The sequence below is a fragment of the Cryptomeria japonica genome, chromosome 7 (assembly GCF_030272615.1).
Source record: "Cryptomeria japonica chromosome 7, Sugi_1.0, whole genome shotgun sequence".
NCBI classification, from domain to species: domain Eukaryota; kingdom Viridiplantae; phylum Streptophyta; class Pinopsida; order Cupressales; family Cupressaceae; genus Cryptomeria; species Cryptomeria japonica.
Genome location: NC_081411.1, coordinates 593,987,999 through 594,060,087, shown reverse-complemented (window position 1 = coordinate 594,060,087; position 72,089 = coordinate 593,987,999).

The following is a 72,089-nucleotide window of genomic DNA, read 5'->3' as shown; positions in this document are numbered from 1 at the left end:
GTTGTATTTGTTTAATTGAGATTGATTTAATTAATTTAATTGATTTATTTTGACTTATTAATTAATGGCTTATTTATTATTTATCTATAATTTTTTTATTAATTTTTTTATTGTTTTGATCTATCTAATTATTAATTTATTTGATTTGATATAGTTGTAATGTTTATTTATTATTTTATTATTGATTTATTATTTAATTTGAGAATTTAATTATTTATCATTGTTAATAATCTATTTGCAAATATATTGTTACATTAGAATTGTTTGTATAAACATATATAATATATAGCTTACCTACCCTTGCATTTGAACGTATATTTTTTAATGGGTAAGTGAATAATATTATTAAATAATGATTTTTTTTTACGATGGGCGAGTTTTCGCAGAATAGAGATCGCCTACGAAGAACTTCATGGGGTGAGGATTCCCGATGATCCCCTTCCTCCTTTGGATCATTATGGATTACAGGGTGATCATGTTCCTTAATGGGTTTTCCGGGGAGGGAAGTGGGTAGATATGCTAGCTTTGGAGCAGTAGGAGTGGCATTACAGAGATGATGGTTGGCCAAAATCGGATTTTTTTAGGGGTTTTTTCCGTCCACAGAATAGAAGTGTTGGTAAGCAGAACCCAGAAGTTTTAAGGGTTTATCTTCAGGATATAGAAGGAATAGGGTTGGTAAAGGGAATGGGTGGTTAGGAAATAACCCTAAAAAGAATGAGGATTTAGGCAAGTCGACAGTTGGGAAACTTTCAAGAATTTGTGAACAACAATGGCAGATGATTTGAATGGCAAGTCCTCGGGTAAGGGAAAATATGTGGATAAGGTATGGTTGCCTATCCCCTTTATCTCTACGGTTGAGGCTCCATTGGATAAGAAGGATAGAGATTTGCATACTTTGGTTGTCTTCATTCAGGTTTGGGGAGATAATATTTTGCTTTCAAAATTGCATTGTAAGATTCATGAGTTATGGTATGGTACGCTTTTTTTCCAAGTTCTCTCTTCAAGTTCTTTTATTGTTATCTTTGACTCTGAGGAAGCTAAAATGAAGGCCCTAGAGAAGCCGTTTTTTTGGTTTGGCCATAATTTGGTTTTTGTGGAATGCTGGAAAACTCTTTTTTGGACTTCTCAAGATATTGTTAAATGTATTCCTACTTGGTTTTTGCTTCCTAATCTCCCATATGAATTTTTTGATCTTGACATTTTGCAAAGAATAGGTGATTGTTTTGGGATGTCTATGCATTTGCATTCTTTAGTTGAGGATGGGGTTTTTAGGGTAAACATTTGTGTTTTACTTGATTCAACTTATGTCGTTCCTTGCACTTGTAATCTAAAGTCTATTGATGGGATTTGGAGGTAGATTATTGTTCGTGATTCTAAATGGTTTTCTAAGTCTTGTGTGGTTATGGACTATCCACTGTTTGTAATCCTAAAAGGTTTATCGTTTGGTAATAATGAGGTTCGGCCTTCAAAACCTGTTGATAAGGGTAGGAAAAATCTTGAATCTTTTGATTGTCATGAAAAACAATTGCACTTTAATCCCCATCTTGTTTGCCCTACTTTGTTGAAGAGTACTGAAGCGGATTTTGTTAAGGAGAAATCTGTCTTTGATGGTGATGTTTTGCAAAAGGCCAATAACCTAGTTGGATCGGGTTCTGTTCTAGGACTTCCAAATGAGGGGGTATCTTCTATGAGTGCTTCTAAATCTGTTTTGGCTAACCAAGTGCATGTGGATGGGTTGCCTCAGAGGGAGTCTGATCTTATGGCTCAAGGGATTGAACCGTTCCTTATTTCTCCAGATGAGAGACTAATTTCCCAAGTCCAAAAGCTTGTAACTGATAATAATATCATTTTGAATCAAGATATTACTGAAAAAGTGGTTAACTCGATTGATCAGGATCTTGTCAATTTAAATAATTCCTTGATTATTCCCCCAACTCATAATCCTTTTGAGATCCTCTCTCCGGATAAAGTTCTGGGTTGTGAGGGTGTTTTGTGTGAAGGTAATAAGGTAGTTTTTTATCCTATAATTAATAAGCCTTTAGTACAAACTCCTTTATCTCCTTTTTCCTCGATACTATCTCCTGCTAAACGAGGTAGGAAGCCAAAGGTGTTCTACACTCAGTTGGAAGTAGATGTTGGAATTCAGTCAACTCTGTTGTGTTCGGGTTCAGCTTCTATGAAGAGGAAAAAGAAATTTACTCCTCCTTTTACTAGGTTTGTTGCTACCTAAAGAAATCTTTAGGCGGCTTTTGTGGTGGGTAAGGAAGGTCAGGATAATACTCTTAAGAAGAGGGAAGATAATGCCTCCCCTCGAGGACAATGAAGATCATTTATTAGAATGAAGGACAAGAGACGCTTGATTATGTCCCAATTGGACTTAATGAACTGTGATGTTCTTATGGTGCAAGAAACAAAATTGAATGTACAAGGAGCTAATTTTTTGTTTTCTAAATGGAATGCCTAGAAATTTTATGTTTCCCCTTCTATGAGGGCTTCGGGGGGATTAGCATTCCTCTGGAATGATGTTACTACTAAATTATCTCTAGTTGCATATGATCCTCACTGGATGTTTTGATTAAGTAAAAGCAGGTATTTGAAAGGTACCCGAACCTTTTACAAGCCAGGAAAACAAAAAAGCTAAAAAAAGTGCCTGATCACTTCAAAAAGACAAAATGAACCCACCGGAAGGGAATAGCTTAACACATCATTACATTAAAAACTCAGAAAGCAAAAGGAAAGCACAAAGACAGCAAAGAGACCGAACCAAGGACAGCAACTGAAACTAAATACTATTCATAATTTCCTCAGCGTGAACAACCATTTGTTTCATATTGTTCGCTAAGGTCTTCATATCCTCCAGCTCACAACCTTCGATGTTGTCCTTATTCTTTGTGTTAACTCTGGTCCTCCTTTCATGACCCTTCTTGTTCAACTACTCTTTATCACCATCCTTCTCTGCATTGTTCTCGAACCTGTTGATAAAGATGTTCATGTTGTTCACCAAAGATTTGAGGATTTGGAAATTTTGATCAGCAATCTTCTTGACGTTTTCCTCCAGCCTATCAATTCTGCTGCCAAAATATTTCATTTTGTTTTCCATTTCCTTTTTATCTCCCATCTCATTGACCTTTTTTTCTGTTGCCAAGATTTTTCCAACCATACTTTCAATAGCTTCCGTATTATGCAGAATGGCCACTAACTCTTTAACATGCTCCGCCAAGGGCTTGTCACCAACTGTTATTCTTGCAATGGCCTGTGTATCAGTTTTCAGACTGTTAATATCCTTCACCATAGTAGCAATGGTCTCACATAAGGCCTTAATATTATCTTTGTCACCACTATCACTTTGACCCCCTTTTTCCTCCTTATGCAGACTAGTGTTATTCACGGTCTCCAAATTGTCCTTAACCGAGTTACCCTCCCCATCTTTGTCCTAACTATCGATCCTCTTATTTTCTTCAGCCTCCTCCTCAGATTCAACCAGAACATAATTGAAATCAGAATTGCTACCCTTTTTAGTGTTCTTTTTCTGAGCCTTCTTTCCAATGGCTTTCCCTTTCCTCTTTTTAACAGGTTTTACCTCAAGGGATTCAGTTTCAGAATCCGACATTTCAAATTCCATAGTAATCCTCCTCTTCTTGGCCCTATTCCTTCCTTTTTTGCTAGTTTCTTCCGACTCTCCCTCGGTCTCCGAATCAAAGTTGAAACCACTATCCTTACTTTTCGTAGTCTCATCTCTGACATTTTTGCCTTTAATAGGCTTTTCAATGCACTTCCCCTTTAGCATTTTATAAACCAGGACCATAAGCCCCTGGTGGAGGGCATGATCATCTTTAGGGTCCTTCTGGATCTCCTTTATAGTATGATCCATAGAACAGGCAAGGTAATAGGGAAGGCTAACCCTTTCACCATGACGGAAATGGTTGAGTAGGACAAAGTGATGCCCATAGGCCCTGGTAAACCTACCATCTAAGGTAATGTATTCAATAGAAGCAAATAATACGAACCTCCATGGCCTGCAAATTCTCTTCGGGGAGTGGTAGGAGTTGTCAATTTTGATCATCTTTCTCCTCTCTCCCTCCGTAACAAGAAACTTGTCTGCTGCTTTATCTGATATCCCTTTGTCCCTGTAAAATTTCATACCCTCGGTAGTCATCCCCGTGGCCTCAGCGATAACCTCTTCATCTACATTCATCATATGTGATCCAATAAATTTTTTTCCATTTTTCCAGTTCTTGATGAAATAGCTGGTGATTGTGGGGCCTTTTCCATTTAGTCGTTCCATGAAAACATTGAGACCCCACTTCTGAAGGATATCCCAGACTTCTTCGTTCTTTTTCCATTCAGAGCAGGACACAGGTTCAAATCTTTTCTTGTTACCTCCCATTTTTCCAGCCCCTTCCTTGCAATGCCTTCTCTCATTTTGAAAACTTTTCCTCTGGTTTCTGTGGTTATTCTGTAAGAGCACCCATAATCCGTGCCAAATAATAATGATAAGACACCTATTTAATAGCTCATTATCTTCAAGCAAGCCTTGCATCGAAAAAGGCAGAAAGGTCATTAGAAATAATGATTAAAAGTACCACGTTGCCTTGTATAGCTTCGGTCTTGATTGAGCAAGGATTTCATTTCACTTGCAATCCCCATTTCACCATAACTAGTAATGATGTCTCCCGATTGGCAAGCCAGGTTGGCTACACAATCAACACAAGAGTTGGCCTCCCTGTAAAAATGTGTAAAAACACACATTTCAAACTCTTCGCTGATTTGGGTTTGGTGGAGAGCAGGGTTTCTAATGGTAAATTTTGGTTGTTCAATATTTATGGTCCGATTAGTATTTTGGGGAAAAGAAATCTTTGGGATTCTTTAACCTTATTTTCCTCCCCTCTTCGGGGACAGTTTGTGGTCTTTGGAGGGGATTTTAATGCTATTTCTATTGAGGAAGAGAAAATTGGGGAAATTTTACCTAATAAACGTATTTTGGTTGATTTTAATTCTTTTATTCAGAAAAATTGTTTATTGGATTGTAAAATTTTAAATGGTCCTTTTACTTAGACGAACATGAGGAAGGATTTTGTGTATGCTAAAATTCATCATGTAATTCAATCAAAAATAAAGGGGAAATCACGAATCCCTATTTAATTAAAGAATTTAAAATAAACTCAATGAAATGATACGATCAAGCAAATAGGAATGTGAAATAAATCAATTAATTCTCCCTGTTCCATGATTGTATGTAGCTTCCATTATTCTTCTCTTCTTTGTGTTATGGTGGCTCTCAGATATCACGCTAGCAACCTGCAAATGACACAAAGATTCGAAGTTCGTGATCGTTGAAAATGGAGATTGAATACTCAATTTATAGATAATTGGAGAGGATTGATTGAGAGGTGGAACATATTGATCAAGAGGTGGAACTCAGGTGAGCTCACATGTTGATTTGGAGGTGGAACTCAATTGATTGAATAGATTAAATGAGTTAACTGATTGAGAATAAAGTTGATTGAAAGATGAAAAAGAATGATTGGAGAATAATTAATTGATGACAAAAAAAACCTTTATTTAGAAAAAGCTAACTAGAAGATAGAAAAATAATGATTGAAGAGAATTAAAGAAACTGAAATAGTTAACTAATTGAAAGTTTTTTGGAAAAAAACAAAGTAGAAGATAGAAATAGAGATTGAAAATATAATGATTTAACTAATTAATTAATTGAATTAATTAATTTAGCATTTTCTTGAACTTTGGCTTTGATTTTCAATTTGATCTTTGCATGAGATTTAATTCAAATATTGAATTTATTTTAAATTCAATTTGTTATTTGAATATATTTAGAACTTGACTTTGGAATTCAATTCGATCTTTGAAATCATGCACATGTATTTGAAATTAGAAGAATAATAAAATTAAATGAAATTGGAAGAATATGAATTAGTTAATTAAATAATTTAAAGAAATTATTTAATTATTTAGAAATTAAATTTAATTAAATAACAAAGATTATTCAAATTAAAGGATTAAATCACAATTAATTAAATAATAAATATGTTTTATTAATATTTTAGAAAAGGGTTGAATGATTAATTGAATAGAGATAGAAACTAAAAAATGAATTTATTTAAATAATAAAGATCATTTAAATTGAGGGATTAAAAATCACAATTAATTAGAAAATGAATGTTTAATTAACATTAGAAAATGGTTTAAATGATTAAATGATGACAGAATTGAAAATAGAATAATTAGCAAGATGATTAGGAAATATGAGATTAGAAGAATAAGATTAATTAAATTAATTAAAGAATTAAAGAATTATTTAACCAATTAGAGGAATAATTAGTACATGATCAATGAGACATTTTTAGGTGTCTACATTTGCCCCTCTTTGATAAAAAGTCAGAACGAAATTGTTTCAAAGAAAACAAAAAAAATTATGCCCCAGTATGCCCCGGTAATACTTAGGGTGTAATGCCCCCTCGAGAGATTGTTTATGTATTAAAGGTATGAATGATCACTCGAAAAAAGAAGAATAGTTAGTTGATTAGAGATAGAGATAGGTGATGCGAAGATGATATTGAGATAGAATATATGAGAATGAACCTTAGAATGAAATAGAATGATGTTAGATGCAAGTGAAGATGATTGAAAATGAGAATGAATGATTCATGAACCTGTGTCATTATTTATTGTGCAATATTTATTCATTACTAAGCCTTATTATGTAACAATGGAGCTTTGCACATTAGGGTATAAGGAACCAAGATGTAAAGATATCTCATTGAAGAAACAAACACGTAGCAGAAAAGGAGTGAACCCTCCATTCTGAGAATAATGTCAGGGGTCAAGGTATGTAGGATAGTCACAAGCATAACTATCCTTGACTTTTGCATAGGATATTTGTCGAATGAACGTACCAACATAGACACCCACTGGAACTATTGCCCCAGAATTTCATTGGTCCACACCACAATCAACAAACAAAGAAAAAGATAATGCCCATCCCAGCTCCTCTAGTCACTTGTGGACATCCTTGAGTAGCATAGGAACATGACCTGTCGCCAAATAATAAAAGATAAAGACTGTCCCAGACAAAATTCAGTAGCTATACCGATCTTGTGCCTTCGTTCTCAGTTGCTTGATGTGATAGTTGATGATGTCTGGTCTCATAAAGTTGTGGACCTCGTTGAAGACTGATCTGTCTGATTTCGAGTGTATCCATCTCTGCTTAAGACAAGATAATGATCACTTGATATGGATATGATACGATTGATAAGACAGTTTGATCAGTTGATTGCAAATGTTTGATTGGATAGTTGTATCCTTTGTTCACTTCGTGCACAGCGTTTGTTGGATATCTGCTAGGGTATTTGTTTCTTGCGAGACATTTTATTGCAAGATTTTTTATTTTATTTTTATTGATTTTTCGATTTTTTTTTTGGATTTTGTGGATCGATATTTGGATATTTTTTGGATTTTGTGGATTGATATCTGAATGTTTTTGGTATTTTTTTTCAAGACATTATATGTGAATGTTTTTGGTATTTTTTTCAAGATATTGTATTTGAATGTTTTTGGTATTTTTTCAGGACATTGTATGATTTTTAGGATTTTTTCAAGACTTTATTTGAATTTTTTGGGGATTTTACGTTTCACTTTTCAATGTTTTTGGATTTTTTGTTTTTCACTATTTTGGGATTTTTGAAAGATTTTCCAAATGTTTTTAGATTTTTCAGGACTCTATATAATTTTTAGGATTTTTTCAGTTATGCCCCTAGTGTGCAGACCGGTATGACATGATGATCTGCAGAATGCATGTGGAGACAATGAATTTTGACATGACCTATGTTAATGCAATATGCTTGATGAAGATGCATTTCCTATTTGAACAAGGATGACTATGTTTGTTTATCATTTTTTAATACACCAATTGAATTGGAGGTACAAAACATTTCATAGATAAGAGGTCAATAGATCCTTAAGGTCTCTTGGAACATCCAAATTAACACACGTAGTGACTAGGATTTACAAATGCAGACGCGGAAAACTTCCCCATTGGCTCTTGAAACTTTGATATTCTTTTGCCCATGTGTGTACAAATAAGTTAATTCTCACTATTGTGTTCACTAAAGATCCTTAGCATCCTATATGACTAGCTACATGGATTATTCTAACTTTAAAAGCATCTTGAATAGAGTCTCGCTGCCAGCAAGCATTTAGAGCTCTGACAAGGTTATAGACTGTAATTTCTAAAATATTGCTCCATTGCTAGCAGGCGTTCATATCCTTGATGGATTTACTTGCATGTTCCCATAGTTAATCTTTTTGTCACACTTTATATGTGTGATATTTCAGTTATATATCATTTCTCTTTTGCCTTGAGATGGATATTTGGCATAGCACTTTTTCTTTTTTATGTTCTTGCCTTGACTTGTAAATAATGAAATCTACTTGGGTGTGACAATTGCAGTGGCACTGAAGTAGAATTTTAGATTTTTCACTAGTCATATGATCAACTAGGTGTCTCGAATGAATTGGAGATTTTATTAATGTGTTTGAGATATAGAAATTGAGAGATTTTGGGTTAACAAGTCTAAAATATTGAAATCACTACCCAATCATAAGTAAAGTGTCGTCACAAGGTAATTTTGAAAATGAATGACCTTAGGACCTCAAAGACTTCATGTCGAAATATCTAAGAAAGGAGATGACCCTTGTTTCTATTGAATGCAAATAGATGGTAAACTTGGATAGTTGCCTTGTTTTCTTGATGATGATATATGTCAATGCAGAAACTTTGTGAATATGATGCATTTGAAAAAGAAACTATATGTAATGAAGTGCTTTGAATAAAATGAGATGCAATGTGAAAAGCCAAACCTAAACTAACCAAGCCCTTAGATATAATATCATTTAAGATGCATGTTGTTCATAGGGTCAGGGAGTGGATCTCCCTCCATGGTAGCCAAATTGTATGCTCCATTTCCTATAACCCTTGTTATGATAAAAGGACCTAGCTAGTTAGGTTCAAACTTCCCTGGCTTTTCATGTTCTGCTAGGTTCCTTTGGTTCTCCTTGAGAACTAGATCTCCCACTTCAAAATTGCTTGGGCGTACTCATTTATTGTAACTCCTTCTCAATCTATTCTAGTAACCTTGCAAATGATTTAAAGCAGTTTGTCTCTTTTCATCAAGCATTTCAAGCTCTTGTAATCTTGCAAACCGATAGTCTTCCTCTGATATGATGTGTTTTAAGGAGACTCTTAAAGATGGTAGTTCCATTTCAATAGGTAGTATTAATTTTATCCCATAGACCAATGAATATGGAGTTGCTCTTGTAGGTGTGTGTACTCGTGTTCTATAAGCCCAAAGAGCGGGATTTAACTGGAGATGTCAGTCCCGTCCTATGTCAATAACAACTGTCTTGTGGATCTTTATTATTGTCTTGTTTGTTGCCTCTGTTTGTCCATTGCTTTGCGGATGATATGGTGTTGCAAATCTCTTTTGTATTTGAAATTTTTCACACAATTATCTCATTTCTTGATTTTTGAATGGACGTCCATTATTAGTCACTATACACATTGGAATGTCATACCAGCAGATAATGTAATTAAGCATAAATTTTGCTATTTTCTTACCAGTGGTGTATGTAAGCGGGATTGCCTCTACCCATTTAGTAAAATACTCAGTAGTCATTAAGATGAATTTGTGCCCATTGGAAGAAGTAGGATTAACTTTACCATCTAGATCCAACCCCCATTGTGAAAATGGCCATGGTGATGTAATAGGTTGAAGATCATGTGTTGGTGCATGAATGAGGTCTCCATGCATTTGACATTTTCTACATTTATGTACATATTTATTGGCATCCTTTTCCATGGTTGGTCAATAGTATCTAGTTTTTAACAATTTATTTGATAATGGTGGGCCACTTTGATGCGCCCCACAAATTCCATCATGTACCTCCTTTAGGGAAAGTTGTGATTCTGCTTCATCAAGACATCGGAGGGTTCCATCAAGGCCCTTTCTATACAATGTGTCAGCAATAATAGTGTGTCTGGATACCTAACGAATAAGAGTTTCCTTTTGATTTCTAGACAAATCAAGAGACATATATTGAGTATGTAAGTATGCATATATCTCATTATACCATGGGGATTCAGGACCCGCAATTACACATACATATCCTGATGAGGGAATCTCTTATGTCGGTATCATCAATTATTCTACAATAAACTCAAACTAAGTTTCATTATTAGGCATATTTCGTAGAGACCCTACTGTAGCCATGGCGTCGACTGCCTTGTTTGGTATCCTTGGAATCTATTCATAAGTAATGTTACTGAAATATTCTTTATAATCTTTTGCCATTTGTTTATAAGGCATCAATTTATCATCTTTGTGTTATAGTCATCATTGACTTTATTTACAATCGGTTGTGAGTCACCATAGACTTGTAATTCTTTTATCCTCCATTGTACAGTGGTACGAAGTCCTATGATGAGAGCTTCATATTCAGCAATTTTGTTCGTACAGGGAAAATTTGTTCTGAATGACTTAGGGATAGAATCACCTTGAGGGGTGATGAAAATAATCCCAACTCTTTCTCCATAATTTGTATAGGATCCATCAAAGTATCGATTCCACATGGTGGATGTTGTCAATGTAAACACAGATTCATCAGGAAAATCTATTAGTAGTGGGTGATTGTCTTGCAAGGGAGCCTCTGCTAACTGATTTGCTATAATCTTCTCTTTGATTTCCTTTTTGTCCACATACTCTATATCAAACTCACTTAAAATCGTGACCCACTTAGCCAATCTTCCAGTCAATATTGTTCTTCTTAACAAATATTTGAGTGGATCAAAACATGCGATGAGTTGGACTTTGTGACAACATATAATGTCTAAGTTTTTGAGATGCGAAGATCACTGCTAGACATGCTCGTTCTATAGGAATGTAATTAAGCTCATATCCAATTAGGGTTCTACTTATATAGTAGATTGCTCTTTCCTTTCCTTGATCATCACGTTGTGCCAACAAGGCTCCCAAAGATGAATTTGTTGCTGATATATATAGTAATAGGGGCTTTCCTTGAGTAGGTGGAACTAATACTGGAGTATGAAGAAGATAATTCTTTAAAGCTTGAAAAGCTTCTTTGCATTGTTTTGTCCATTTGAAGGTGACTCCTTTTCCGAGTAAATACTAAAATGGATGATATTTATCTTCTAATTGTGCTATGAACCTTCTTATAGACTATAGTCTTCCTTGTAACTCTCTTAACTGCTTGAGTGTTGATGGGCGTTGCATATCCATGATTTCTTTGACCTTTTTTGGATCTACCTCGATTCCTCTGTTAGACACAATAAAGCCTAAAAGTTTGACTGTTGTTACACCAAACACACACTTTTTTGGGTTTAACCTAACATTGTATTGCTCTAATCGATCAAATATCTTTGCAAGGACTTCAAGGTGACCTTCTCTTGTTTGTGATTTAGCCAGTAGATCATGCACATAATCTTCCATGATATTGTGGATCATGTCATGAAATAGTGTTGTCATAGCCCTTTGGTATGTTGCTCATGCATTCTTAAGACCAAACAACATGATGTTCCAACAGTATGTTCCCCATGGACAGGTAAATGTCATCTTGTGTTGATTTTCTAGTGCAATCCTAATCTAGTTATATCCTAAGAACCCATCCATTAATGAAAGCATTTCATTCCCAGCAATTTCAACTATCATGTCTATGTTAGGTAATGGGAAATCATCCTTAGGACAAGCTTTCTTTAGATCTCGAAAGTCGGTCTAGATTCTTATGCCCCCAGTGGGCTTAGTCACATGCACCAGATTGGATATCCATTCTGCATAGTCAATAGGTCGAATGAAGCCCACATCCAGAAGCTTTTGGAGTTCTATTTTGACCAGTAATGCAACATGTGGATGCATTTTTCTTAGCTTTTTCTTGTATGGTTTAATTCTTGGTAGTAATGGTAAATGATGTAACACCAATTTTGGATCTAGGCCTGGCATATCGGCATAGGACCAAGTGAAATTGATCAGATGTTGTTTGAAAAACTCTATGAATTTGTCCTTTTCTTCCTGGTTTAATGATTTTGCTAAGTGGATATTATGTACAACTTCTCCTTCCTCTATATCGACTTCTTCAGTTTCTTCCATGAGTAATGTTGAATTCTCTTTTTCAATAGGGAGGTTGTCTAACTCACTCTTTCCATTGTGATCACTTTGATCCATATCTTCTATCACAAAGGCACTTGTTGTTGGCATTATGTGAACTGGCATGAAGACATGATGATATTGTATGTTGTTATTGATGTCAATATGTGACATGATGTGAACTGACACATGTGATAGGTGAAAAGAGAGAGGAACAGGTTTATATGCCAAAGTGAAGTGGCATATTTGTTCAAGATGAACCGGCATGCAGTTATGGGAATCGGCACATGGAAGCATTGTGTTACTACTGGTTGGTAGGTAGTTTCCACTTCAGGATTTCTGGTTGGAGTACCTCAAGCCTGTGTGACTCAATCGGTGATCTTTGTGTGATGAGATAGCAGTATAATGGAGAATAGATCATGTTGCCACGTAAGCTCTGTGCGCGTGAAGGATCTTACATGAAGAAGACTATTCCTATCTACCTCAAGAATGTGCGAAGTCTGTCAAACGGTGATAATGCATGATGGGTTATCAGCCGCCATGAAATCGGTGGAAAATGGACGATGGAGAATGTCTTGATTTAAATTCAAGATTGTTGCATTTAATGCAGTATGATTCAACGGTCAGGATTGAACCGCTTGAATTTCTTAACCTAACAGGTTTAGGGTTTAGGGATTTTGCTATCGACCTGTCTGTTTCCTATAAGGTCGATGTTGTGTTTCTTTCTAAGGTTGTTGGCAAAAGTTGTGAGTGTGTATCCAAGGGAAGTGATACATGATTCTTTCCAGACCAAAGGAGAGAAGAGATACATACAAAGTGAATGTACAGAAGGAGAAGAGGAGCCAAAATGGATCTGCATTAGCATTGAGTGTTGTTATCAGATCATTATAATTCATGTTGATATTTAACCACTTCAACAGTTGTTAAATCCCTCAATAGGGTAGCCTTAACTAGGCTTGATGCAAAATCCCTTAACAGGGTAGTCTTAACCGGCTTGATTCAAATCCCTTAACAGGGTAACTCGAGGTTAATGAGTTCTGAGAAGCTATAGAGCTCTGGAGATCCTTTAGCTATTGAGTTCTTGAAATCCTCTAACAAGGTAACCCTAACTGGGTTTAACCCTTAACCAGGTATTATAGCCATCCCTTAACCGGGTGATCCCTAACAGGATCGATTCCTAGCAGAACCCATTGTAATGTCTTTAACTAGACAAGGCTCCTAACAGAGTGGACTTCAAAAGAGTTCAAAAGCAGCTTGTGGGTATTCATCCCCACCATGGTTTTTCCCAATTGGGTTTCCACGTGAAAAATATGTGTCATGTGTAATACTTTTATCTTGTGATGCTTTATTTTTACCTGTTGAGCATATGATGGTTCTATGTTTTATGCTTGTCTATAAAACATATTGAACTCACTGTTATGAAGATTTGATGTTAGTTTACATGTTCATGCATGAGAGCGTAATGGTACTATAGTATTGAGCTAAGAGGAAAGCTTAGTGAGTGACCGGTTTATGACTATTTGAGTTGTACTGGATGTTACCGATTGCACTCTATTTTAACCAGTATCCCTATTTGTCAGTTATTTGGAGTATTTGCTGTCAAACCGGTTTTGGACTATGTTTGTGTTGGTACTGATTCACCCCCCCTCTTAGTACTGGTTTGGTACTAGTGGTTCATCATTGAGTTATCAATTGGTATCAGAGCACCTCCAGGTCCTCTATGTTGTAAGCTTAACCACTTGAGGAAAAGATCCTAGTCAACTGATGAAGAGGGAAGGTCCAAAGTTTAACAGGGAAAACTTTGGTATATGGAAAGACAGGATGAAGATATTCATCAGAAGCATGGGTGTTCAACACTGGAGTTATGTTGAAAATGTATATGTTGTTCCTATCAGTACTCTCACCGATGACCAAAAGAGAGAGATACAAGAAAATGGGCAAGTCATGGAAGCCCTCATCAATAGTCTATCTGACATTGAGTTTATTGATGTTCAGGACAAGGCAAATCCCAAAGAGGTATGGGATGCTCTTGAAAATATCTATGGTGGTGATGAGCATGAAAAACAAGCTAAGGAAGAAAGCCTGAGAGGGAAGTTTGAAGACATGTGGATGGTTGAAGGTGAGACCATTTAGCAGTATGGAATAAGAATCAAAATGGTTGTTGGAGAAATCAAGAGTGTAGGTGGCAAAATAGAAGATTCCACTGTGGTAAGTAAAGTCCTGAGATCCCTGTTGTCGGTCTATGCAATAAGGGTTGTTGCTATTCATGAGTTGAGATCAATAGACAAGTCTAAAGTATCCTTGGACTCCATCATAGCCAAGATAACAGCCTATGAGGTAAATAGTATTGATGGCAGTGTTCAAAAGATTGAATCAGCATTTAAAGCCTCTACTATACCATCCAGAAAAGGAAAAGAGGCTAGCACTAGTGGGGAACCTAGTCAGAGCAGAGAAATGAATGATGTGGAGATTCTGATGGCATTTTAAGCTCTCCTTGCTAGGAAGCTTCCTAAAGGAACTAGTAAATACAAAGGTAAGATACCTTTGAAATGTTTTTCTTGTAACCGGATAGGACATATTGCTATAAACTGTCCTAATGGCGATAACAAGGACAAACCAGAAAGGTTTAGGAAATGCAAAGGAGGAAACCAGAAAAACTATTTTGTGGCAGTTGATGAAGGTGTCATAGATGAGGAATCAGAAGATGAAGAAAATGAAGACATTGTGTTTGTTGTTGTAAAGGAAGATTTGGCAGACAAGAAGGCTCTTGTCTCCTGATTTGATAATTCCAATGAGTGGATCATTGACAGTGGTTGTTCTCACCATATGACTGGTGACTGGAGCAAGTTTCTATCCTTGGAGGAGTATGATGGTGGTGTGGTTCGCTTTGGCAATGATGCACCATGCATGGTCAAAGGCAGAGGGTCCATCTTTTTGAATGGAAAGAGTGGTGCTAACAATGTGTACTGGGTTGATGGTCTCAGACACAACCTTCTAAGTGTTGCTCAGCTAAATGACAGTGGCCTCACTCTAGAATTCAAGAATAGGGTTTGCAGAATCAATGAAAAAGATGGTAAATTGGTGGCCACCGACATGCAGACCAAAGGTAACCTATTTCATCTGAATGCAAATGTAAGTGCATGTCTTATGGCTAAGCTTGATGATAGTTGGATATGGCATAGGAGACTCTACCATGTAAAATTTGATAAGATTGTGAAGGCTAGTAAGATCAAGGTAGTTAGAGGGTTGTCGGTGCTAAGCAAACTAGATAATACCTTGTGTAGAGAGTGTCAATTGGGGAAAATGTCTTCCTCAACCTTTAAAAGTAAATCTTTCACTGTTGACAACTTGCTTGATCTTGTGCATACTGATTTGTGTGGTCCTATGAAAACTAGAAGTGTGCAGGGTGATAGGTACTTCATGATCCTCATTGATGACTGCTCAAGAATGATGTGGGTCACATTCTTGAAAGACAAGTCTGAAGCTTTTGGGAAATTCAAAGCTTTCAGAGCATTAGTGGAGAAGGAAAGTGGTAAAAGGATCAAGTGTCTCAGAACTGATCAAGGAGGGGAATTCACTTTCGGTGAATTCAACAAGTATTGTGAAGAATTCGGCATCAAGAGACAGTTATCTGCCCCCTGGACTCCACAGTAGAATGGCCTAGTAGAGAGGAATAACCGGACTGTGGTTGAAGCAGCTAGAACCATGTTGATTCAAGGAAAGGGTGCTCACACCTTTTGGAGAGAAGCGGTGAGCACTACAGTCTGCACTATGAACCGAGTACTCATCAAGAAAGGTTAGGACGAAACTCCTTATGAGTATTGGACCAGTAGGACACCTATCGTTAGCTACTTTAGGGTATTTGGTAGCAAATGTTACATCAAGAGGAGTGAACATCAGGGAAAATTTGAAGCTAAATGTGATGAGGAAATATTTCTAGGATATCCCACCAAGAGTAAAGCTTTCAAGTGCTACAACAATAGGACTCGAAGAATTATGGAAAGTTTCAATGTAAGAGTTGATGAATCCTCTGAGAAAACTAAGAAAACTAGTAGTGAGCAAGCTGTAAATGAACCAATTGCAACCTTCTGGGAACCGGTTGTTAGCCAACCAAGTACCAGTAACAGTGTCCCTAAACCAATGAACACTGATACTGATGAAGATGAGAATGAAGAGGAAAAGAAAGAAGAACCAGTTAAGACCATTCCTTGGTATGTCAAGTTGAATAATGATCCTAAGCAGATCATAGAGGATAAGGATGCAGGAATCCTTACAAGAAGAAAGATAAGAGAAAAATCATGTATGATCTCTGAATTTGAGCCTAAATCATTCAAAGAGGCTCATAAAGATGAAGACTGGATCAAGGCAATGGAAGAGGAACTTGACCAGATAGAGAAAAATGGTACATGGTCCTTGGTCCCCAGACCAGAGCATAAAAATGTCATTGGCACCAAATGGGTGTTCAGAAACAAGTTGAATGAGGATGGCACAGTGATTAGGAATAAAGCCAAATTGGTGTGCAAAGGATATTCTCAAGAAGAAGGAGAAGACTATGGAGAAATCTCTGCTCCTGTAGCCAGATTGGAAGGAGTTTGTATGCTTCTTGCATATGCATCTTCTAAAAGGTTCAAAGTATATCAAATGGATGTAAAATCTGCATTCCTAAATGGTGTACTTGAAGAGGAGGTATATATAGAGCAACCAGATGGGTTTTCACTATCTAAAGATAGTGATATGGTGTGTAGGCTACATAAAGCCTTATATGATCTAAAGCAAGCACCTAGGGCATGGTATGAGTGCCTACATTCCCATCTTGTGAAGATTGGATTTGAGAGAACAAGTGAAGATAGCAATATCTACCTGAAGTCTGAAGGAGATCAGATCCTGATCTGTGAGGTTTTTGTTGATGACATTATCTTTGGAGGAGATGACAAGATGAGTCATGAGTTTCCTGATGAGATGAAGAAAGAGTTTGAGATGTCACTCATAGGGGAGATTAAGTTCTTCATTGGACTGCAGATCCAGCAGATGGAAGATGGAATCTTTATCACTTAGTCCAAATATGTCAAAGAGGTATTGAAGACCTTTAGCATGGAAGATAGCGAACCGGTTGGTACACTGATGGTGACCGGTTGCAAATTGACAAAAGAGGATGATTCCACACTGGTTGATGAGAAGGAATACTGATCAATGATTGGTAAGTTGCATTATGTAGTGCATAGCAGACCGGATATTGCACATGCAGTTGGCATTATTGCAAGGTTCTAGAAGAGTCCCAGAGAAACCCACTTGATTGCAGTCAAGCGGATTCTTAGGTATCTGAAGGGAATAGTTGACTATGGATTGTGGTACCCATACAGCAATCATTTCAATCTGAAAGTGTTCATAGATTCTGATTGGGCAGGTAATGTGGATGACTGGAAAAGCACAACCGGTGGTGCATTCTTTCTCAGTGGTAGACTGGTCTCATGGATGAGTAAAAAGCAAAGTTGTATCTCTCAGTCTATAGTGGAAGCGGAGTATGTTGCAGCTTTCATGAACTGCACTCAGACAATTTGGATGAAGCATGTACTGGTAAGTATATTCTGTGATAACACAAGTGTTATCAATATATCAAAGAATCCGGTTTTACATTCTAGAACCAAGCATTTTGAGCTTAAGTATCATTTCTTGAGGGAAAAGGTTCAGAATAAGGAGATTGCACTGGAACATGTTTCCAGTAAGGAGCAGTTAGTAGACATATTCACCAAGCCTCTCCCAAAGACTACATTTGTGCACTTAAGAGGTGAATTAGGGGTATTGCCCCTTCAGGAGGTGAACTAAAAGTAATTGGTCCACATCAGTCAGGTATTGCAAAGTCAAATTTTTGTTGATTGATGTGTTGAAGGATGCTACTCCTCAAGGGGAGTAGCATAATGGAACAAAGATGCTTGTGCCTCCACTTTGGCATTGTTGTCAAAGGGGGAGAAGGAGTGAACCGAAAAGATATCCACAGCAAATGGGGGAGAAGATGTGAAGCGCAAAAGATATCTTTGTATATTGCCATCAATGCCAAAGGGGGAGATTGTTGGCATTATGTGAACCGGCATGAAGACATAATGATATTGTATGTTGTCATTGATGTCAATATGTGACATGATATGAACCGGCACATGTGATAGGTGAAAAGAGAGAGGAACAAGTTTATATGCCAAAGTGAAGCGACATATTTGTTCAAGATGAACCGGCATGCAGTTATGGGAACCGGCACATGGAAGCATTGTGTTACTACCGGTTGGTAGGTAGTTTCCACTTCAGGATTTCCAGTTGGAGTACCTCAAGCCTGTGTGACTCAATCGGTGATCTTTGTGTGATGAGATAGTAGTATAATGGAGAATAGATCGTGTTGCCACGTAAGTTTTGTGCGCGTGAAGGATCTTGCATGAAGAAGACTATTCCTATCTACCTCGGGAATGTGTGAAGTCTGTCAAATGGTGATAACGCGTGATGGGTTATCAGCCACCATGAAATTGGTGGAAAATGGATGATGGAGAATGTCTTGAGATTGATTCAAGATTATTGCATTCAATGCAGTATGATTCAATGGTCAGGATTGAACCGCTTGAATTGCTTAACCTAACAGGTTTAGGGTTTAGGGATTTTGCTATCGACCTGTCTGTTTCCTATAAGGTTGATGTTGTGTTTCTTTCTAAGGTTGTTGGAAAAAGTTGTGAGTGTGTATCCAAGGGAAGTGATACGTGATTCTTTCCAGACCAAAGGAGAGAAGAGATACCTACAAAGTGAATGTGCAGAAGGAGAAGAGGAGCCAAAACGGATCTGCATTAGCATTGAGTGCTGTTATTAGATCATTAGAATTCCTGTTGATCTTTAACCACTTCAACAGTTGTGAAATCCCTCAACAGGGTAGCCTTAACTAGGCTTGATGAAAAATCCCTTAACAGGGTAGTCTTAACCGGCTTGATTCAAATCCCTTAACAGGGTAACTCGAGGTTAATGAGTTCTGAGAAGCTATAGAGCTCTAGAGATCCTTTAGCTATTGAGTTCTTGAAATCCTCTAAAGGTAACTCTAACCGGGTTTAACCCTTAACTGGGTATTATAGCCATCCCTTAACCGGGTGATCCCTAACAAGATCGGTTCCTAGAAGAACCTATTGTAATGTCTTTAACCGGACAAGGCTCCTAATAGAGTGGACTTCAAAAGAGTTCAAAAGCAACTTGTGGGTATTCATCCCCACTGTGGTTTTTCCCAATTGGGTTTCCATGTGAAAAATATGTGTGTCATGTGTAATGCTTTTATCTTGTGATGCTTTGTTTTTACCTATTGAGCATATGATGGTTCTATGTTTTATGCCTATCTATAAAACATATTGAACTCACTGTTATGAAGATCTTATGTTAGTTTACCTGTTCATGCATGAGAGTGTAATGGTACTATAGTATTGAGCTAAGAGGAAAGCTTAGTTAGTGACCAATTTATGACTGTTTGAGTTGTATTGGATGTTACCAGTTGCACTCTGTTTTAACCTGTATCCCTATTTGCTAGTTATTTGGAGTATTTTCTATCAAACCAGTTTTGGACTGTGTTTGTGTTGGTACTGATTCACCCCCCCCTCTCAGTACCGGTATGTTGTTCTATCTAGGTCTACAACAAATCCTGCCTTGTGATCACCTTGTGGAAACCCTTCTCTGACAACAAGGAATTCTGCAATAGCTTCATCATTTTCAAACCAATCTAGAGTTGGTTTTCCTTCTCGTCCCCAATCAATCAAATGTGAGTGTACAAGGGGAAATTCATTGCTTCCTTCTATTGTAAAAGATTTTGATAACATGCATACTTGGTTTTTTGAGTGACCTAATATATTTTCATTATCGATAAGCAATTTGTGGTCCTCTATCATGTGTATTTCTTATGGGCTGACATCATGATCAGATAGGAATTCATAGTCGTGAGAATTTGTCACACTTTCTATGTATGCTTCAGTTTCTGAGGTTGTATCACTTATCTCCTCTTGTTTTTGCATCTGATGTTGTTGTAGATTTGCGAGCCTCCTTTGTATAGTGTTCACCCCTCTTAAGCCCGGTATAAGTCATTGTAGTCTTTCTTCGTATGATTCATTGTGTAGAGCTTGAGTTGTTTCCCTTGGCAAAAGTATTGACAACAACCAAGGATTAGGGTTCTAAGCTTGTGTCTGTTACCATATTTTCTTGTGCAGATGTTTCAGACACTATATTGTTGGGTGACTCGGTGCTAGGTTCTTGTAGAAGTTGTATCATATCTTCACCATCTGATTCCATATTAGGAGATGTTAGTGCTTTCTTGCTTCTCTGATATGAAGAGGGAAATACTTGTGTTGACAACTGACTTTGAGGTATGTACTCTAGCGGTAGCCTTGGTATGTTCAGCATATCTAGTGTATGTTCTCTTTCTTCTGTCATATTTGGTATATGTTTATATCCTAACCCTTGATTCTTTGGGTTTTCATTCGGTAAAACAGGTTCTAATCTTCCTTTCTTTTGTAATCCCAAGCTTGTGGTACCATCATACCCATGTTTTTGTAGCATCTTGAATCTGTTCCCATACTGATCTAAAGGTAACCTGGGTATGGTCATGTCATCTTCTTCTCTGTATATCTAGTGATTGGCATCTTCATTTAGAGATTCTTCTTATAAATCACCCCACCTAATGAAAGAGCATGAATCTGAGTATCTTACTATTTCTTTTTTTTCTCTTGTTTCATTACTGTGTTCAGAGGCTTCCTAAAAGACCTAGAAGAAAGAGATAACACTTTTCCATTCAAGGTACTTGAAATAGAGTATTCCCCACAACCAACATCCTTAATCTGCAAAGAAGATGTTGTAGGCATATTCTTATGTATTTATGTGATCGTTAATGACCCCATTTGTGTAGTGAGGAGTGTTGCTTGATTAATTGGTACCTGGTTATCTACACTTGCCTTTAAGTTATTACAGTCTTGGAATGGATTTGGATCCCCCTTTATGGTGATTTCAATGCCATTGTATGGGAATTTAACACATTGGTGAAATGTTGATGGTACAGCTTGCATGGTATGAATCCATGGGCTGCCAAATAACATGTTGTGCCCTAGTTCTCTATCCAACACTTGAAAGTAACCTCTGTTGTTATGGGTCCTATTTGCACTAGTAGCATAACTACACCTTTTGAAGGACGCTCTTCATCATCATATGCTTTGATGTTTATTCTTTTTGAAGGACCAATATGAAACTCAAAATATCACAATGCCTCAACCAACTTTAATGTACATGTGTTAAGACCAGCTCCTCCATCTATAAGTACTCTTTTGATTCTTCTCATATGTATGTAAGCTTCTAGATGTAGCGGGTCATTATGGAGAAATCTATCGCTAGGAACATCTTGTTATGTGAATGCAATACGGATACCATTAGTCAAATTCCCCACCATGGATTGGAAGGCATTTTCATCTATATCTCTGTCAACTACTAAATATTGAAGTGCTTTGTCCAGGATAGATTTATGAGTTGGTGATATATGCAATAGTTCAAAGAGTGATATTTGGGCTGGGGTTTTCTTGAGTTACTTAACAACATTATAGTTCCTTACTGCTGGTGGTGGATTGGATGGTACTCCTTGTAAAGTTACATTTGATCCACGAGTAACTATTGCACAGTCTCTATCTCTCTATCTCTGGGATTTATTATGATTTTAGCCATTGTATTATCTCTTGTGAGGGAACTATCTGTAGCATATGTTGTATTATCAAGGTTCATTGCATATCCCTTCCTATAGTCATTATGTGCAAGTCTAATATCTATGATATGTGCTATAAGTTTATCTTAAAACCATCCTGAATAAAATGGTTCTTCATGCCCCCAATCCATAAGACAGAGATCCTTGTCTTAATCATATTTTGGTGCTTCTGGCATCATGCAAATTTGGTTATCATAGTCGTAATTCTCTTGACATTGCTTATCATTATCAAGTGCTTCTTGTGAATCATCATTTACTACATCCCTTGAGCTAATGGCATGAATAGTGTAGTCATATGAGACTTTTGTGTAGTTATATGTGTTGTCTTGTGTTCCTGATGTAGATGTCTTCCCTTTATCATGTTTGACAAATGGATCCTTAAAGATGGTGTGATTCGTGTTTGGTGAAGTTTTGTTGGTGTCAATTGTGATGTCACCTTGATCGATCATGCCCTCGATTAAGTTTTTCAATTTATAGCAACTTACAGTTTTGTGACCTTTTGTACGATGATATTCAAATAAATTATTATCATTCCACCATGTAGGTTTGAAAGGACCTGGTTCACATACTCTCACTTCTGGAAAAGTGATCATATTTGTCTATATTAATTTTTTTAATGTTGATTCAATAGGTTCCCCTAGAGGTGTGTAATTCCTTTTTGGATCATTTACCCTTGGGAATTTCGTGTTCATAGTTTGTGCAGCATTTGTGTTGGTCGATACAGTGTGATTCTTTGTATATGGACTAAATAATTGATTTGGGCCTTGCAAAGACAAAATCGGTTGAGCTTTGTTCACTGCATGAGCGTCTACAACACCATCATTGGTCACATTTTTGTTTCTTGACCAAAATTTGGATTTATCATTGATGCACTGCAAAAAGGATGTTAGGAACACAAGATAGACAAGTCAAACATTAGTGTTAGTTAGTATCAATCAACAATGAAAGATGAAAGAAACTACAATCCTAAGCATGAATATCAAGAGAGATATCAAACATATTATGGAAAACAGACAAAAATGGAGGAAAGACACTAAATCCTCCCAAATGCTCTCCAAAATGCTCATAGATGCTCCTCCCTTATTCCTCTCCTCTCCAAGTTCCACATGAGTGTAGCCCTCAAATTTTTGCACTACTATGGATGTCTTATGGAGATTCAAGATTTATGAATAATGAAGATAAAAGACTATGCAAATGCAAACAAACTAGATATGAGAAAATACCTAATTAATCTATATTGATTTTAGCCAAAATAACAAACTAGATATGATTTGCTCCTAAACGCTCTCTCAATTTTACTATAGGTTAGATGTATACAATATTTTCGGATCTAGATTAAGAAGGAATGGGCTCTATTTATAGGAAAAATAGGGTAATTGATGGTTGAAATTGAGTAATCTCAACAAGGTTCGGGATTGATGGGTTTATGATCCATGTGAGGGCTTTCAACCCAATCCCGGGATGACAAATGTCAACATGAGATGGATTGAGACGAGAGGGAAGAAGCATTAAATACTTGAGATGACATGAAGGCTAGATTTGGAGGTAAGGTTAGTGTTGATTTGAATGAATAAAGTCTTTATCCAATGAATAATGCCTTTATCCAATGGACAAACTCCTGTGCAAGAGTTAGTGAGGATAACCATGGTCAAAGCAATAAATGCTTGAAGAGACTCATGAGTCAAATAAGGGTTGAGTTAGAGGTAAAGTCTCTAACCATGTGGGTGAGTTGGTTTTAACCATTAATGGTCATGTAAGAGCCATAAATGGTCAAGAACCATTAATGGTTTGGAAGACTTTAGGGGTTAACTTGTTGAAGACATAAAGCCTTTAATGTTTTTCAAAGACTTTGGAGGCTTTGAGAAGTGACTTCAAGTTGCTTAGGAATGTGACAATAATTAAGGGATGGGTTTAGGCTAATTTAGAATGGATTAGAAGAATCTAGAATGGATTAGAAGAGTCTAGAATGGGTTAGAAGAGTCTAGTGGGTTTGGTGGGTGAGAGAAAATAGGATTTTAATTAAAATAAAATTCATTCATTTCAACCAAATATGTGCAACGTGCATTTGTAGGAGAATGCAAGTGCGGGGGGGGGGGTAGTTTAGGGATTAAATAAACATTTTATTATTTATTTAAAAGAGGAAAGGGGGTTAAATTAGCTAAATATGTTTTATTCATTTAATTGATTTAGAGTGTGGCTTAGTGAATTAATTTAAATAAATTGAATAATTTATTTAATTAATAGGAGAAGAGATTGAGGATGAATTAATAAATATTAATTTAGTTAACTGATTATTGATGGTTAAATAATCAAATAAATATTAAATATTCATTTAATTAAGTGAACAAATTTATGTGACTACAATCATTGTTGTTGTTATTGCCATATTTTATGAGACGTTGTTCTACTAGTCTTTTCTCGCACTTTAAGGCCTTTTCAGTGATTAGTTTAAATGTGGTCAAACATTGCATTTGTATTGGGTCAACTTGCTCCGTTTAGGGAATAATAGTCTTGCATCTTCCATAGAGATCTCTCCATCTTTGTATGAAGGACATGAATGTTTGATTATCAAATTATTTTGCAGCACATAAGTCCATCAAAGTAACTGGGGTTTCAATGTTATGCAAGAAGTTAGCAATAAAATGTTAAGCTAGTTCACCCCATGATGTGATAGTTGGTGGTAGATGTGAAAACCACTCCAAGGCAGAACCTCCCATACTTTTTGGAAACAATCTCATTAGATAATTGTCTTCAATTGCAACCTCTATACATGTCGTGAAAAACTCTCTAATGTGATCTCTAGGATCACCTTTCCCTAAGTATCTATCAAATTTTGGTATTTCAAAATGTGGTGGGAAAGGCAACATGTATAATGTGTGATCAAAAGGATAAGGATGTAAGTCATGCATTGTATAGCTCTTTTTATCGTTACCAATTTGCATAGTTGTCATCTGTTGTTGCAGATTTTGTACCTGTTGGGCCAAAATATATGTTTGAGTCAGGAGTACACTTTGCGCATGTACATTTCCCACAAAAGTATTCCTAGTAGTATAACTAGGAGGTTGTAGAAAGGTATCACAATTATAATTCTGTGTGTTATGGGTTCCACTAGGTACTGTGAAATAAGTGAAATGTGAACCCATGTTTGACTGTATTAGCGGAACCTGGGTTTGTATTCGGATGACTATATGTAGATCCTATGGAATAGGAAACCATAGGTTGAGTCATACTTGTTGTATAAGAAACGTGTGTTTGAATAGGTGTTGAGATACTTGACATTATTGGTGTGGTATGAGAGGCTAGGATAGCTTGTGTTGGTGCGCTAACGTTTATTGTTGAGGATGATGCACTTGATTGAGAAGTCATGTTTGAAACGATATTTTTTTGTATAGATGATGTTGTTGTATTCTGAAAAAAACTTGAGGTCATCTCTTGTGTTTGTGGCATATGTGGTATTTGACTGCTATCTAGACCTAAAGTAGTTCCTAGTGGTAAGATTATTGTGACATCAAAATCTTTAGGTAACTTGGCACCATTTTGTAATAACAACGAGAGATATTTGTCCCTATCATTATGTATAAGAGAATCTAGGATCATAAGGACATGTGGGTCCTATTGAGCTGATTCAATATCTTCACATGTTAAATTTTGTTGTAGCTCGTGTATTGTGGGTATTGCCTGAGGATTTGACCGTTGGCTACATGATATGTCCATGTTCCAAGTTGGATTAACTGACAAGTCGTTGTTTGGGTCCATCTTACTTTTTTCCTTTTGTGACCTTGTGATGGGCATTTAAGACTTATATATGAGGATGGTTTAGAACCTAATGTAAGACTCTAGACCTAAATAAAGAATATGCAAAAGTAGACCAGACTCTCTATTGAGGATTTGGACGTGAGACTTGTTGAGTATTTCAATATTTTTGCAACGCAAGTTTTTCAAGTTCTTCTCTTAGAAGTTCTGCAACAATTTCTCTATCAATTCTATGGGCAATATTATACTCTCTATCTAGCTTGTACTTGACTTCTATGTACTGTGGTGCACTTGTCTTTAATTCCCAAGCAAAATTATCTAAACTGTCAAAGATTTCTCATTGACCATCATTCGGCACTAGATTAGCTTGCTCGAAAGGGAGAAAACCATCACCTGGGAGACCCATTAGACGCATGCTATGACTTTCTAGGATGATTATGCAAATTATGACGGACTAAGACAGATGTATATGAGGTGTAATAAGGACCAAATCTAAGGACGTATATAAGGACAATAATGAGGGCGTAAATGAGGACTATGCAAGGATTTATGCAACTTCTAAGGACATATATGAGGACGATAATAAGGATGTAAATGAGGACTATGCAAGGACTTATGCAACTTCTAAGGACGTATATGAGGATGATAATAAGGATGTAAATTAGGACTATGCAAAGACTTCTGAAACTTTGAAGAATGTATATGAGGACAATAATAAGAACGTAAATGAGGACTATGCAAAGACTACCTATGGTCACAAGTATGTAAAAAAATTTAAGTTTGTAGTACTGTCTGATGTTTCAAGATAAACTTTGTTTCCAGTAATTATGTCTGTAGGACAAGTTTTTTATTTTCCAAATCTGAGAATAGTTGTTTGAAGATAGTTATAGTTGAGTGAACTGTGTTCTAACCAACTTTGAGAATTCGGAGATACATAAGGTAGGGCCTGAAATAGCCCAAATACAGACTCAATACTGGTCTAGAACAATGATACACATAAAATCATAGAAGACAATCTTAGGCTGGAAAGTGGACACCATTCAATGAGGCCCCCACAGCAAAATACTAAAACAAGATGAATAGATAGAGAGTCTGGTAGCACTGGCTCCACTCCACAGCACACACTTATCAGACATGTCAGTCTCTCTTACCCCAAAGATCCAAAGATCTTATCACTGATGGATTTTTGTCTCATAATGAAATGTACATGAGGGGTGTCTATGGGGTACGATCCACATTCTTAGAATCACCGAATGTGGAATTTGGGCTACTAAGGGTTCTTATTGTAAATTTTGAGGAATCCCATTCCAATGACGGATTCTCAGAGCAAGCCACTTAATACTTTAGTTGATCTTATCGGTGCAGGGAAGACCCCCACATACGTCAAATTCACTGAACACTCTAGCCGCCTAACCAGTATATTTATATAGCGGCTTGAAAAACCCGCTCAAGAGTATGTTGGGAGAGATGATATCCCCAATGCATCCCAATTTGAAGTACCTTTGTGGGGTGATGAAATCCCTAGTCAAAGATACCCCTCACTACTAAAATGAAAAAATTGGGTGTTGTTATCACCTTCTCCCTTTCTCCCAAGACCCCGAAGGTGGGTGGAAAGGTAGTTGATGCAACAGTAGGTCCACCCCAAACATGATAAAAAGTTCCCTTTAGAAAATTGAAATGTGAGTTACTCTATTGAGAAGTCTGATTCACATTCATTTTAAAACCCAAACTTAGGTGTGAGATACACATGTGCATGTCAATTTTAGAACACCAAACTAAAGTGTGAAAGCATGCATGTCCATTTTAACCAGGTTTATTTTAATCCCAAAGGTGAAGTGTGCTAACATGCATGTCCATTTTAACCAGGTTTGTTTTAAGCCCAAAACTGAAGTGTGATAACATAAGTGTTTATGATTCAGTAATGATCCGATCCTCTCTGTGAATTTTCCACATGTTGCAGACAGCTAATCAATAACCAAAGAAAATCCACATAAAATAGAAAACTTAACTATGAAATGTAAAAATGTGTAATGATACCTGAGTGAATGTGTGATTCTGTATGAGAGAAATTGTGTGATCTTAACAGAGTGAATGCATAATTATGACAAAGCGAATGCATGATACTGTAGAGCGATTGCGTGAAAATATCTAGGCAAATGCGTAAAACACAGAGAAACCAAACAAAACAACAACAACAACAAAAACGGTTTAATTTTGATATGGAACCTGCAAAATAGATTGTGATGCCCTAGCAAGATCTCTCATCATCCATTCTATATTAAGAAAATCGTATTTTACTCTATATGAGATAAATAGGTTGTTGTATCTATCAATGGCTGGTTGGTCCTCTAGATCTTATATCTTGTTTTCTAGCTTTAGGATTTGTTGATAACGTCTGGCTTGCCTCCTTTGCTCCTTTGTCCTCCTGGCACCTAAAATCCTGAATTGTACCTTATTGTTCTGATTAATTAAAAAAGTAGATTTTCAGGACCCGAAACCTTTAGTAAAGGATATTAAGATAAGACACCAAAAAGATCAGTGCTTAAGAACCGCATACAAAAAGACTGGAAAAAAGCCAGTGAACCAAAAGGATAGCAAAATAAACAACAACAAAGAAACAAAGAAGGCGCTACATAGTAATTTTCTTCAACAAGTCCTCCACCTTTATCACCAACTCGTCCTAAGTGGCCCTGACAGCTTTAAGGTCTTCCAGATCCTTGTTAGGTTTTTTGTCCTTCTTTTTGCCTCTGGTGCGGGTTTTGGGGCCTTGAGCTTCCCCTGTTCCTTCAATTTCCAGGTCAATGTCCAGGATTTCCTTTTCATCATCCAATTTGCTGATGAGAGTGTTGGTGTTGTTGGCTGAAATCTTACAGATGTTAAGGCTCTGTTCAGCAATGTTCTTCAGACACTCCTCAATTTTACCAATTTTGCTAACAGTTTTCGAGAGAGTGTGGTCGTTAGTGTCAGCAAGATTTTTCCTTTCCAGCAAATCCTTCTCAATTTTTTCAAACCTGGGGTTGAAATCATCTCTTATGTCTTCGGATTTGGCAATGGTGCTTTTCAGGTCCTCTATGTAGTTGGCCATGGTCTTCCCTTCTCTAGTATTGATGGTTTCCAGGATCAAGATTCTATTACAGAGTTTTTTGTTTTCGTCCACAGCTTTCTTGTAACCATTGATAAGCCACTCCATAGTTTCCATGAAACCTTGCAAACCCTCAGGGGGAGGGTTAGAGGGGGGGTCAACTTTTCCAGAGGTTTCCTTTTCCTCTTTAGGGGTGTGTTGGGTGGTAGTTGTGTCAAAAACCCTAAGAGCCTCTTCCATGGTCTCCTTTTTCAGATTCTGATCAGCTTCCAAGGCCCTAACCTGCTTGTGGGCTTCCGATTCCTTAATAGTCTCCTCTTTCTTCTTGTGCATTTTCCTGGTTTGAGTGTGAGCTTTAGTCTTCTTCTTTAGCAGCCCTTGAGGGTTCTCCTCCTCAGAATCATCTGAAGTCTCCTCTTCCAAAGAAATGTTAATCAGGGGTCTACTTTTAGGCTTTTTGCCCTTAGAGGATGAAGGTCTAGTTTTGATGTATTTCCTCTTCTTCCCACTTTCATAATCTGAGACATCCATGTTGTCCTCAGTGTCAATCAAAGGGTCACTTTCAAACTCCTCTTCCTCTGAGAAGGGTTGCATCCGAGCAATTTGGTTGGCCTTAAGATGGTCATAGATTAGGACCATAAGGCCTTGATGCATGGTCGTATCACCCTGTGGGTTCTCTTTGTAGGCCTTAAGGGATGCATTCATCGAGCAGAGCAAAAAATAAGGGAAGTTAACCTTATCATTGTGCCTAAAGTGACTCAGCAGAACAAAGTGATAACCATAAACTTTTGTGAACCTACCATCTAGAGTGATATATCGCATTAAAACAAAGAGGACCTCCCGCCAGGGTTTGGCAAAAGCCCTGGGTGGGTAGTAGGTTTTGCTCAACTTTACCAGTCATTTTTTCTCCTTCTCGGTATCCGTGTATCTTTCAATAGCTTCCCTACTGACTTTCCTATCTTTGTAGAAGTTGCACCCTTCTCTTGTGAGGCACGTATCTTGAGAAATTAAATCTTCATCGATTTCTACAGTTTGGTCTCCCATTTTCAGCATGCCCTTTTTCTAATTTTTACAGAAAAAACTGGTGACCATGCCATCTCGACTGTTGAGTCTCTCCATGAATTTCAAGCAGCCACCCTTCTATAGAATACCCCAAACCTCCTCATTCTATTTCCATTCTTTACAGCTACTTGGTTCATATTGCCTCTTGTTACCACCCATATTGTCGTTGTTCAACACTAAATTTTGAAACTTGCAGAGCAAATTAGCCAGTGAGCTTTTCAGGAACTATCAAAGTAACCTAGAAAGCGTGGGAACTTATGGCATTGGTAATATAATGAATGAATCTCTCATTATTATAATGACTCGAAGTACTCAAGTCAGTTCTTTTCATAATTATCCTGTCCATCAAGTATTTTTGGAGTACTTCTATAACGATCATAGCAAATGATTTGCCTAACATCTTCGGGGAGTCCTTTTTCTCTCATCCACGTGGTAATTGCTTCCTTGTTAACCGTCGCATTGGTAGCCCAGTCAGCAGAGCCATTGGCCTCCCAGTAAATGTGGGAAATGTAGCTTTTTTTAAAGGTGCTAATTATGTCTCTGACAAAGATGATTATGTTGTAGATCGACCATGAAGGTTTTGAGACCCCCTTAAGACAATTTATAATATTGTTTGAGTCCTCTTCAATCCATAGGTAGGGACAATTCCAATTTTTAGCTAGGAGGATACCTTGGAGAGCTGCCATAGCTTCAGCTTTATGATTAGTTTGGATTCCAATAGGGACAGCAACCATTTCCTTGCACATTCCTTTGTCATCTCTTAGGATAGCTCCACAACCTAAAGGACCCAAGTTACCTTTGGTATCACCATCAAAATTAACTTTGAACCAACCATGAGGGGGGTTTTTCCATTTGGCTTAAAGCCTTTTATTATGGTTGAGGTTTGGACTGTCGGTACTCTTCATATTCCACACCCTTAATATATTTGCTTCCACAGAGTTGTTCGAAAAACAAGGACCCTCAATGATCCCTATATTTTCCTGAATCACCCATTGGATTTTCTAGAACACAATATCCTAATTGAGGGAAACATTCCTGAAGATTTGATTATTTCTTTCTTTCCATAGTCCCCATAGGATGTGAGGAAGAGAGAGCTGCCACAAAGATCTCAAAAAACAATTAGTCCATTTTATGTTCAAGGAGGAAAACATATCTTTGATGGTATTGGGAAATACCCATGCAATGCTAAAACTATTGAGAAATATTTCCCAGACTGAGGATGAGAAGGGGCAGTGGATGGCAAGGTGGTCCACAAACTCTTCTTCCTGAAGGCATAGAGCACATCTATTAGGGAAAGCAAAGCCTCTGCTTTTTAGGTTGTCAAGGGTCAAGATTTTATTATGGAGGATGGTCCAAAAGAAGAAATTGATCTTGGGGTTAAGGCCTTTAATCTAGACTTTAGACCAGAAGGGACTACCTAAAGGATTGGGGGACAGAACACAATATATAGAGGAAATAGTTAGGGTACCTTTGGGATCATGTTTCCAGATCAGGGAGTCAACCTCTTTGTTCAACCATACCGCAGACAAATGGATCTTGAGCTTAGAAAGGCTTGGGTGGATGCTTTCAATATTCTGCCATTTGTTACCAGTCCAGTACTCAGCAACCAAGGAGCCAAAAGATCTTATACAAGAGGGAGCATGGGGGGCCCATTCATTGATTTCTATCAAAGGTTTATCAAAAAGCTAGGGATCCTCCTAGAATTTAACTTTCCTACCATTACCAACTTTCCAGATCACTCCTTTGGCTATACTTTCTTTGCATTTAGAGGCATAATTCCATATGTGGGAACCATTAATACTAAGATCTGAATTGATAAAAGAAGAAAGGGAGGAGGACTGAAGAGAGTACTTACTTCACCAAATTTTACACCATTCAGTATCTAGATGAAACATTCTCCATACTTGTTTGGATAGAAGAGCTTCATTTAGGGTTCGGATCCTCCTCAGGCCTAGACCTCCATGGCTCTTCGGTTTACAAACCTAGTCCTAGGCCACCAAGGACATTTGTTTCTTGTCCTCAACCCCAGACCAAAGAAATCTTCTTTGGATTTTCTCGATAGCGTCAGCATACTTAACTGGAATTCTGAAAAGGCTAAGAGCATATATCGGAATACTTAGAAGAGATTCTTTAAGAAGTTGGAGCTTTCCAGCCTGACTTAGGAGGGCTCCTTTCCAGCTAGCTAACTTTTTCTGGAATTTGTCCACTAGAGAACTCCATAAGGAGTTAGGAGGAGCAGTGCCCATTGGGAGACCAAGGTAGTTAGCAGGAAGATCAGCAATCCTACACTCCAGGATTCTACTGATTCTCTGTTGTCTTCTCTCTGGGGTGTTGATGAAAAAAACTTCACTTTTTGTCCAGTTGATTAGCTGACCCGAAGCAGAGGCAAACTTACAAAGAGTACTCTTCAAAATTTAGCTTCAAAAATACTAGATTCCCCCATGATAATAGTATCATCGACAAATTGTTGATGTGAACAAACAAGATCTATTGAGGAAGGGTGGATACCCTTAAAGGAGCCTTGCAAAACCAAATTTTCCATACTCCTTCCAAAACATTCTGCCATAATAATGAAGAGGATGGGGGAAATAGGATCCCCTTGCCTAAGACCTCTAGAAGCTTGGAAAAAAGGAGAAGGGGAACCATTGATAAGGACAACAAAAGATGCGGAGGTGATAAGTTGGGTTATGAGATCCAAAACTCTGGGTGAGAAACCAAAAGACATGAGAACCTTCAAGAGAAAAGACCAGTCAACCCTATCATAGGTTTTGGAGAGATCAAGCTTTAGGATGAGACCCTGCTTCTTAACTTTAACAAGATAGTGGATGTTCTCATGGATAGTAATAATACAATCAAGAATTTGACGACCAGGGACAAAACCATTTTGTTGGTGATTAATAAGAGCGGGAAGGACAGATAGTAATCTGGAAGTTATAACCTTAGAGATAATCTTATAAAAGGAATTGCAAAGACTGATAGGTCTAAATTTGTCCATAGAGTCAGCACCTTGAGATTTGGGAATGAGAGCCAAAAAAGTGCCATTGATTTCTTTCAAAAGTTTCCTAGCCCCAAAAAAATTCCTTGACCCCATTGGAAACATCTTTCCTGACAATGTCCCAGAAATCTTGAAAAAAGAACATTGGAAAACCATCCGGGCCCGGTGCTTTGTTACCATCGAAGGAGAAGACAACATTTTTGATTTCCTGATTAGAAGGAATGGAAGAAAGGGAGGCGTTCTTATGATCATCAATGAGACAAGGGATGTTAAGAAGAAAAGAAGATTGAGCTTCAGCATCCAGCCTATGATCCCTCTTTAGCAGTTACGAAAAAAACCTTTTAGCTTCATTCCTAATTTCCTCCTCCTTGATAATTTCCCTGTTATCCACCATGAGTTTGGTAACCCTATTAACTGCTTTATGCTTGATAGTCGACATGTGGAAGAATCTTGTGTTCCTATCTCCTTCCTTAAGCCAGATGCATCTAGATCTCTCCTTCCAAATGGATTTCTCTTTGGCAATGATATCATGATATTTTTTGAGAGTCTCATTTTCATTAGCAATGGACACAGTTTTGAAACCATCTTTCTGGATTTCAGTTTGTATTTCTTTGATGTCTTCCTGGACTTTGTTTTTGGCCTCAAAAATGTTCCCAAAGCTTGATTTATTCCAGAGTCTTATGTTGTCCTTTACACTTTTAAGCTTCTTAACAACTCTATATATAGCAGTTCCCTCAACTTGAATGCTCCACCATTTCTGGATATTACTTTTGATGTCTGGGTGGAGGGTCCACATTTTTTCGAATCTGAAGGGGAAGTTTCTCCTTCTATTGATGGATTCAGCAATGAACGTAATGGGAAAATGATCCAAACCAACCCGAATGTGGGCTGACAGAGAACAGAAATAATGAATATACCAGTCATCGGAAATGAGAGTCCTATCAAGATGAACTTGGATAAGATCATTACTAGTTCTCTTGTTAGTCCAAGTATAATTACATCCCTGTATTTCCAAGTCATTGGGAGCCTGAGAGTTAATGAAATCCATAAGGGCCAACCTGCTTTCCAGCTGAGGGGGGCTTCCTCCATATTTTTCCTCCTCTCTCAAAGGAGTATTGAAGTCTCCCATAACTAGCCAGCTAAGATTTCTGAAGCTGTCCCAGCTTGAATAAGTTTTTTCCAGAAGGAATTTCTATCCTTCAAAGTGTTGGGAGCATAAATGTTGGTGAGGACCCATGAAGTACCATCTTTTAGGTACTCAAATTTGATACAAGATAAATTGTTGTCATGGATGATAACATGCCCTTTGACAGAATTAAGATTCCAAATGGTAGTTATGCCTCCTGAAGCACCTTCAGAACTATCGCCATTGACATTTTCATTTTTGAAAAACTTCAATGATTCAACTTTTTCTTTACTCATTTTGGTTTCTTGAATTAGAAAGATATCAGGTTTACTATCCCTTATCATGTTCCTGATAATGTCATGCTAATGGGGGTTATTAAGTCCCCTAATATTCCAAGAAATAATCTTCATAGTTACTTACCAATTCCTAATTCCTTAAGAGTCCTCTGGGTTCCATTTGTAATGTTCTTGCTAGCCTCCTTGTTTCTAACTGTGTGATTAGAGGGACAACCTGGGGAGGAGGAGGGATACCTGACATCCACTTGAGCTATTATGATAGATTTCCTTAGAAGAGAAGTCGAGGGAGTAGTTCCTTTCTTATTCCTTTGCTTTGGTATTTTCCACTCAGCGTCTATCTCAGGATCTGCTACCGGGTTGCTTAGGATTTTGGAGATTTCTTCTTTGTTTCCCCAATTAGGGGTTCTGGAAGCATTTGAATCATTTAAATCACTGTTAGCTGATTTTGAACTCCAGTCTGAGTCCAAGAGGTTCAGGCCCAAAATTGAACATTTTTGGGCTTCTTGTATTTCAAGACTAGGCATGAGTAGAGAGGAATCAGTCTTTTCTTCTTGGGAGACAGGGATTTCTCCTTCCTCTGGTTGATCATTTTTCTCTTGCAGTTCATTTCCTTCACAAGTATCAACCACCACTTCAACTATATCATTTGGGTAATCAGTCTGATCTTTCTGCTCCCCTATTTGAGAAGTAATCGGAAGGTTGACAATGGTTGAATCATTTCTTAGAGCTTCCTGGGTTGTAGGACTGGAGATAGAGGCTAAGGGCACTTCCTTCTTCTCCCCCAAGGGATTAAAATGATTTGAGTTTTCTTCTTTACTCTCTGAGTTTTTAACTTGCCATACCATTTTTTCCTACGCCCTTTGGTTCTCAGAATGGGGCTTAGGCTACTTGGATTATGCCTTGGTTTTGTTGGGGCAGGACTTCACCCAGTGCCCTACTTTTTTACAATGGAAGCAGGCAAGGGGAATAGATTCATATTCAATATGTTGCTTCCATGTTCCTAGCTTTGATACTATATCTATCTGTTCTGACATATCTGCATCATGGGCTATCCCTACGCAAAACCTAGCATGAGTGAGTCTCCTTTTTGAAGTTGTTACTGGGTCTATAGAAAGCAGTTCACCAAAAGAGTTTGCAATTCCAGAGAAGATACTTTCTGCCCAATATTCCAGAGGCAAGCCTGACAGCTTAACCCAAACTAAAACTTGTGTCAAGAGAGAGTCATTCATATTCAGATTCGGTTGCCATTTATGAAGAACCAAGGCTATCTTTCCTACCAACCAGGGACTTCCACAAAGAATCATAAGTTTGTCTTCTTCACAAGAGAAAGAAAAAGACAGAAGGCCTTTGGGTAAGGCCAAAATTTCAACATTACCCTTAAGGGCCCATTTTCATTTGACATAGGCCCTAACAACTTCAATGTTAGGACGCAGTCCCATAAATTTGCCTACCAAGGAGTTCAACATACTATTTATATTATGATCCAAAACCAGATCAGGGATAGAGATAGTGAACTTACCTCCAAAAGGATCAGATATATTCTTGATAGGAGGAAATGAGGATTTACCAGTTGGTCTAGTTCCAAAGAGGGAAGACCATTTTTTTAATTCTTTTCCGCTCTCCCCGGAGCCATCACGTGGGATGGGCCCCCTGCTAGTCCCTTCCCCCAAGGGCCCAAAGGAACCCACTGTCTTCTCTAGCAAAGTACCACCAGTTTGCTGAATAGCAGCAGCTTCCAAAAAGTCCAGAGGCTTATCCTTCTCTCCTATGGGACCAGCTACAATCTGGCCGCTCCCATCATTGGAACCAGAGTTCCCGCCTTGCAGAGAATTTGAATTTTGAATTCCCCCATTGCCGCTTACTGCTCCTTCCCCCATTGCCACTTAAATTGTACCTTATTGTTGGCAATATGGATGAACTGATTATGTGTTGCATTGATGTTTTATCATTGATGTCAACAGTAGTTGTTATGTATGGTTACTGGCGGATAGGTTTTGGTTACTGGTAGAAGATCTAGTGTTACCAGCAGAAGAGACTATCTGTTGGACACTTCCGGCATGTTTGGATCAATGGAGTATGTTTGGTTTTATGTGTTACATGCTTCTGGAGCATGTTTTGGTCAGTTGGTATTGACTTGGTGATCAGATGTTATCATATACTCTTGTAAACCCTTACCGGCATGGGTTTAAGGTTTAACCGACAGAGCTTTCACTGAGAATCTTTGACAGAATGCATAAGTGGTGTTGGTGCGGCTTCTAGATGGAATTCAAGATGTAGAAGGTGATCCCTAATTGTGCTTCAACTAATTGAAGACATTGCTTTGGCGTGGTGGACCCAAATTACGTCTGGTGCCTATCTAGGTTATGGACCAGTATCATGTTAACGGGTTCTCTACACGTTATCGGGATGATTTATGGATTGGTTATTGTTGTTTTGGTCTTAAGATGACATGGCATATCATTGTAATATGGATGTATGTAATGATCTTATTGTAATATCTTTTAGGTGGCCAACCTAATTGGTTTAGGCCTTGGGGTTTGTATAAAATGATGTAAGATCTCATTGTAGATCAGGTATCATGGTCATGCAATATAGAATCATTTGCGAAGGAGATTTGGTCGATCATAGATGATCGAATTCGGATTAAGGAAGAGGTCAAAGGCCTCCAATATTGAGCTTAACCGAGACTATAATCAGGCATGGTAGATGCTATCTCTGACACTTCATTCATCTGGGTTGTTATCCATTTATTTTGAGGTGGTTATAACCTCTTTGTAGTCAGTGAGAGTATTTTGTAATGAGCAGTACGCTCTAGGCAGTGTGCCTTCCTACATGTGCAAGCTCCTTATTGTATCACATACTTTCTGCTAAAGTATCATCTAACTATGGGTAGGCTTCCCACTATGGTTTTTCCCTTTCTGGGTTTTCTATGTACAAATCATTGTGTTATGTGGTATGGTTGCATTGTGTTAATTCTATGTTTCATTCTTAAGTTTTATTGCTTATCGGTATCTGTTTTTGCTATTCCAGTATTCAATGTTTATGTTCTCTGGTTAAAGGTTATGAAGTGGTTTAATTGATATAATCTGTTAACAACTGATTCACCCCCCCCCCTCTCAGTTGTTCACCGATTATCCTAACAATTGGTATCAGAGATTTGTTTCTCTTTTGCAGAAGTTTAACCACTTGAGGTAGATCATATGGCAACTAATACTTCTAATCCACCAGCAACTATTTTTAGAAGAGAAATTCCTAAGCTTGATGGAACAAATTATAGGATATGGAAAATCTGAATGGAGAATCATCTTAGATGTCTTGGCAAAGATATTTGGGAGATCACTGAAAAAGGATATACACCTTATGATCTGGTGTCTGGCAATCCTGCTCCTGCGGACCTAGACGAGAATATTGAAAATGATTGCAGATCTAGAGAAGCCCTCTTGTGTGCACTTAATGATCAGCAAATCAGGGGATTGACAGATAAATCATCGGCAAAGGTTATGTGGGATAAATTGCAAACTCTAAATGAAGGTGATCCTACTATCAAAATTCCTAAACTTGATGGTTACCAGGTAAGGTATGAAAACTTGAAGATGGAAGTTAATGAAAGAATTGTTGTATTAATGGAAAGAGTAAATGAGATTGTTATGGGAATTTAATGTTGTGGAGGATCTCTGAGTGAAGATGAAATAGTTTCCAAAGTCTTGAGAACCCTTCCACTAGCTTACAAGCTAAAGGCAACTGCAATTAATAAACTGAGAACAATGGCAAACACTTCAGTTAAAAAAGACATTCTAATTGGGAAATTATCTTCTTTTGAGCTTGAAGAATTTGGATCTTCTGGAGTTGCAAAATTTGAACCTGCTTTTCATGCATCATCATCTACCAGCAAAAGTGATTTGAAATCCTTATATGCAAAAGAATTGGAAGATATGAGGAAAGAGGATGAAGAATTTGAGCAACTTGAAGCCTTATTTGCTAGAAGAGTACCTAAAGGACTGGCAGGAAGTAAGTATGAAGTAAAAGCACCTTTTAAATGTTTTGCATGTAATAAGTTTGGTCATTTTGCATCTAGATGTCCTGAAAGGAATGCAAGATTTGAAGAGAGAGTTAAGAAATCATTTAAGCCTAATTAGAACAGATATAGATTTAAGAAAAGTAAACAGTGCTACATAGCGAATGAGGAAGGAGTAAGTGATGATTCTGAGGATGAACTAGCAATAGACTCTACTTATGGATCCGGCAATGGAAAGGAATGGGTGTTCTATGCTTTAAAAGGAAGATGAACCGGAACCGGCTATCATGAAGGAAGAAAAGGCCCTGGCAGCAAAAGTTGAAGACAAGGATGAATGGGTAATTGATAGTGGATGCTCACATCATATGACTGGAGATAAAAGAAAAAATTTATCCCTACAAGAATACAATGGAAGTCAAGTCAGAATTGGAGATGACAAATCATGTATGATCAAAGGTAGAGGTGTTATTTCTCTAGATGGAAAGCATAATACTAATAATGACTATTATGTAGAAGGTTTAAAGCATAATATTTTAAGTGCTAGTCAATTGGTGGACAAGGGTTTCCAACTTCAGTTTAAAGATAGAAAATGCAAAATCATTAACAAAATTGGTTTGGAGATTGCAACTGGTACTTAGACTGGAGGTAATATCTTTCACTTGAATACTGGTAATAAGACATGTTTGATTTCTCATATTGATGAGAGTTGGTTATGGCATAAGACGTTGTGTCATGTTAATTTTGATTGTATTGTTAAGATTAGTTCAACTAAGGCAGTTAGAGATATATCTAAGGTTATGAAGCCTCATAATCCGGTATGTAAGGAATGTAAATTGGGAAAGAAAGTTAGAACTTCTTTTAAGAGCATACATGGGAAATCTAATGATGTACTTGATTTGATTCACACTGACTTATGTGGTCCAACAAGGACTAGAATCTTTCAAGGTGTGAGGTATTTCATGTTGATTATTGATGACTATTCTAGGATGATGTGGGTGACTTTTCTTAGGGAGAAGTTTGAAGCCTTTGAGAAGTTCAAGATCTTTAAAGAAAAGATACAAGCAGAAACTAAATTGAAAATACAATTTCTGAGATCAGATCAAGGCGGTGAGTTCACTTCTCATGAATTTAACAATTACTATAAGACAAATGGAATTAGTAGGTAGTTATCTGCACCTTGGACTCCTTAGCAGAATGGAGTAGTGGAAAGGAAGAATAGAACCATTTTGGATGCAACAAGAACTATGATGATGGCAGCCAAATTGCCTCACATCTACTAGAGAGAAGCAGTGAGTACAACAATCTACACATTCAACAGAGTTCACATCAAAGGTGAAACCGATAAGACCCCTTATGAATTATGGTTTGGAAATACACCTACTGTTAAATATTTTACAATTTTTGGAAGTAAATGTTATATCAAAAGGGATTATTCAATTGGGAAGTTTGATGCTAGATGTGATGAAGGGATATTTCTTGGATATTCAATTCAAAGCAAAGCATATAAATGTTATAACAAAAGATTGCAGAAAATTGTGGAGAGTGCAAATGTGAAAGTGGATGAGCAATACAGAAAGCAATCTATATCATATGATAGGGAACTGGCAGTGGAAATGATCATAACTGAACCAGCAATGCCTCAACCGGTATAGGAAACTGAGATAGTTACACCAACACAATCAGAAAATTCAATTGTGACTGATGATCAAAGTAGTGAACTTGAAGTTCAGAAGATACCAAGGTATGTAAGGTTAAATCATTCTGAAGATCAAATCATTGGAGATAGGAACAAGGGAGTTATGACAAGAAGAAGACTGGCAAATGAATAGGTATGTCTTATTTCTCAAATTGAACCGGCATCTATTATTGAAGCTTGTAAAGATAAACATTGGTTAAAGGCTATGGAAGACGAATTAGATCAGATAGAGAAGAATGAGACTTGGACTTTAGTTCCTCGGCCTAAAAATAAGAATATTATTGGAACTAAATGGGTTTTTAGGAATAAATTGAATGAGGATGGCCAAGTTGTAAGAAACAAGGCTAGATTGGTTTGTAAAGAATATTCTCAAATGGAAGGAATTGATTATGGTGAGACAGTTGCACCTGTAGCTTGTTAGACTATTTCTTGCCTATGCAGCTTATAAGAACTATAAGGTCTATCAAATGGATGTTAAATGTGCATTTTTTAATGGTGAACTTGAGGAAGAGGTATACATTGAGAAGCCTAATGGATTTTCACTGATAGATGATAAAGATATGGTTTACAGGTTAAGGAAAGCTTTATATGGATTGAAACAAGCTCCTAGAGCTTGGTATGCAAGGTTGGATAAATATCTTTTGAAGCTTGGTTTTACTAAAGGCAGTGCTAACAACAATTTATATTATAAGATCACTGATGATGATATTTTGATTATTGAAGTATTTGTTGATGATATTATTTTTGGAGGTGAAGATAAATTATGCATGGGATAATCTAATAATATGGAGAATGAATTTAAAATGTCCATGATTGGTGAGATGATATTTTTCTTAGGTTTGCAGATTACTCAAAATGACAAGGGCATTTTTATCTGTCAAACTAAGTATCTAAGGGAATTGTTGAAGAAGTTTGGTATGGATAATTCCCAACTAGTAAGTACTCCTATGGTGATAAGTGAGAAATTATCTATCAAAGACACATTTGCACTGGTAAATTCGACAAGGTATAAGTCTATGATTGGTGGCTTGTTATATCTAACTCGGACTAGACCAAATATTATGAATGCAGTAAGTATTGTTTCAAGATATCAAAATAATCCTAAAAAATATCATGAATGTGAACTAAAGAGGATATTTTGATCTTTGCAAGGTACAATAGAATATGGCTTATGGTATTCTAGAGATGATAACTTCACTTTATGTGCATATACAGACTCAGATTGGGCAAGAGATACTGATGACAGGAAGAGCACTTCTAGTGAAGCTTTCTTTCTTGGAAAGAAATTGGTTTCATGGATCAGCAAAAAATAGTCATGCATTTCTTTATCTACTATAGAAGCTGAATATGTTGCAGCAGCAACTAATTGCACTCAAGTCTTGTGGATGAAGCAAATGTTGAAGGATATCAAGGTAAATTATGGTAAACTGGTAGTTATTTATTGTGATAACTTTGCAACTATTGACATGTCTAAGAATCCGGTATTTCACTTTAAGACTAAGAACATATCAATAAAATATAACTTTCTAAAGGACAAGGTGGAAGAAAATGAAGTCAAATTGGTTTATGTGAACACTAAAGTGAAGATTGCAAATATATTCACTAAACCACTATCTAAGGAATCATTTGAGTATTTGAGAGATAGGTTAGGGTTTTCTACCTCTCTGGCAGAGACTTGATTGATGCAGTTTGTCATCAGTCCGACATGCATTATCAGAGATACTATTCATTCTGGCACTGATGAGTGATGCTACTACTCAGGGGGATCAGTCAGATGTTGAGATTCAGAGGTTTATATTCATGCTTTGATATTTTGTCAGATTTATGGCATTGATGTCAAAGGGGGAGAGATAGTGATGTGAAAAATAAATTCAGAACTTTATAGTAATACTATTCTCGGGGGGGAGAGTTATTGATATTCAGAATATTTTTTGTTGTCTTCCATAGGGGGAGACTTGTTTGGCATTTCTTGGTACTTGGATGTTTTTCACATCTAGTGTTGCCATCAATGCCAAAGGGGGATATTGTTGGCAATATGGATGAATTGATTATGTGTTGCATTGATGTCAACACTAGCTATTATGGTTGGTTACTGGCAGACAAGTTTTGGTTACCAGTAGAAGATCTAGTGTTACCAGTAGAAGAGACTATCTATTGGACACTTCTCGCATGTTTGGATCAATGGAGTATGTTTGGTTTTATGTGTTACATGCTTCTAGAGCATGTTTTGGTCAGTTGGTATTGACTTGGTGATCAAATGCTATCATACACTCTTGTAAGCCCTCACCGGCATGGGTTTAAGGTTTAACCGACAGAGCTTTCACTGAGAATCTTTGACAGAATGCATAAGTGGTGTTGGTGCGGCTTCTAGATGGAATTAAGGATGCAGAAGGTGATCCCTGGTCATTCTTCAACTGATTGAAGACATTGCTTTGGCGTGGTGGACCCAGATTAGGTCTGGTGCCTATCTAGGTTATGGATTGGTATCATGTTAACGTGTTCTCTATATGTTACCAAGATGATTTATGGATTGGTTAATGTTGTTTTGGTCTTAAGCCGACATGACATATCATTGTAATATGGATGTATATAATGATCTTATTGTAATATCTTTTAGGTGACCGACTTAATTGGTTTAGGCCTTAGGATTTGTATAAAATGATGTAAGATCTTATTATAGATCAGATATCATGGTCATGCAATGTAATATCATATGCGAAGGAGATTTGGTCAATCATAGGTGATCAAATTCTGATTAAGGAAGAGGTCAAAGGCCTCTGGTATTGAGCTTAATCGGGACTATAATTAGGCATGGTAGATGCTATCTCTGACAGTTCATTCATCTAGATTGTTGTCCATTTATCTTGAGGTGGTTATAACCTCTTTGTAGTAAGTGAGACTCTTTTGTAATTAGCAGTGCGCTCTAGGCAGTGTGTCTTCCTGCATGTGCAGGCCCCTTATTGTATCACATACTCTCTGCAGAAGTATCATCTGACTGTGGGTAGGCTTCCCACTGTGGTTTTTCCCTTTCTAATTTTTCCATGTACAAATCATGGTGTTATGTGGTATGGTTGCATTGTGTTAATTCTCTATTTCATTCTTAAGTTTTATTGCTTACCAGTATCTATTTCTGCTATCTAGTATTCAATGTTTATGTGCTCTGGTTAAAGGTTATGAAGTGGTTTAATTGATCTAATTTGTTAACAAATGGTTCACCCCCCCCCCCCTCTTAGTTGTTCACTAGTTATCCTAACACTTATGTGTCATAAGATGTCATAATTAAAGTATCAAATAAAGATAAACAATCTTCAGGTCTAAACAATTTCATACAAAATTTAACAGAACAAAAAACACAAAACAAGAAAAACCAAACAAACAAAAAGCAGAAATAACCCTTTCGAATGTGTTAGAGAATGTGAATGAATGCGTGACAAAATCAAAAGAATTGCATGATGGGGTCCGCATGAATGTGTGACCCTGTTTGATCAATAGCATGAATATGTCTATGCGATTATGTGATTCTGTCAGCATGATTGCATGATTGTTGAATCCATACAAACCTGCAAAAAAAAATGAAAATTTCATACTACCTACAAAAATCACAGAGAAAATAGAGAACGTTAATTAGTTGTTGATTCACGTCGGGTTCACCAAAATGTGTATGCTAAAATTCATCATGTAATTCAATCAAAAACAAAGGAGAAATCATGAATCCCTATTCAATTAAAGAACTTAAAACAAACTCAATGAAATGATACAATCAAGCAAATAGGAATGTAAAATAAATCAATTAATTCTCCCTATTGCATGACTGCATGTAGCTTCTATTGATTTTCTCTTCTTTGTGGTATGATGGCTCTTAGATAACGCGGTGGCAACCTGCAAATGACACAAAGATTCAAAGTTTGTGATTGTTGAAAATGAAGATTGAATGCTCAATTTATAGATAATTGGAGAGGATTGATTGAGAGGTGGAACATATTGATCAAGAGGTGGAACTCAGGTGAGCTCACAAGCTTATTGATAGTTGAACTGTTAATTGGGAGGTGGAACTCAATTGATTGAATAGATTAAATGACTTAACTGATTGAAAAAAAAGTTGATTGAAAGATTAAAAAGAATGATTGGAGGATAATTAATTGATGACAAAGAAACCTTTATTTATAAAAAACTAACTAGAAGATAGAAAAAGAATGATTGAAGAGAATTAAAGAAATTGAAATAGTTAACTAATTAAATGCTTTTTGGAAAAAAGCAAAGTGGAAGATAGATATAGAGATTGAAAAGATAATGATTTAATTAATTAATTAATTGAACTAATTAATTTAGCATGTTCTTGAACTTTGACTTTGATTTTCAATTTGATCTTTGCACGAGATTTAATTCAAATATTGAATTTATTTTAAATTCAATTTGTTATTTGAATATATTTAGAACTCAAAGACTTTGGAATTCAATTTGATCTTTGAAATCATGCACATGTATTTGAAATTAAAAGAATAATGAAATTAAATGAAATTAGAAGAATATGAATTAGTTAATTAAATAATTTAAAGAAATTATTTAATTATTTAGAAATTAAATTTAATTAAATAACAAAGATTATTCAAATTAAAGGATTAAATCATAATTAATTAAATAATAAATATTTAGAAAAGGGTTGAATGATTAATTGAATAGAGAGAGAAATTGAAAATGAATTTATTTAAATAATAAAGATTATTTAAATTGAGGGATTACAAATCACAATTAATTAAATAATAAATATTTAATTAACATTAGAAAATGGTTTAAATGATTAAATGATAACAGAATTGAAAATAGAATAATTAGTAAGATGATGAGGAAATATGAGATTAGAAGAATAAGATTAATTAACTTAATTAAAGAATTAAAGAATTATTTAACCAATTAGAGGAATAATTAGTTCATGATCAATGAGACATTTTTAGGTGTCTACAGATTTTTCTCAGATAGCAGAAAGACTTGATCGTTTCTTGATTTCTGAAAATTGGCTTTCATCGGAAGTGGATGTTGTTGCAATGGTTCTGCCTAATTCAGGCTCTGGTCATTTTCCAATTATGTTATCTATCTTAGATGATAAAGCTCCTCGGAAAACCCTGTTTAAGGGAAAACCCTGTTTAAGTTTGAACCTATGTGGTTTAGGGACCCATCTTTTCTGATGCTTTTGGAATCTTGGTGGTCTTCGGCTCCTTTTGTTTCTGGAACTAGAATGTTTCGGTTTGTCAAATAACTCTCTTTCATCAAGGAGAAGATCAAGTCCTGGAATGTTTCACATTTCAAAAATATTTTTGTTGAAAAGGCTAGAATCCAAAATGAGCTTGAAGCCTTAAATAGTGTGGTTATGAGTATTGGTATGGATTCGGCTACTTTTGCTAAGCACAAACTATTGAATACCCAGCTTGAGGAAGTTCTTTCCTAGGAAGAAATCTATTGGCGTCAGAAGTCTAGATACTTGTGACTTGTGGAGGGGGATAGGAACAAAAAAAAAATCATTCCTCGACCAAAATGAAGAGACAGAGGAGAAGGATCTCTTGTATTTAGGATTCTTTTGGGGTCTTCTTAACTGAGGAAAAGAATATCGCCATTTAAGCCATTAGATTCTTTAAATCCTTGTTGACGGCAGAATCTTCTTCTTTTGATGATAGTTTTACCTCGGCCATCCCTCATCTTATCTCTAAGGAGGATACTAAAATGCTTATGGCCCCCTTTTCTAGTCAAGAGGTGAAAGAGGTTGTTTTTTCTATGGCCCCTGAGAAGGCTCTAGGTCCTAATGGGTTCACTTCTATGTTCTTCCAAAAATGTTAGTCTTTTTCTTGGGGATGAGATTCTTCTTATATTGGAGGAAGCCATGAGAAATAGATCTATTTTAAAGAAAATGAATACTACTCTTATTGACATCATTGCTAAGACAGAGAATCCTAAGTCTTTTGTTGATTTTTACCGAATCACTTTATGTAACACATTGTATAAAATAATTACTAAGGAAATCTCTATGAGGCTTTCTAGGCTCATCCCTAAGATTATTTTGGGTGAGCAGGGTGGATTTGTTCTTGGTAGGGAAACTGCAGAAGGGGCCATTGCAGCACATGAGGTTTTGCACTTTATCTCCACCCTGTCTATTCCTGCATGATTCTCAAATTAGATATGATGAAAGCTTATGATAGGGTAAGTTGGAAAGCTTTATCTTCTATTCTAAGAAATTTTGGTTTTGGGGTCAAGTGGGTGAGACGGATTTATGAATGTATTTCAACTGCCAGATTTTCTGTTATCTTGAATGGTTCCCCTTGTGGTTTTTTTGCCTCATCTAGAGGGCTTCGGCAAGGTGATCCTTTGTCTCCATTTATGTTTATCATTTTGGTTGAAGCCTTAAGTAGATCTATCCTGGCTGCTAGGGAGGCTAGTCTTTGGGAAGGTATTAGTATTCCAAATATGGCGGATAAGCACTCACATTGTTTTTTTGCTGATGATACCTTACTATTTGGGCGAGCTACTATGGTTGAGGCAAAAGTTATTAATAAGAGTATCATAGATTATTCAACCTTTTCTAGTCAAAAAAGTGAATAGTGTTAAATCTAAGATCTTTTTTCTTAATGTTTCTCCCTTGGTACAATTGAGGTTGGTTAAGTTTTGGGGATTTAATGTTGGACACGTACCTTACAAGTACTTAGGGATTCCTTTTTTTACTGGTTCTGAAAAGCATAACTTTTGGGAAAGAATCTCCTCTTACATATCGACAAGGATTCTCTCTTGGAGCCATAAGTGGCTTACTTTCCCTTCTAAGATAGTGCTTATCAAGTTTGTTATGAATGCGGTTCATATTTATCTGATGTCAGTCTTAAAGGCTCCTATAAAAGCAATTGTTAATTTGCACTCAATTTTGAGGTCCTTCTTATGGAATGATAATGTTAGTGGTAGAGCTAGAATACCATTGTTGTCTTCGGATAAGGTATGTACTCTGAAGAACCTAGGAGGAGCTGGTATCAAAGACTTGGGTAAACAAAATTTGGCATTAGGGGCTAAATTAGTGTGGAAGTTATATAAAGAACCTTCTTCCAAGTGGGCTTTGATTCTATTTGCAAAATATTTAGGGAATAGACCCAGGGAGGCTATTTTCACAGCTTCTTCGCTTCCCAATGGATCAGCAATTTAGAATTTTATGGCCGAATGTAGGTCTGTTATCCTCCCTGGTTTATCTTGGCTTGTGCATAATGGTAGGAAAGCCAAATTTTGGGAGGAAGTATGGAATGGTTATTCTGGTTTGACTAGTATTAGAGATTGGTCGACCCTTATGTCTCAATTATAGTCTTCTTGGGGAATTTTTGTGGCGGATTATTTTTATTTGGATTTGTTTGGTCTTGTGTCGATTGCTAGATGGAAATCGGTTGATTCATTCCATGTTGGGAAAGAAATTAAGTTTGCTTATGTTGAGGAGTTAAATAAGCGGCAAATTATTTTCTCAGAAAGAGATGATGAGTTAATTTGGATTCATTCTAAGTTTGGGGGTATACAGTTAAAGATGGGTATAAGTTTTTATCTACTAGTTGTAGGGGGGAATTGTGGCCCTTTAGACTTTTTTGGCATATTGCTTGTCTTCCAAAGGTAGGTTCTTTTGCTTGGTTGGTTCTCTAGGATAGAGTCTTCACTAGTATGAGATTAGATAGACTTGGGATTACTGTTATTTTTCCTTGTGTGTTGTGTGGATGTTCTTTGGAATCGACTGATCACCTTTTTGTTCATTGTCCCTTTGCTTTAGAGTGTTGGTATTGGCTTTTTGGGAAATTGAATTGGTCTACAGCATTATGTGGGGATATATAGTCCCAGTTTAGGAGTTGGCCTTCTTTGTGCTCATCCTCTTTTTATGCTTGTCTGTGGGACATTGCCCCTTCTATTCTAATCTGGAATATATGGCTGGAGAAGAATAATAGAATTTTTAGGAAAAAGGTTTCTTCTCTGGCTGATGTTCTTTACTCTATAGAAAAATCCATTTCAAAAACTGCATTGGCTTTTATATACAAGGGTTTGGATTCTCGATGTTCTTTTTCCTCTTGGGATAGCTGGATTACGAGGCATTGGTCGGCCTTGTATTTACTCCCTCCTCAGGGTGCTATTTCTAGGAGTGTGGCTTCTAAAATCAAGAGAAAGGAGGCGACTTGGTTGCCACCTCCTAGGTCTAACTATAAGCTAAATTTTGATGGTGCCTCACGAGGCAAATCGGGTAAGTCTGCCATTGGGGTGGTGGTTACTGATGATGATTCCAAAATTGTTAGGGCAAGGTGTCAGTGTGGTGCAGGAGCACCCCATCAAACCCTTCAAGATGATAAGTCAAACTCTAAGAAGGGAGGATAAGGCATTAAATATGTCTTTAAAAAAAATTGTATAGGTTTTCAATCATGCATTGTGTGTTTGTAATAATGAACCCCATCTTGTGAGCCAAACTCCTATTTTGGCATTTCTATGAGCCAATTAGGACTTTTGGACAATAGGGGGTCAAATGTGTTGGTTTTAGTGTTTTTAAGATGTTTTAGGAGGGGTTAAACTTGACCCAAGGCATTAGGAGGCGAAAGATGACATTTTGATAACTTTTGCAAAAGTTATCAAAAGTTGTCATGAACAACTTTTATGCACTTTTTTGCATTTTGTTAATTTGAAACACCTCCAATAGCTCTAACCTCTTGATTTTTGGTTGAGAGAAGTTGTGGAGTAGTTTATACACCTTGTGGATCCAATTCCCAAGGAGTGATTGTACAGAGAAGAGTTTTGATGCCATCAAACTAATAAAATTTTGAGTTTTTCCTGCAATTCAGGAGTTTTAGTCTATGGTACGGTACTGTACAAATTGGGATCCATTCCTAATGATGTTAATTGATTGAGAGGAGAGTTAACTTTGTTTTGGCTTTTATTTAAAGTTCTAGTTGTGTGTTTTTCTCTTGATATTCAACTTTTACTATAGGTGCCCGGAAAACCAGGGTTTACCTTGGGTTTTTCCTCCTCCATGACCATATCTTGCACTTTATCAATCTAAGACCCATGGGATTTGGTGAAAGGTAAGTATGGTCAATTTACTCTAAGATTCCAAGAGTATTTTTCAGGAGGAGCAAGGGAGAGGTGTGTTTGGAGCGACCCTAGGTAGACATCTCTATGTGGCTACCTAGACCTTGAACAACAAAGTTACCTTTGTGTGTAATTGGCGATGATTCCAGGCATGAAACCATGGAGTCCTCTATGGTTTATGGTTACCTAAATGCCCATGGGATTGTAATTGGTTGGTTCATTCATTTTAATAAAGGTGCTTCACAAAAGAGGCCTAATTAGCCCTTTAGGACAGTCAACATCCTACCGGCGTAGACCCTTGTTTATCAGACCTTGAACCTTCCTTTTGGAGATTTGTGTAACTTCCAAAAGGGTATTTGTGTTGAAATGTGGTGACTAATCAGCAAAGTACTATACCCTCAGCACGTATCCTCACTGGGGTCCGGGGCAGGGTCGGGCCCCGGGTAGGGGTTTGGGGGCAAGAGCCCACGAGAAAAAAAAATTTGCCATTTTTCGTTGATGAAAACTGACATTGTAATAAAACCCTAAAAAGGCCGACTTTGTTTGTTGCCCTAAAAATGCATGTTATAAGCGGCTGAGATGCTTAAGGCATTGTAAGGTTGATGTACTATTTTTGTTGGATAATAAGAAAGATTGGATGACTGTGTATGGTGGATGTAACCCATTTTGGGTGAACCACGTTAAATCTCTGTGTTATTCATGTCCTGTTTTATTTCTTTATCTTTTTTATTTAAATCTGCATATAATTTTTAGTTCATATTTGCTTCGGATCTACTTGAAACCCTGACAATTGGTATCAGAGCGAGGTTTTCTATAAATTGGCAGGACTTTCAGATTTGAGTGGGAGCAATGGAGGATTCCAAATTCAAGGTCGAAAAGTTTAACGGCCAGAATTATAAGTTATGGAAAATGCAGATGGAGGATTACCTGTATCAAAAGGATTTGTGGCGGCCATTGGAAGGAAAGGCAAAGAAAGCGACCACAATGTCAAATGAAGAGTGGGACATTTTAGATAGAAAGGCACTGGGATCCATTTGATTGTGCCTTGCACCGTCTGTAGCATTCAATATAACAGAAGCAAAAAAGACTGTAGATTTGATGGCGACATTGGCTAAGTTGTATGAGAAACCCTCAGCTTCGAATAAGGTATTTCTTATGAAGCATCTGTTTAATTTGAAAATGAGGGAGGGAGGATCTGTAGCGGAGCACTTAAATAAATTTAATACAATTACCAATCAATTGTCTTCGGTAAAAATTACTTTTATAGAAGAGGTTAGGGCTCTCTTGATTTTATGTTTTTTGTCAGAAAGCTGGAATAGCTTGGTTATGGTTGTAAGTAACTCTGTCTCTGGTAAAAAATACTTTAGTATTTGATGATATTGTTGGTGTTATCCTAATTGATGAAATGCAAAGGAAAAGCACAAGTGAGACTTCAACATCATTAGGTAGTGTTTTGAATGTGGAGAACAGAGGAAGATCAAAGGAAAGAGGAAAAGGCCCTGGGAATGAGAAGTCACGAGGGAAGTCAAAGAAATGACGCTCTCAATCTAGAGGAAAGAAAGATTGCTGGTACTACAGAAAGCCTAGTCATCTAAAGAAAGACTGTTGGTCTCAGAAAAATAAAGAAGGAGACAACAATGAAAATGACAGTAAGGAAGCTAATATTGCAAGTAATACTTTACAAGATGCTTTAATCTTATGTTTGGATAATGTTAAGGATTCCTAGGTAATAGATTTTAGGGCTTCATTTCATGCTACACCCCATAGAAAATATTTTCTAGATTATGTTCAAGGTGATTTTGGACAGGTATATTTGGGTGATGATGAGCCCTGTCAAATTGTTGGAAAAGGAAAGATAAAGATCAAGTTGTAGAATGGAAATGACTGGTTTCTGCAGGAGATAAGACATGTTCCTAATTTAAGAAGAAATTTAATTTCTGCAGGGCAACTAGGTAGTGAAGGTTGCATAGTTACCCTCTCAGACAGTATGTGGAAGGTCGCTAAAGGATCATTAGTAATAGCTAAAGGTGCAAAGGTAGGCACATTATATCTATGTACAGGTAACACTTACTCTACCCTAGCTGCTACAGATAAAGTTACTGCAGGGACAACAATAATAAATGTTACAAGAACGGATTCGATAATGTGGCACCATAGGCTTGGGCACATGAGTGAGAAAGGGATGAAAACCCTTCACTCCAAAAATCTATTGCCAGGACTAAAGAAGATTGATTTAGAGTTCTGTGAAAACTATGTTTATGGTAAATAGAAAAGAGTCAGATTTCTCAAGGTTGGGAAAGAGAAGAAGAGTGAGAAGTTAGAGCTTGTACATTCAGGTGTATGGGGACCGGCTCAAGTATCATCTCTTGGTGGCTCTTGTTATTATGTTATTTTTATTGATGACTCAACTAGAAAAACATGGGTATATTTCCTAAAACAAAAATCAGATGTTTTTGAAACTTTTAAGAAATGGAAAGCTTTGGTTGAGAATGAGACAGGAAAAAAGTTGAAGTGACTCAGATCGGATAATGGAGGTGAGTATTGCAGCAAAGCATTTGAAGATTACTGCTCCTTAAATGGGATTCGAAAGCAGAAGATAGTTCCAGGAACTCCATAGGAAAATGGTGTGTCAGAGAGAATGAATAGGACTATCATGGAATGTGCGAGTAGCATGAGATTGCATGTTGGATTGCCCTTACATTTTTGGGCAGATGTTGTACATACTGTTGTCTATTTGATAAATAGAGGACCTTCAATCCCTTTGGATGGTGGTATGCCAGAGGAAGCATGGACTAGTAAAAAGGTAAATTATTCTTTTTTAAAAACTTTTGGTTGCGAAGCTTTTGTCCATGTTGATAAAGAAAATAGAACCAAGCTTGATGATAAATCTCAAAAATGTACCTTCATTGGATATGGGATAGATGAATATGGCTATCGGTTATGGGATTTTGAAAATAAGAAAATAATTAGAAGTAGAGATGTTATATTCAATGAGAAGGTTATGTATAAAGAATAGATGCAAGAAAAGAAGCATGAATAGGACAAACAAGAATATGTGGTGTTGGATGAGATTCCTGAAAATGAAATGCTACAGGTACCTGATGCTCAGCAACAATAGATTGTCCCACAAACTCCTGCATGTGTTAGACATTCTACGAGGACAAGTAGAACCCCTAAAAGATTTTCTCCTTCTTTGTATTCTATTTTATTAACGGATTCTAGTGAACTAGAAGAATATGAAGAAGCAATGCAGGTAGATGCCAAACAACAGTGGGAGCTAGGCATGAAAGAGGAGATGGACTCCTTGATGAAAAATAAGACTTGGGACTTAGTCCCTTTACCTGCAGAAAAAAGAGCCTTGCCTAACAAATGGGTTTATCGGCTGAAGGAGGAGGAAGGAGGTCAGAAAATATATAAAGCCAGACTTGTGGTAAAAAGTTTTGCATAGAAAAAGGGTATAGATTATGATGAAATATTTTCTCCAGTTGTAAAAATGACTTCAATTAGAACTATACTTAGTCTTGTGGCTGCAGATGATTTACATCTTAAACAATTAGATGTCAAAACAACTTTTCTCCATGGAGATTTGGAGGAGGAAATTTACATGTTGCAACCACAGGGATATGAGGTCAAAGGTAAGGAGAACTTGGTGTGCAGGTTGAAGAAAAGTCTCTATGGCCTAAAGCAAGCACCCCGACAATGGTATTTAAAATTTAAGAGTTTCATGGCTGAACACAGTTATCATAGATGTCATTTTGATCATTGTGTATATTTTAAGAGATTTGATAATGGTAGTTATATTATCCTGTTGCTTTATGTTGATGACATGCTTGTTGTTGGGTCTAACATGCAACATATAAATGATCTTAAACAGAAATTAGCCAGGTCATTTGCTATGAAGGATTTGGGTGCAGCTAAGCAAATTCTTAGTATGAGGATTACATGACACAGGAAAAATAGAACCTTGAATTTGTCCCAAAGTGAGTATATAAAGAAGGTGTTGAAAAGATTTAACATGCAGGATGCAAAAGGAGTTAGTACACCTTTGGCTAGTCATTTCAAATTGTCTAAGGAGATGTGCCCAAAGGCATAGGAAGAGGTTAATAAAAAGTCTAGCATCCCATATTCATCAACTATTGGTAATCTGATGTATGCAATGGTATGCACAAGGCCAGATATTGCACATGCAATGGGAGTTGTGAGCATGTTTATGAGTAATCCGGGTATGGAACATTGGACTGATGTGAAATGGATTCTTCGGTATTTGAAAGGAACTACTATGAAGGCATTATGTTTCAAAGGATCTAATGCTGCTCTGAGTGGATTTGTTGACTCTAATCTAGCAGGTGATATTGATTCACGGAGGAGTACTATAGGGTATGTTTTTACTATAGGGGGAACTGCAATCAATTGGATTTCTAGGTTGCAAAAGGTTGTTGCACTTTCAACCACTGAAGCTGAGTATGTTGCTGCTACGAAAGCCAGCAAGGAGATGATTTGGCTGCAATGTTTTCTGGAGGAATTGGGTTAGACACAAGAGGATAGCCCATTGTATACTGATAGCCAGAGTGCCATTCATCTTGCGAAGAACTCTTCTTTTCATTCAAGGACAAAGCACATTCAGCTCAGGTACCACTTCATCCGGGTTGTTTTGGAGGAAGGTCAGTTACGGCTTGAGAAGATTCACACAAGTGAGAATCCTGTTGATATGTTCACGAAGTTAGTTCCACAGGAGAAGCTAATTTTTTCATCAATTTTTGTTGGTCTTCTTGATTGATAATTGTGGAATTTATGCCAGTCGAGTCCTAGTGTTTTATCCAGCGGATGCTGCATGTACAGTGGTGTCGTGTAGTATCAGTCTCTAAGTGGGAGATTGTTCGGTGTGCAACCTAATCAGTCTCCAAGTGGGAGATTGTTGAAATGTGGTGAATGATCAACAAAGTATTGTACACTCAGCATGTATCCTCACCGGGGTTCGGGGCCGGGCTGGGCCCCGGGCAAGGGTTCGGGGGCGGGAGCCCCCAATAAAAAAAATTGTGTTGTTTTCCGTTGATGAAACCGACATTGTAATAAAACCCTAAAAAGGCCGACTTTGTTTGTTGCCCTAAAAACGCATGTTATAAGTGGTTGGGATGCTTAAGACATTGTAAGGTTGATGTACTATTTTTGCTAGATAATAAGAAAGATTGGATGATTGTGTATGGTGGACGTAACCCATTCTGGATGAACCACGTTAAATCTCTGTGTTATTCGTGTCCTATTTTATTTCTTTATCTTTTGTATTTAAATCTGCATATAATTGTTAGTTCATATTTGCTTCGGATATGCTTGAAACCCTAACAATTTGAATCCATAATTTTTTTTCCAGGGTGTTTGGGAAAATTTGAACTTAAGGTCTCTTTACCCGCTAAAAGGGGCTACAAGCCACTAGGCCTAATTGAGTAGGTTTCTTAAGGAATGGGCATGAATCCTTACAACCAATGCTTGGTCTAACCTTGGGGAGTCTTGTATCACCCAAAACTAGTATGCAAATGATTTGTAACCCTTGGAGGTATCATGGAGTGTGTTGTAGCAAGGTACCCCTAATTGACTAGGCATGAGTCTTGAAGATGGTGAGAAGATTGAACTAATATTGTAGAGCCTTGACTTGATAGGATCCCATTCTTGTTTTGGGGGGTCAGTTTCATACATTTTGAGATGTTTGGCAGGTTGCAAGGAGGGCTCTATATCAAATGGTATCAGACCCAGTAACGGCTTTGGTAAGGAGATAGAGAATTGAGAGATGTCAGAGGGACAAGAAGAAGAGGTCCCTAGAGGACCAATCAACAACATGGAATTGGCAAAGATTGTGAGAGAGCAGGCCACTGCTTGCAAGGAAATGCAGAGGGAGCTAGAGAGGTTGAGAGGCAGAGTAGATGGGAAGGAAGATGGAGGCACTTGTAGTGGTGATGAAGGGGGAGAGGATGAGATCCCTATGTTGGAGGAAGAGGTGATTCCTCCTAACCAGAGGCACTTCTATAATGCCCTCAAATCCATGGAGAGGAGAACCATGGAGCAGAAGATTGATTTGCCAACTTTCACTGGGAAAATGGAACCAGATGTTGTGATGGATTGGATAGACTCCCTGTCTAGTTTCTTTGAGTGTGAAGACATTCTAGGTCACCAGAAGGTGAATATTGCTAAGTCCAAGTTGAAGGGAGCAGCCCTAACTTGGTGGAACTTTTTCCAAGAGGAAAGAGAGAAGGACAACAAGCCCAAGATTGTTTCTTGGAAGAGGATGGTTGCCTTAAACAAAGAGGTCTATGTACCCAAATACTATGAAATACAACTCCATAAGAGGAGATAAAACCTCAAGTAGAAGGAGATGGATGTGAACTCATACACTGAGGAGTTCCAAAGCCTATGCATGAAGTCTAAAACAAAAGAGGAAGAGAGTGAGAAAGTTGCTCGGTACCTGAATGGATTAAAGTACAACATTCAAGAAGAATTGAACCTTCTTAGCCCGGATACCGTTGGTAGATGCCATCAACTTGCTATCAGGGTGGGAGAGAAGATCAAAAGGAGACAAGAGCAGAATAATAAAGGAAGAGGAAGACAACAGAGGGGTGGAAGAAATTTTTTCAGAAGTAAGGGAAATGGTTTTGGAAATCAAAGTGAAACCAGTCAAGAAGGAACTAAAGGAGTAGTTCCAATAATAATGGAGGATACAATCAAAGAGGTAACTTCAAAGGAAGAAGACCACCATTTAGAGGGAGATCTCAAGGTAGAGGTCCAATCAGATGTTATAACTGCAATCAAGAAGGACACCTAGCCAATAGATGCCTGGATAAACCTACTAGTTCCATGGGAGAAAGGAGAAGTAACTTGATTTTAGAGGCTGACTGCCAAAGTGTGGCAAGTGCAAACACATACCAAAGTGTCAATACCCCTAATAGCTATGGCTACCCTAAAAGAGGTGAAGCTTTGATGATCAGAAGAGCAGTAACCACTATGAAGATGTCTAATAGTGAACCCTCATAAAGGAAGTCTCTATTCAAGACCACTTGCAAAGAGGGTGGAAAAGCCTACAAGGTCCTAATAGATTCTGGTTCAACTGAGAACTTTGTGTCTCTAGAGATGGTGGAGAAACTAAAGTTGAGGAGACTACCTCACCCTTTCCCCTACAAGGTCTCATGGCTCACACAAGGACAGCAAGTTGTTGTGGAAGATCAAGCTTGGGTGGAATTCCAGATTGGAACCTATAGAGATAAGTTTATGTTTGAAATTGCAAAGATGGATGCTTGCCATCTCCTATTTGGGAGACCATGGCAGTTTGATTTGAAGGCACAACATGATGGTGCTATGAATACATATTCCATCACCAAAGATGGTAAGGTGATTGAGTTGCTACCTTTAATGGAGGAGGAGGAGGAGACCAAACAAAAGGAGGCAAAGGTGTTTGTATTAGAAGGGAAGTAGTTCATGAGCAACATGGCATATGAAGGCATGGTCTATTATGCCCTTATCCCTATTCCAATAGTAACAAAGTTGGAGAATTCTGAGGATAAGAAAGAGGATAGATTGAGGTTGATTGACCCTGCAATACAGTAGCTACTAGACAAATATAAGGATGTCATCTCTGATGGCATGCCAAGTTCACTACCTCCAATGAGGGACATAAAATATTGTATAGACCTTATACCTGGATCCACCTTGCCTAATAAAGTAGCATACAAGCTCACACCAGATCAAAATGTTGAGATGGCAAAACAGGTTGAAGAATTGTTGGAATATGGATTGATTGGCAAAAGTTTGAGCCCATGTGCAGTCCCTGCAGTCTTGGCACCCAAAAAGGAAGGCACTTGGAGGCTTTGCACTGACTCAAGAGCTATCAACAAGATTACTTTCAGGTATAGGTTTCCCATGCCTAGGATTGAAGATTTGTTAGATTGTTTGGGGGGTGCTAGATATTTTACAAAAGTTTACTTAAAGAGTGGCTATCATCAGATTAGGATTAGGTCGGGAGATGAATGGAAGACTGCCTTTAAAATAAATGAGGGGTTGTATGAGTGGAAATTCATGCCCTTTGGCTTATCCAATGCACCTAGTACCTTTATGAGGTTAATGAATGAAGTATTGAGCGATTTCATAGGGAAATTTGTTATAGTCTACCTAGATGACATTCTAGTTCTCATTCAAACCAAAGGAGAACATCTAAAACATGTAGACATGGTCCTAAGAAGATTGTATGAAGAATAATTAATGATCAACTTTCAAAAGTGTTTCTTTATGCTGGAAGAGATCATTTACTCAAGGTTTGTAATCTCATATGGTGAATTGAAAATGGATCAAGAAAAGGTGAGTGCCATATTGTCTTGGCCTACACCTAGGACAATGAATGATGTTAGAAGTTTCCATGGCTTAGCAACCTTCTATAGGAAGTTTATAAGAGGCTTTAGCCATATTTTTTCCTCTATGCTTGATACCATAAAAGGGGGACAAAAGTGCAGGTTTAGTTGGACAGAAGAAGCAAATAACTCTTTTGAAACATTGAAGAGAAAATTTGTTGAGCAGTCGGTCCTTGCCCTACCTGATTTCAACAAGATCTTCCACATGGAGTGTGATGCTAGTCACATGGCTATAGAAGCAGTGCTCAGTCCAAAGGGAAGACCTATTTCTTTCTTCAATGAGAAGTTGAATGAGGCAAAGAGTAGATATTCATCCTATGACCTAGAGATGTATGCTCTAGTCCAATCCTTGAAAAAGTGGAGACACTACTTGCTACCAAAAGAATTCATAGTTTTCATAGACAATCAGGCCCTTAGCTTTATAAATAGCCAAGAAAAGTTGAATCACCAGCACATGAAGTGGGTAGAGACCCTACAAGCTTTCACTTTCATTCTTAAGCACAAGAAAGGAGTCAAGAATAAGGTGGCAGATGCTTTGAGTAGAAGAGTCCTAGCTGCAAATCAAATTTAGTTGGAGAGTGTTGGCATAGACTCCTTGAAAACCATGTATGAGGGTAATGAAGATTTTGGAGAGGCCTATAAACTATTTGCTTCATTTGATGAATGGTTCCATGTTGAGTATTCTAAATTTTTGATTCAAAATGGATTGTTGTTTAAGGGTGCACAACTATGCATACCCAAATGCTCTATGAGATTGAATATAATTAAGGAGAAACATTATGGAGCAATGGTAGGCCATTTTGGTCTTGACAAGACACTAGATTTGGTAAAAAGACACTATTTTTGGCCCAAACTACAGGCAGATGTCAGGAGATTTGTGGAAACATGTGTGGCAAAAGGAAAGTCCACCAATGTAGGCTTATACCAGCCTTTACCCATACCTTCAAGACCATGGGAAAGCATAAGTATGGATTTTGTTTTAGGATTACCTAGGACAAGGAAAGGATATGATAGTGTTTTTGTAGTGGTGGATAGGTTTAGCAAAATGACACATTTATTGCCATGCAAAACCACTTGTGATGCTTCTTATGTAGCAGACTTGTTCTTTAAGGAGATTGTCCGGATACATGGTTTGCCTTTGACTATAGTCTCTGATAGGGATGTAAAATTTATTGGTCACTTCTACAGGACCCTTTGGAAGAAGCTTGGTACAAATTTATCATTCTCCTCAGCCTACCATCCCAAAATGGATGGTCAAATTGAAGTTGTAAACAGGTCACTAGGGAATCTACTAAGGTGTTTGACTAGACATCATGGAGAAAGGTGGGATAGTATATTGTCTCAGGCAGAATTCTCCTACAATGATACAATGAATAGGAGTACTGGTAAGTCACCTTTCCAGATTGTATATGGCATCCACCCAAGGGGTGTGCTGGAGTTGAGAGAGATGCCTCAAGGAGAAGCCATTAGTGCAGATGGAGAAACCTTTGCTACTTGCATAAAAGAAATCCATGATCAAGTTAAGACTCATCTTCAACAATCTACAACGAGATATAAAACTCATGCTGACAAAAAGAAGAGAGAAGTTCAGTTTGATGTGGGAGACTTGGTGTGGGTTCACTTGAAGAAGGAAAGACTTCCAAAAGGCAGATACACAAAGTTGATGCAAAGAAATATTGGACCCTGCCAAATCTTGAAGAAATGTGGTCCAAATGCCTATGAACTTCAACTACCATATGATCTTGGTTTGTCACCTATATATAATGTTTGTGACTTAACTCTTTATAAGTGTAGTGTTGGTGTAGGAGACGACACAATTCAGGTTATTGTTGATGATGACATTCTCAAACATGAACCACCAAAGTTGCATAAGATTCTAGACACTAAGGTTGCAAAGCAAACCAGGAGTAAATTTTACATGGAGTATTTGGTGTCTTGGAAAGGCCAACCTAAGTCTGAAGCAGTCTAGATGAAAAAGCAATAGATCAAAGATCATGGTGCAGACGTGCAGACTATCATCTCAAGTGGACTTGAGATTTCTTCTTCCGGGGAGTATGGTGTAGGAACACCCCATCAAACCCTTCAATATGATAAGTCATACTTTGAGAATGGAGGATAAGGCATTAAATATGTCTTTAGAATGTTTTGTATAGGTTTTCAATCATGCATTGTGTGTTTGTAATAATGAACCCCATCTTGTGAGCCAAACTCCTATTTTGGCATTTCTATGAGCCAATTAGGACTTTTGGACAATAGGGGATCAAATGTGTTGGTTTTAGTGTTTTAAAGATGTTTTAGGAGGTTTTAAACTTGACCCAAGGCATTAGGAGGTGAAAGATGACATGTTGACAACTTGTGCAAAAGTTGTCAAAAGTTGTCATGAGCAACTTTTATGCACTTTTTTGCATTTTGTTAATTTGAAACTCCTCCAACAGCTCTAACCTCTTGATTTTTTATTGAGAGAAGTTGTGGAGTAGTTTATACACCTTGTGGATCCAATTCCCAAAGAGTGATTGTACGAAGAAGAGTTTTGATGCCATCAAACTAATAGAATTCTGAGTTTTTCCTACAATTATGGAGTTTTGGTCCGTGGTACGGTACTGTATGGATTGGGATCCATTCCAAATGATGTGAATTAGTTGAAGAGTAGAGTTAAAAAAAAATTGGCTTTGATTTGAAGTTCTAGTTGTGTGTGTCGCTCCTAATATTCAACTTTTACTGTAGGTGCCCGGAAAACCAAGGTCTACCTTGGGTTTTTCCTCCTCCATGACCATATCTTGCACTTTATCAATCTGAGACCCATGGGATTTGGTGAAAGGAAATTATGGTCATGTTATTCTAATATTCCAAGAGTGTTTTCAGGAGGAGCAAGTGAGAGGTGTGTTTGGAGTGGCCCTAGGTAGACATCTCTATGTGGCTACCTAGACCTTGAACAACAAAGTTACCTTTGTGTGTAATTGGTGATGATTATAGGTGTGTAACCCTAGAATCCCCTATGTTTTATGGCTCCCTACATTCCCATGGGATTTTAATTGGCCGGTTCATTCATCTGAATATAAGTGTTTCACAAAAGAGGCCTAATTAGCCCTTTAGGACAGTCAACATCCTACCAGCTCAGACCTTTGTTTATCAAACCCTGAACCTTCTTTTTGGGGATTTGTGTAACTTCCAAAAGGGTATTTGAATCCACAATTTGTTTTCTAGGGTGTTTGGTAAAATTTAACTTAAGGTCTCTTTACCCGCTAAAAGGGGCTACAAGCCACTAGGCCTAATTGAGTAGGTTTCTTAAGGAATGGGCATGAATCCTTACAACCGGTGCTTGGTCTGACCTTGGGGAGTCTTGTATGACCCAAAAATGGTATGCAAATGATTTTTAACCCTTGGAGGTATCATGGAGTGTGTTGTAGCAAGGTACCCCTAATTGACTGGGCATGAGTCTTGAAGATGGTGAGAAGATTGAACTAATGTTGTAGAGCCTTGACTTGATAGCATCCCATTCTTGTTTTGAGGGGTCAGTGTCATACATTTTGAGGTGTTTGGCAGGGTGCAAAAAGGGCTCTGTATCAAGTGGTATCAGAGCTAGTAACGGCTTTGGTAAGGAGATAGAGAATTGAGAGATGTCAGAGGGACAAGAAGAAGAGGTTAGAGGACCAATCACCAACATGGAATTGGCAAAGATTGTGAGAGAGCAGGCAACTACTTGCAAGGCAATGCAGAGGGAGCTAGAGAGGTTGAGAAGCAGAGTAGATGGGAAGGAAGATGGAGGCACTAGTAGTGGTGATGAAGGGGATGAAGATGAGATCCCTATGTTGGAGGAAGAGGTGATTCCTCCTGACCAGAGGCACTTCAGAATTTCAGAATTTTGCTACCTATTAAGAATTATGATTTTTAGGATACTCATGCCTTCAATGATGATAAGCTTGGTAGGCTGTTTAATTTACATTCTTCAAAGTGTTCTTTTTCTATTCGTAAGGTGGTGGGCTGGAGGTGGCTAGTGGAAAATGCTAATGTTTTCCTTGTTGAAGTGGTTTCTCGGTTTGTTACAGTTTGTATGGATATGCTTATGGATGCTTCTTTGGTTTGAGCATTATCGGATGCATACTTACATTCCTCTTTTTATTTTTCTCTTGATTTGGATCGTGTTTTGTCTTCTTATCATTTTGAACTTGGTGATTTTCCTTATGGTGACTTTTTATCTCAACATCAATTATTATCTAATGGTTGGCATCATGAATTACTTTATGTAATTAGAGGAGGTTTGGTTTCTGATAACTATGATGATACTATGCTTGCTCTTGAAGTCTTCTTGGATCATGTGTTGTCGGTTACCTTGGCTATTGTTGTAAATGTTTTTCCAAGTTTACACTTTCATCTTGAGTCTATGAATGCAGTTATGTCTCTTCCAAGCATGGTGGAGCCTTTGCAGGTGTTTTCTCCGGTTGATCAGGTTTTGATTGATTCTCATTATGAGGTGATCTTGACTCCTCCAGATGTGGGTCCAAGCAACTGGTTCCTTCATCCTTGACCGTTGCATGCTCGGCCTTTTTTGAGTTTTTCAGCAGGTGAATTTTGTAATTGGCTCCCAAGCTTTGGATGGGTTGGGTTTTTGTATTGTACTCAGGGTTGGATTATAAGCATTTTTGGATGGGTTGGGTATGGATTGGAGGGTTGGAATCTCCTATTTTTATGAATAAGACCAAAGGTTTTCTTTGCCTGGTTCTTTCCTACTGGTTCTCTTTGAACCAGGTTTGTAGAATTTAATTATAATTAATACAATTAGTGGTTTTCCACTTTTATTTAAAATATATATATTATTAAATAATATGTTCCTCGAAACTATGCATGGTAGGTATATTATATTGTTTTCTTTTATTTTTTGATTGGTTGGAATTTTTCTATAATTTTGGGTTTAATTTTTATTTATTGGGCTTCCTAAGAATGTTGTCAGGTTGATCATCTAGCAGAATTCTAGATTGAATTTTTGAGTTTATTTGGAGCTTGGATTGAAGATTGGTTTGCTTGAGGTGTGGATTGATTTTCTCTTTTTTGAATCATCATTTGTTGGATTGTGATTACCAAGTTAGTTTTTGCATCTTTTGTATTTGTTTTCCGAAAAAGCATTGTTTGCACTGTGTCTGATCAAAGATTGTCTTTTAGAATTTGTTTAAAAATTGTTTGGGGGAAATTAGATTCAATTTTAAAGAATAAATTTGGATTTGGGAAGAGATTGTGGTAAGAGGATTTTTGCATTTGGTTGATTTCAAATTTAGAAAAATATTGACTGTCGGGAAGTATTCTATTTTGCATTCCTCAGGTATGATTGAGTGATTCTCTTTCTTTCATCTTGATGGAGTTAGATTTCCCTTTTTGTTATGAGTTTTGGGTCTCTTGTAGCTTCTCGGGAGTCATTTTTACTTCACTGTGACTTGCAATTTTGGACAAAAGACCATTTGGAAATATCTGAAAATGTTATTAGGATTTGGATAGATTCAGTGTTGTTTCTATAAGGTTGTGATAATGATATTGATTCTTCCCTTATTGTTGATCAATCGGGGTGTCAATCTGAGTACTGTGGGAGAATGCATTTGTTGTTCTTTTTTCTGTGAGTATGCAACTTCTATATTTTATGATTTCCTTATGATTTTTTCAGTCTCTTTAACCTTATGTGTTGTTATTTTTGGTTGTTTTGAGATCCTATGTAGACCTAGGCAAGTGCCCTTTCACCATTTGCAAGTTTCACCTAAGTTTCTTCATCTTAACCAAAAACGTTGGCAAAACTACCAGAAACACTGACCAATGCACCCAAAACACTAGGGAATGTATCAGGAATGCTAGGGTACATACCAAAAATGCCATTCTAGGTTCCAGGGGCGCTAAACAGCATACCAAGATAACTAAGTTTCTTTGGGGATGTCAATTTGGCTTGTGTGAGGGTTTTTCCAGGATTTGTGCATTCTCAAGAGGTTGTGTTGGACTATATTGAGCTTCTTTTAGTTGTCTTTGGTGTATTTTGATCTTGGATGATATTTTTTGTGCTCTGATAAGAGGGTTTGTGATTTATCGTTGAGGTGGTTTCATATGCATTATATTGCTCCAACAAGATGGCTCCACTGGGATGTGTTTTTCCTCACTGTTGAGGATTTGAAATGGATTTGGATTTAATTATGGTTATGATCATGTTTTGGCTTTTTTATTTTTATGCATTGGTGAAGGATTTTGCCTTGTATGTGGCCTTATGTATCCTTTTATATTCAGTTTGTTCTTAGATTTGTTATGAGCACTTTTATGTCTCTTATAAGCCTTTATTATGTGTTTATGATTTTATTAGATGTTGTTTTACCCTAAGTTCTTGGCATATGGTAGAGGGAGTGGTCTTTCATATGATGACTGAGGTCATGTGAGATAGGTTGTTTAGCACCCAGACCGCCAAGGCACATTGAAAGTTTTCTTGATCTTAACAAGTGATAACATTATTAGTCAAATTGATTGGGTTGGGATTCACTTAACAAGATAATAATAATTGGATTGAGGCTATTGATATGGCAAGATAATGTCCCTTGTTCTCACATAAGTTGAGACGGCTCCACATGTCTATCAGGGATTGATTTTACCCTTTTGTGTGAGAGTAGCTTCTATGTATATCAGGAGTATGGATTACTCTTCTATGTGAGGATAGCATGCATGACTACTATGGGTGTATATTTACCTTCTTTGTGAGGATATCACGCAGTGACATGTCTATCAAGGTTTGCCATATTCCCTTCTTTGTGAGGATAGCATGTGATGACACTCCACTTCTACATATGACCATGGTCCTTATGCCTTGATTTGTTGTTACACCTCTAGGAGAGTTCTTTGACTTTTCTTATCCATGTGGTGTGATTTAGTTATGGTTATGTTGTATATCTTTGTTATGTCGAGTCCCTTGGTTAGGAGGTTTCATTCTAGCTCTTGAGTGTGAGTTGGAACCCCATGTCATCTCCTAGCATGGGGGGTGGTTCCTTTGGTTCCAAATGGTCAGGTGGTTTGATGCGTTCTTCCATTGGGATGTTCCTCATTGGTGTTAGCGAGTGTGGATATGGATTCTATTGTTCATCATTATGCGAGAAGACTTGTAGTTGAATTCTATGTATTCAGAAATAATATTGTATTCATGAAGGCATTGTAAGAAGATTACATACTCTTGTATCTTGTAATATGATGTTGTAAAGACTATGATTTGGGAATGTAATAAGATGATGTAATATCATATGGTTATGTTGAGGAAATGTTCATTATGTTCAATATTGGAGTAGACTTGTACTATGTTATCTTATATGGAAACATGAACATTAGAATGGTTATTACTTGTGGCCATAATTCAAGTACATGCATATGTGTAGCAATCTTGATGATATGAAATGTATTTCTTAAGGATATGAACTAGTCCTATTTGTAGAGATGGATATGTGAATCTATATTGAGTTGTATGATTGATGTCAAAAGAATAATTAGGCACATTTGGTTTGGTGTTGTAAAATGAACTTAGAGAATTGAGGATAAATGGAAATTATAATTTATGTCATAGAGATGTTACTCATTAAGTAGTGAAGTTGAGATACCCTAGGGGAAGGGATGTTATGTTATATTATAATTCCTCGTGCTATATGTTTCTATTATCATGTTTATGATATTCTATGCATTGTTGTAGATAGTAAATGGTGTAATTGGTATGGTCAGGTAGTTGTTTATAGTTGCTTATGTTAATTAATAGATGTTATAAAAAAAATTATCTCTATTTGTGGTTAGTTCATGTATATTTCTCATGGGTATTTTGGTGGGCATTACATTTATCATGGTATTAGAGTAAGGTTAGTTGCATGACTTCATCTTGGAAGTTCCTAGGAAGAAGAGAACATCTTGAAAGTGATAAGAACATTGAGATGTTTGTACAAAGGAGTTGGCCTCAGATATGCTAAAATAATAGTTCAAGTGATGGGTGACTTAAAAAGTATAGGCAAAGAAATAGTTTAATCAATGAGAGTTTATTTGCCCATAAAAAAATACATTTAATATATTATATTGACAACCTTTCTCTCTAAAAACTAATATGTGAGTCCATAGTTGACAGCATGTTGGGTGTAACCATTGGACCCTCCGAATTCTTTTGATCAAAAGCTAGTGCAAGAAAAGGAGGATAGTTAGTGAGAGAGGTTTATAAAATTCTATTAGAAAGAGGACTTAGTTTTATTGAAAAGGATCCAACTTCATATATTTGATTACATGAGAGCTTCCTTAAAAAGGGGACATTTTGCAATGTGTTAAGACATGAAAAGAAGCATTGGACAAAGTTTAAATGAAGATACTTTAAGGTTGCTTTTGTTTGTGTGAAAAAACAAAAAAATGATAGATTGACTTTGTTGTTGAGTGGCACAATATTGTCTAGATTGATGGGTATGTTGGAATCATTAAAGAACATTTAAAAAATATTGTTATAGGAAATATAAGCTCCTTGACATTGTGGTGTTGGAGGAAGAGAGTGTTTCAAATTTTAAAATGGACAATGGTGTACTCATTTATTATTTTCATGGGTGTTTTTTATAGGGAGGATGTTGGATATATTTAAAATGAAAATCAAGTTTGTAATATGTAGAGATATGCTAGATGTCCAATAAAATTTAGTTATGCATTAAAGAAAAGTATTAGAATAACATGAATAACTAAATCAGTCACTTATTAAATATACATTAAGAGATGCAAATATCTTTAAAATGTTTATCTTATTGTCAATTAGTTATATTTAGGCTTCATTTTGTTTATTGTGAGGAGGTTTTGAAAGGGGTGTCTCCCTTTTATAATAAAATAAACATTTAACCCAAAAATGAGCCCCATAAAATGTGGAGATGTTGCTAAAAAATAACAACAAAAATTAGAGTACAAATAGTGAGGAACAAATGGAATAGCACAAAAATGGGTTGAAACAAATACACCACAACAAAGAGGAAAACTACTCTTCTTGGCTATCATCTTTAAACAAGAGATAGTTTTCCACTCTTTTTTTTGGATTAGATCATAAAAACCATTACATAGCATCAGAAAAAACTGAGTTCAGCAGTATCAAGGGCACCAAGGGAAGGTGCATGCACAAAAATATACAGTTATCAGGCACCTCCACTATAACAAGGATGATTACATTAGATATACATATTTGTAAACAAAAATATCAGCAACAGTCTATGTAAGAAACATATGCATCAGTCTAGGAAAATGAGATTTCAGCATCCGGTGAAGTGTTGTTTTTCCCAGTGGGGGGATCCAAGCCACCCACCCTAAGTTTCCATCCTGCCACAATTCCACCCGACCATCAAGTATGTCTTGTTTATGGGGGTGGGAGGTGCGCTCACGAATCAGGTCAGATTCCTCCTGAGTAATCTCCATGTGTATATGCCTACACTCCAGGTGCCTCATAAAAGCCATCAGTGCTTGCTCAAATGCAGCATTGCCCGGTTCATCCCTCTCCCAAGTGAATCTGTGTGATAATTCACAGATGTAAACAGTAGTAACCCCCTCCTTGATCCACCTATCAAACTTGTCTGAGTCCAGCTTAAGTATAATAGTGACCTGCATAGAAATAGAGTAAACAATGAGTCTCCTAAGAGACTCAGTGAGGTGTATGGTATTTCTATTAAAGATGTCTTCATTACGATACTTCCATATAAGCCAAAGAACCTCCAAAGAAAAACAAGACCAAAAGATATTTGCAATTATCTACAACCCTTGATATAGCCTAGAATAACATCTATGTATTCAAAAGAAACAGATTCCAAGTTAAAACCAAACAATCTCCATATTTATTTTGCAAAATGGCATTCAAAAAATATATGTTTCACAGTTTCAGGCACTCTGCATATGTTACAACTTACAAAAGTACCCTCATTATCTTTTATGGGGAGTTTATTTAACAGCAGGCGTCATCCAGAGAATTGTTTTTTTGGTTCATTATGAGCCATCCAAAATTTACAAAGACTATCTTTCTAGGCCTTTGGTTCCTAGTTTAAACCCCAACATTTGTTAAGGTGCAGAAAAATGGTATCAGCGTCGGTGAGTGAAGAGTAAATACATTTGGCTTTAAGGGAAGGGAGAGGTGTGCCATCAATCCAGCAAAGTGCATAAATGGGGGCCCGAAGGAGAGGGGGTGAGAGGGGGGAGAGTAGAGGATAAGGCCATTTTAAGTATGTTATAGGTCCTGCTCTGGGATGTCGGGATAGAGAAGGTAAGTGTCAGTTCCTCCCACCATCTCAATTGGTCATTTCCAAACAGATGCTCAAAGTATTTAATACCCATATTATGTCAGTTCAGTGCAGAATAGCTTTGGAGAGTGGCTAAAGGTTTTCCATTATGGAATAGATTCCACCATATTGATCTGTTATCAGCAATATGCCCTTGTACAGTGCCATTTACTTTGATATGTACCAAGTGTTTCACATGTTCCAAGCCTTCCATAGGGACTTAAAGATATCAGATCCAACCGGAGATACCTCAACTGTCCAATAAGAAGGTCAAGAATGGGTAGATCTTTCCATTTCTTGGCCTTCTTAGCGACCGAGCATATAATATTATTTCTTATAAGAGCTTTCTATGGCTCATTACCTTTCATGGCCTTAAGAATCCACTTGGAGGCGAGGGCAATGCCCTGTAGTTTCAAGTCCTTCAACCCCATCCCACCAAATAGTTTATGCATAATGCACCACTCCCATTTCACTGCATGTTGCTTCCTAGTACCTTTGCCATCTGACCATAGGAATTCCCTAATCTGCTTTTGAACATGATTAAATTGGTAATTCCTAAAGAGCCAAGCTGATGAGAAATAAATATTATATGAGGCCAATATTTTCTGACACACTTGGAATCTTCCAGTCGAGGAGAGAAAGTTCATGTTCCACTTGGAGAGTTTCTTATCAATCTTATTCCTTACCCATTCCCACATTTATTTTAAAATTGGAAGAACAAAAAAGGGAATACCTAGATATCTTACAATCTGTGTTGGGCCCAACCATTTGAGAGAGAATTTTGAGAACCAGCCCGAAGGGCTATCATCCCAACCAAGGAGATTGGACTTGTGCATAGCAATCTTACTGCCAGATGCTAGGCAGAAGAGTTCAATATTTTTCAGCAAACAGCAAGGTTATCTTCCTCAAGCTTAATTAAAATTGTAGTGTCATCAGCAAATTCAACATTACAGATTTCCTCCTTGTTAGGTAGGGAGGTACCCCTAATAGGAGGAGTAATAGAGGATTCCTTAAGCAAGTAGAACATTGCATCAGCAGCTAGGACAAATAAGGCAAGGGGCAGAGGACATCCTTGTCTGATGAATCTAGTTAGTGCAAAATTGGAGGACCTTATCCCATTTACTTCAACAGAAGCATTGGCATCACATAATAGAGTTCTGAGCATATTACAAAATCCAAGGGGGAAGCCTAATGACTGAACCATCTGAATGATATAACCTCATTCTATTATGTCATAGGCTTTCTCAAAATCTATGAGCAACATGTCTCCATTTTGTCCTGATTCCTTAGCCCAGTGAAACAACTCCCAACAGGTAATTAGGTTTTCCAGTATATAACGTCCTTTAACAAACCCTGTTTGAGTAGTACTGACAATCTTAGGCAAGATTTTCTCCAATCTACATGCAACCAACTTAGCTAAGATTTTGTATGACACATTCAACAGTGTGATAGGCCTCCAGTTTTTAAGTAGGGTTTTGTCACCTTCTTAGGAATAAGCTTGATCAGACCTTGGTTAATATTTTTGCCCAAGGAACCATTGTGTATCGCCTCAGTGTATAGGGAGTGAAGATCATCAACAATCTATCCAATATTTTCCTTATAAAATTCTACTGGAAACCCATCAGGGCCAGGGGATTTATCATTACTAAGAGCCAAGATAGCTTTCCCGATTTCTTCTTTTGAAATAGTCATTTCAAGTAGCCTACTATCCTCCTTATCAATAAGTTTGGGGACCAAGGACAGGATAATCTTTCTGGCATTTTCCTATTCCTCCCTAATTGGTTCGGCAGAGAACAAATCCTTGTAGAACTGAGCAAAGCACTCAAGAATCTTAGTTGCTCTCAAATGGTGTCAATTTTCTCTCTGGCTTGTTTCACCTTAAGAAGCTCGAAGAAGAGTTTAGATCCTCGATCTCCAATATCCAACCAATTTAATTTAGCCCTAGTTCTCCACCCTTTGATTTTCTGATTCTGCAATCTTCTAAGATCAGTCTTGGCCCTAATAAGCTAGTTGGTGAGTGATACATTCTCAGGATCCCCTTGAAGTTCCAGCTCAGCCACTTGGAGGGCATTATGCAGTTGTAACTCAGAGGCTCTGGCATCCTTAGCCTTCTTTTTACCCACAGCTTGGCAGAGTGAGGTCCAAGTTTTAACATTCTGATTCCATCTGCCAATGTTGGAAATTTGGCAATTACCATATTTATTAAACACTCTGACAATACATGGGGCACACTTCAGGTCCTCATCCATTAGTAGACTAGTGTTCATTTTGAAGTTCAGGCTAGGGTTTCGTGGGGCCACCCTACTATCAATTATCTATAGCCCAATCATAATATGATGATGATCTGATAATGTATATGGTATGACATCATATTGAACACCATCATCATTTTTAGCAGTTTTGAAGAAATATTTGTTGAAATAAAATCTATCAAGCCTGCAATACTCTTTTATTATACTGTTGATGATTACACCAGGTGTGCCATATTGATTTATACTCTCCCTTATTTCTTGTTAAAGGATCAATTAATTTCATCTTGTTAACCATCATTTCCCACTGCACTCTCTCAGCTCCCTTCCATTCAACCTTGTTTCCTCCCTATTTATCTTGAGCACTAACTACCATGTTGAAATCTCCTCCCAAGAACCAAGGGATATCCTCCAAGTTAGCAAGTCATTCCCACATAATCCCTCTTTCTCGGTAGTCATTGGAGGCATAAATTGAATAAATGCCAAAGGAGGAATTGTCATTCTGAATGATAGTCCTTACTGCTCTTGCACATGGGGATTGCCCCCATTTTGTCACCTTATTCGCCCAATTAGGGTTTAATAAAATTGCAGCTCCACCTCTTCCTTTAGGGTGATTGGTATAGAAGGGAGTGGCCTCCCTCCAAATGCATTTTAGACCAACTTCTAAGGTAAACCCCACTGATTTTAGCTCCTGGAGCATAAAGCAGTCAATATCCTTGTGCATATTTAGAAATATTTTGACCACATATTTTCTATCAGGGGCCTCAAGGCCCCTGATGTTCCATGAGATGGCTTTCAACATTAGGAAGATTGTTCAGGAGTGTCCACCGGGGACTTAAACCCCTCGAAGCACTTAGGTCATTCCTTAGGATTAGAGAGGTAACTAGCATCAAAAGCCACTGTTGAGAGTGGTCTACCTCTTTTCTTCCTAAGTTCAGAGAGTTGTTCTTGTCCCAATGATTCCTTCCTAACTGAATTCTCCTTAGAAGCCTTAGGAGATCTTTTCCTCCTTTTTTCTTAGATTTATTTCCAGATGGGTCTTCTCCCCCATTATTAGATCCAAAATCAAAAACTCTAAGATCTGAGGAAAATGGATTACCCCACCATTGTTGATAACCTCAAAGTCATCAGATTTCAAACAGAGTCCAGTACCATGAACATACCCTATGGTATGGTTGGAAGGGAGGATGGTAAGCCCCATATCCCCATCAATGTCACCAGATGTCAACTCAAGGGGTTTGGTAGGGTTTTGTGCTCCCTCACCCTCAACCTTGGTCTCCAAGGGAGTATTTGAAACAAAAACAATGGGAGGAATGCTCATCTCCCCAGAAATGTCACAATTTCCCATACATTCAGACCCCAGAGGGGATTGACTTACAATATAGATGGCATTGGTGGTATCTTGAGCACGACCATCATCCCCTTCGATCAACATATGGAGGAAGGGCATGGTATAGGACTCAATCTCCTTTTTCTAATTACTTAATGATAATTCAAGTTGTTTTCTATGTTCTGCAGCCATTTTTAATTTTTCAAGGACAAGTTGTTGTGCATTTTGAGTTTTGGGTCCACCATTAGTAGTGGAAAATCCAACCACATCAGATTCTAGTGGGATAGAGACACTGGCAGCTGAATTGGCCTCTTTTAGGGCCTTCTGATATTTAACTAAATTCTCAGCAATTGAGGGAGGAGCACTGGAGGGATTAGGGCAATCTTGTGGGTAGTAGCTAGAGAGTGGGGATCAGGGTCGGGTGGAGGTGGCAGGTCGGGAAAGTTAGGATGTGAAGGGTTGGGGGGGACGGGAGGTCAAGATTCAGGGTGCAATGGGGGATGAGTAGGGCCAGTATGTTTAGGGTTTGAGGGGTCTTCCGAGGCAGAATGTAGAGGATATCGAGAAGAGGCCTTCTTGGAAGGAACAAAGTTTTTTCCCCCCAACAAAGGGCAATTTTTGAAGAAGTGCCCACTTCTTTTGCACTTATGACATGCATTAACTCCCCCCAAATACTCTAAGGGACATGAAAATAACTGGTTTTCAATATAGATATCAATTTCAGAGGGTAAAGTCAAGCTAGGATTGAAGGCAATGAGTACCCTCGCATCCATATGGGGTAATAAAGTAGCAGAAGAATCAATTTTAATCACTTTGCCTATAGGTTCAGTAATT